The sequence below is a fragment of the Aythya fuligula genome, chromosome 1 (assembly GCF_009819795.1).
Source record: "Aythya fuligula isolate bAytFul2 chromosome 1, bAytFul2.pri, whole genome shotgun sequence".
NCBI lineage: Eukaryota > Metazoa > Chordata > Aves > Anseriformes > Anatidae > Aythya > Aythya fuligula.
Genome location: NC_045559.1, coordinates 158,887,603 through 158,959,691, shown reverse-complemented (window position 1 = coordinate 158,959,691; position 72,089 = coordinate 158,887,603). Strand labels below are relative to the sequence as shown.

General features: G+C 39.0%; 1 protein-coding gene across 1 annotated transcript; it reads left to right on the top strand.

Annotated features, from left to right (window-relative positions):
* Positions 1-34,019: 34,019 nt before the first annotated feature.
* On the top strand, positions 34,020-48,835 carry LOC116499448 (very low-density lipoprotein receptor-like). The gene is made up of 2 exons (XM_032204214.1): positions 34,020-35,302; positions 48,816-48,835. Exons 1-2 carry the CDS (start codon positions 34,030-34,032, stop codon positions 48,833-48,835), a joined length of 1,293 nt encoding a protein of 430 aa, XP_032060105.1. The 5' UTR covers positions 34,020-34,029.
* Positions 48,836-72,089: the final 23,254 nt, after the last annotated feature.

Sequence of the window (72,089 nt, the reverse complement as noted above, 5' to 3'; positions counted from 1 at the left end):
AATTTTTGTTGAAAGTGAGTGGTTAGGGAAGGCTGTAAGCTAAATGCCGTAGATCCTACCAGAAGAATTTTAAAGACAGATGCAATGCGTCACTGAATATGTTTCACAACATTTCTCTGTCACTTTCTTTGCTGCACTTCTGAGCAATTTATGCTGGATCAAAATCCTGTCTTGAGGCAGACTACTGGGTCCCAGTAGGTGATGGATCATTTTGTATTTATTGAAGTCTAAAATGATAACAAATGACCTGTAGGTTAAACAACAACAACAACAACAAACCTAAAATTAAGACTTTCTTCCATATGTTGGGAACTGATTGCAAGGGAATAGAAACACTCCCATATAGTTATCTTCAGCATCAGAAGGAAGCTCTACAGATGGGCTCTACAGATAAACCAGCTGATCATTTCAGCTCTTTGGCACTTATTTCTCCTGTAGTTTAAGATAAATTACTTCCAGATTAAATCCAATTAGTGATAAAAATAGTCACTATTGTCATAATTTCTACATGGAAAACACCTCCTGTGAAAATAGCAAATGGATGTATTTGTGTAAATCATCCTTCATCACTTAACTTGTCATTGTTAATGTTAAGTAAAAACTGGAAGAAGAAAACCAGTATTACATCCACCTTGTGGTATAACAATTGTCCTATCCCATGACTTGAAATGAAATTAATTTTCTTCCTTGCAAAAAAAAATTATTCCTCGTTTTGAGCATTTGGAATTCTGTTGAGTCATAAAGTGTTAGCAGCATATTTATCAATTTAGGGTTTAAAATGTCAGTGCAATAGAAAGTAATATTTTAAAATAATTTTAATATTTTAAAACAACAAAATAATTGACATATAACAGCAATTAAAAAATAAAATATTTTAAAATTATATTAAGAAAAAAAAAAATCGGTTCTGGTGAGGCTGCACCTCGAGTACTGTGTTCAATTTTGCGTCCCTCACTACAAGAAGGACATTGAGGTGCACAGGAGAGTCCAGAGAAGGGCAACGAAGCTGGTGAGGGGTCTAGAAAACAAGTCTTACAAGGAGTGGCTGAGGGAGGTGGGATTGTTCAGCCTGGAGAAAAGGAGGCTCAGGGTTGACCTTATTGCTCTATACAGGTTCATTAAAGGAGGCTGTAGCAAGCTGGGGATTGATCTATTCTCCCATGTGCCTGTTGACAGGACAAGGGGGAGTGGGCTATAAGTGCTCCAGGGGAGGTTTAGGTTGGATATTAGGAAAAACTTCTTTACCGAAAGGGTTGTTAGGCATTGGAATGGGCTGTCCAGGGAAGTGGTGGAGTCACCATCTCTGGAGGTCTTTAAAAGACGTTTAGATGTAAAGTTTAGTGATATGGTTTAGTGGAGGACTTGTTAGTGTTAGGTCAGAGGTTGGACTCAGTGATCTTGGAGGTCTCTTCCAACCTAGACGATTCTGTGATTTCCAGAACTATTGGGCTGTGAGTGTTTATAGCATAACTTAAACATTTTGACATTCTAGTATCTTCTCTGGTACTCAAACCTTATTTTGTTGGCAACAGAGACAGTTGCACTCCAAGGTGCAATTCACGCTATGATCTTCCGTAAGCATTGACTTCAAAACTAGTGAGTTTAGTGTTTCCTAAACATCTTGCTTCTGACTCCTCCATTAGATGCACAAGCATTTAATTTAAGTGGAATCATTCTTGTTTTGAAGAACTTCAAAAGATACTCATCAATTTTTTCATTTTTATTTTTATTTTTATTTTTATTTTTATTTTTATTTTTATATTTCTATTTCTATTTCTATTTTTATTTTATTTTTTTAGTTACTGGACAAATATATGAACCTCCAGAGCAGAAGCCTATGTGGCTGTGAAGTCTCCATACTTAGACATATTCAAAAGCTGCCTCAATACAATCCTGTGCAAACAGCTCTAGTTATTCCTGCTTGAGTAAAGGAGGTGGACAAGATGATCTCCGTAGGTACCTTCCAACCTCAACCAGTCTGTGATTCTGACCAACTTACTAACCATTTCACAACAGGAAAAATCATCCTATGAAAATGCTTAGCTCTGATTAAACGGGGAGAATAAATGTCCAGTTAAGAATAGAAACCTATTTTTTTTCTAAAATTAATTATAACATTAAGATAATTCACACTCAGTGTGCAGGGTCAATGTAAGCAACATTGAAAACGGTCACCATTAATTGCCTGCATTAAGATAATGCAGGCAATGAAAAATTATCTGTTAAACTAAGAGTATACTGTGAAACCATAGACACTGAGACTATCTTAGCAGTAACTCAAAAACTTCATGAGGTACATAATGTATTCTTGGTTTTTCAACACAGATCTGTTTAAGTGTGCCATACTCTAATCTTCCTCTTCCTCTCTAATAAGAATAATAATCAAATAATCACAGAATCACAGAATGTTAAGGGGTGGAAGGGACCTCAAAAGATCATCAGGTCCAATCCCCTTGCCAAAGCAGTTTCCTTAGAGCAGGCTACCCAGGTAGGCACCCAGACAGGCCTTGAATATCTCCAGAGAAGGAGACTCCACAACATCCCTGGACAGCCTGTTCCAGTGCTCCATCACCGTGAAGAAGTTTTTTCTCATTTTGGTGCAGAACTTCCTATGATCCATTTTGTGGCCATTGCCCCTTGTCCTGTCCCCACAAACCACTGAGAAGAGGTTGGCCAAATCCCCCTGTCTCCCACACCTCAAGTATTTACGCACATTGATGAGATCCCCTCTCAGTCTTCTTTTCTCCAGGCTGAACAGACCCAAGTCTCTCAGCCTTTCTTCATATGGAAGATGCTCCAGGCCCCATATCATCTTTGTGACACTCCGATGGACTATTTCCAGGAGATCTCTGTCTTTTTTTTTGTACCAGGGAGCCCAGAACTGGACAGAGTACTCCAGGTGAGGCCTGACCAGGGCAGAGTAGAGGGGTAGGATCACCTCCCTTGACCTGCTGACCACACTCCTTTTAATGCATGCCAGGATCCCATTGGCCCTCTTGGCCAGGACAGCACACTGCTGGCTCATGGTCAACCTGTTGTCCACCAGGACCCTCAGGTCCTTCTCCTCAGAGCTCCTCTCCAGAAGGTCATCCCCCAGCCTGTACTGATACATGTGGCTGTTCCTTTCCAGGTTCAGGACTATACACTTGCTCTTATTAAATCTCATTTGATTTCTTCCTTCCTATCTTTTCAGTCAGTCCAGCTCTCGCTGAATGGCAGCGCATCCTTCTGGCATGTCAGTCACTCCTCCCGGCTTTGTATCATCAGCATACTTGCTGACTGTGGACACTATTCTCTCATCAAGGTTGTTGATGAAGATGTTGAACAGGACCAGACCCAGCACCAACACCGCTAGTCACAGGTCTCCAGCCAGACTCTGCACCACTGATCATCACCCTCTGAGCTAGTCCAGTCAGCCAGTTCTCACCCCACCTTACTGTCCACTCCTCTATCCCACAGTTTCTCAGCTTTGCTAGCAGGATGTCATGGGAGACAGTATTATCAAAAGCCTTGCTAAACTCAAGGTAGATGACATCCACTGCTCTCCCCTCATCTACCCAGCTGATAATGCCATCATAGAAGGCAATGAAGTTGGTTGAGCACAACTTCCCGTTAGAAAATCCATGCTGACTATTTCTCATAACATTCTTTTCTTCCAATGATGTGTGAAAGCAGGAGACTTTCTAATGTATAATGTATAACATCACACTTCCAGGAAGAGATGAGCACACAGATGAAGAATTTAAGGATTACAAAGTTTAGATGTAGCCAAAGTTGATGTGGGATCATCATGGACACTGTCTAATAATCTGTTTAATTTAAACTTCCAAAATTCTAATACCAAATAAATATAAATACATGCATAGAAACTATTGTAGCAATAAAATCTGTTCAGCTAATTCATAAATCTTTCTTTTAACTGATCAGAAATTTTGTCTTTATATTTTATTTTATTTTATTTTATTTTATTTTATTTTATTTTATTTTATTTTATTTTATTTTATTTTAATGTTTGTAGAGGGATAAAATTGAAATAAGAAAAAAAAAAAAAATCCTTAGCATTCATGCAAAACTGATTCCAAGTGACCAGACCTGAGAATTTGTACAGTATGAATTAATTTGGCTTTCCTAAGCCAAGAAACTTTTGCAAAGAAAACCTCAAAAATGAAAAGTATCATCTCATTCTTGGTGCAGACAGATATATGTCAGAAGTCTGTGACATTTCTAGAAATCAGAATTTTTTTATAAGCCTGCTACCTTAACCTCTGAACACATAGAGACTCATGTTTTCCATTAAATTACATTATGAAATTGTTAAATTTATTTTTTCTTAAAAAAAAAAAAAAAGATTTTTTTTTTTGAAAGTCTAGAATCAGACATTTAGATATTTTTTCAGTCTTTGACATGTGTGACATCCTTTGTTAGTCCTACCTCTACAGAGCATTGGTCAAATATATTTATTGGTTTCAATGAAATAAAAATATAAGACAAAGAAGTCAGTGCAGTCACTTTGACATTCCAAGAAACAAGTAATTTCTCTTTTTCTTTCATTTAGATATTAGAATTGTTGGCAGTTCATCTCTGTCCCTTGCAGTTATCCTGGAAAGCAGGCCCAATAAATAAATAAAAATGCAACCGCTAAATTTCTTTCATTCCTGTGTACTCACAGGGAGAGAGAGAACAAATATGTGTATGCATATTTGCATATTAGCATACTTACATATTTGCATATTAGCATACTTATTAATATACAAATTTATAATATAGTTTTACTGGATTAAAAATAGACATATTGTGTTTTAAATCAAAAGATTCAACTTTATTAATTTAAAAGTTGCTTGTTGGCATTAATATAAACCCAAGGGAAATAACATGTTCCAATTAATCTACTTGGGGCAGTGTTTTTTTTTGTGTGTGGGTTTTAGTTTGTTTGTTTGTTTGTTTGTTTTTAAATATAATGTTTGTTGTTAGTTTCCAACCTTTTAAGAAATAACACTGCTCAGGTTAAGTAATAACTATTAAACTTTTTGTTCCTTCATTGTCTACTTAATAGCTGGCATCTGCCTCAAGACAATACCAGCAAGCTGGTAATTAAACAATCAAAATTCAATGCAAATACTAGTTTCAAAGTCTGAATAGAATTATAATTTCTATAAAAGGCAAGATGCTCCATATATGCTATTTTATTTTCAATATATTTTTTTTTAAAGTGCCCATGTGAGGTCAATTTAACAGTTTCTCAATAGGAACTATTGAACACTGTCATTACTTACTATTTTATGAAAGAAACTCATTATTTTATGAAACACTCATTATTTTACGAAAGAAACTCAAGTGACATTTAAGGTTTTGTTTCTTTGTTTGTTTGTCTTTGAGTCACCTGTGGCAATTTATTAACCTAACTGTGCCAACCTATTTTATCTGACATCTATGAATTTTCCTCTGAGATGCTTCATACCTGATAAAATTAGAAGTGCTGAATATTTTCAATACACAAAAGGATCTTAATAGTTTGCATCTTGTTGTTAAAGTCTTGTTAGAGTTTGCAGTAACTTTTATTTTTAGAGTCTTCAGTAATTTTCAGCTGCTTAGACACATAATAGACACATATTGGACATATATTAGACACCACCACACGGCTGACACGAGCAAGTCCAGGAGGTTCACAAAGCACCTAGATGATAACTTCTTGGTGCAGGTGCTAAGGGAGCCAACTAGGAAAGGTGCCCTCCTTGATCTGTTGCTGGAAAACAGAGAGGCAATTGGCAGCCGTCTTGGTCATAGTGACTATGAAGTGGTTGAGTTTAGAATTTATGGTGACAGAAGGAAAACTGCCACCACATCTTCAGCCCTGGATATGGGGAAAGCAGACTTCAGGCTGTGCAGGGAACTAGTCAGCAAGGTCCCCTGGGAAGCTGCTTTTGAAGGCATTGGCGTCCATCAGTGCTGGTCATTCTTTAAGCACTGCCTCCTAAAAGCACAAGATCAAGCAATTCCAAAATATCGGAAAGCAGGCGGGTGGGGCAGAAGGCTGGTCTGGCTGACCAGGAATCTTCTACTGGAGCTTAGATGGAAAAAGAAAGTGTATGGCTGCTGGAAGGAGGATCAGGATATGAGGAAGGAATATAGGGATCATGTTCATGTTTGCAGGGACAAAATTCGTGGGGCCAAAGCCCAACTAGAGTTGAAGCTGGCCATGTCTGTGGGGGACAATAAAAAAAATTAAAAAAAAAGTTTTTTTAGATATGTTAATAGAGAAAGGAGAACCAAAGAAAACATACACCTTGATGGGGAAGGTCTCCTCACAGACAATGACATAGGCAAAGCAGAGACGTTTAATGCCTTCTTCACCTCTGTCTTCAACACTGATGATGAACTTTGGGACCCTGGGTACCATGAGAGGAAGGACTGTGACGGTGGGAATGACAAACTCCCAACCAACCCTGAAGGTGTGCAGGATTTGCTGCTCCACCTGGATCCATACAAATCCATGGGTCCGGATGGGATCCATCCCAGGGTGCTTAAAGAGCTGGCTGATGTCATTGCGGGACCTCTCTCAATTATTTTTCAATGATCTTGAGAATCTGGAGAGGTTCCAGTAGACTGGAAGCTGGCAAATGTTGTGCCAATTTTCAAGAAGGGTAAGAAAGAAGACCCTAGCAATTACAGGCCTGTCAGTCTCACTTCAGTGCCTGGTAAAATTATGGAGAAGATCATCCTTGAAGTTACTGAGGCGCACCTGGGGGACAATGCAGTCACTGATCCCAGCCAACATGGGTTCATGAGGGGTAGGTCCCGCCTAACAAATTTGATTTCCTTTTATGACAAGATCACCCATCTAGACGACCAAGGGAAACCAACTGATCTTTTTGGACTTCAGCAAGGCTTTTGACATGGTTTCCCATAGGATACTACTGGACAAAATGTCCAGCATACTACTTAACAAAATCATCATACAATGGGTGAGCAATTGGCTGACTGGCAGGGCTCAAAGGGCTGTGGTTAATGGGGCTACATCTGGCTGGCAGATGGTCACTAGTGGGGTCCCTCAAGGCTCCATTTTAGGGCCAGTCCTCTTCAATGTCTTTATCAATGATTAGGATGTAGGACTATAAGGTGTTCTAAGCAAATTTGCTGGCAACATCAAACTTGGAGAAGTTATGGACTCTGATGATGGTGAAAAGGCCTTGCAGAGAGATCTGGACAGATTGGAGAGCTGGATTATTACCAACCACATGAAGTTTAACAAAGGCAAGTGCCGGGTCCTGCACCTGGGATGGGGCAACCCTGGCTATATGTACAATATAGCCAATAAGCAATGAGATGCTGGAGAGCGGCCCCGCAGAGAAGGATCTGGGGCTTGTGGTTGACAGCAAGTTGAGTATGAGCCAGCAGTGTGCCCTGGCAGCCAGGAAGGCCAGCTGTATCCTGGGATGCATCAAGCACAGCATTGCTAGTCAGTCGAGGGAGGTGATTGTCCCACTCTACTCTGCGCTGGTCCGGCCTCACCTCGAGTACTGTGTGCAGTTCTGGGCACCACAGTGCAAGAAGGACATTAAACTGTTGGAGAGTGTCCAGAGGAGGGCAACGAAGATGGTGAAGGGTCTAGAGGGGAAGACGTATGAGGAGCGGCTGAGGTCACTGGGCCTGTTCAGCCTGGAGAAGAGGAGGCTGAGGGGGGACCTCATCGCGGTCTACAACTTCCTCACAAGGGGGAGTGGAGAGACAGGTGACCTATTCTCTGTAAACACCAGTGATAGGACCCATGGGAATGGTGTTAAGCTGAGGCAGGGGAAATTTATGCTGGACATCAGGAAGAGGTTCTTCACCAAGAGGGTGGTTGCACAGTGGAACAGGCTCCCCAGGGACGTAGTCACTGCACCAAGCCTGTCTGAAATTAAGAAACAATTGGACTGTGCACTTAGTCACGTGGTCTAAACTTTTGGGCAGACCTGTGCAGTGCCAGGAGTTAGACTTCATGATCCTTATGGGTCCCTTCCAACTCAGGATATTCTATGATTCTATGATATTTTTTAGGTCATTTTTAGCCATCACAAAGTTTTTCACCTAAGACAGGGTCTAACTCAGCTTTCTTGAACATCTTTCTTAGATTAGGAGTACACTGCAAGTGTCTCATTTCTGTTTTCCTCTCTCTTTCCTTTAAACACACATTTATGGCTAGTATGACTAAGCTGCCAGGAGATAATTTTTTTTATGAATTATCTGCTAATATCACAAGCAATTTTTTCCACCAGTTCAAAATTGTTGAACTTATTAGCTGTATTTAATCAATCAGAGTTCCATATTACTTATAAATATGTATAAATATGTATTTTACACATGTAAAAATATGTAAAAAACACATATGTAAACAAACAAACAAAAAATCTTTATTAGCAAGCATGTGGTCCTTTTGAAAGGCATTAATTTTTATTTTTTGCCTTTAATTCCTAACCAAGGGAGACTTCAGATATCGGACATCCAGTTCTATGTAGGTGTTTGCTTTTTTTTATTTACTGATATATTTTCAATTTCACATTCCTTGTTTATTGTTCTATCATTTTAAAGGATTGGAGTTATGATAACTGACTTTACCATTTGCATCAGATATCCAATCAAGGGTAACGCTGGTCTAATTTTAGTTCAACAAAAGCCTAAAAGCTTAGCCTAAACTTCCTTCAAAGTTAATGAAATCCTTCTTGAGAACAAAGAATATATCATTAGACAGATGGCATGAGTTGTTCCCCGTAATCACTATATTTCAAAACTTATTAATTGCCTGGCAAATGCATTGTGGTGCATCCTCAAAAGTGGAAGATATGAAAAAAAAAATCTAATTGGAGTATGTTGCAGCTATCATCTGGCTGGATATACCATCCTTTTTTCTAAAATAAAATAAATGATTATTTATTTAAACTTTTTTTTTATATTCAACATCAAAAATATCTATACTTTATCCTGACCAGAGAATGATGTGATTTTATGTTGATTTTCTGTTTTTCAGATCATAACACTTAAAATTTGAATATATCTTTGATACAATTTAAGCAAAATTTTTACACTTAATGGAGGCTGGGATATTTTTAATTCTTTAACATCTCTTGTATATAAATATATATATTATTATATATTAATATATTATTAATATATAATGTTAATATATAATATATAGTATATAATATTAATGCATAATATTAATATTATATGTTAAAATAATATATTATTTTATTTTTCTATCATACTATCTAGCCAGAATAGCCTTTTTCCCTATCTAAGGGGAGTTCTACTGATTATTTGTTGTGTTTTGTTTGTTGGTTTCTTTTTTATGGTTGATTGATTTTCTTTTCCTTTTTTTTTGTTTTTTGGTTGCTTTTGTTTGTTTGTTTGTTTTGTATGTTTTCAGTAATGTTCAGGAGGCAGGGTGGAGAGAGAGAGACTTTTTTTACTATTATTATTTGAGTGGAAGATCTGTGAATGCGAGTCTGCTCATGTCTGTCTTGTAGAGCTTGTACATTATTTGTACATATTTTTTGTATTTCTCAAAATCAATTACTTGGGAAGTTAAGGCTAAAGACATTTTACAGGGAACAAACAAACAAACAAACAAAGGATACAGAAGACAATATTTAGAAAACCAGTGAATATATCACAGAAATACAGAAATGCACTGAAAAAATCCTCAGCACATTTTGTAAAGAATAGATTCAAGCATCATTGTCATTAAAAAAATAATAATAATAATTTAAAAAGTCTCAAAGATCAAATGTCAAGCCATAGCTGTGAAACAGATTGTGAATTGATAGTGAATTTGGGTTTATCTATTTTTGGTAGTCCTCTGGCAGTTATTCTTCATTGTCTTGAAAGGAAATGACCATATTTAGTAGCTGTTATTTTAATGGCATCTCAGTATTTGATCTGTATTATGAGAAGAAATCATGAGATACAACGAAGTGATTATGAAGACTAATCACTAATACTTTATTAATATATAATATTATATAATATTATTATTATATATTATTATATATTTATTATATATAATATATAATATTTATTATATTATATGTATTATATATAATATAATATTATATATATTTTATATATTATTATTATATAATATTATATATAATATTAATATATTATATTATATAATAGAATACTTTATTTTGCAAGGTTTATTATGTCCAGGACATTTTATGTTTACAATTTATTTATCATTTTTCAGAAACTGAAACCCTGCTCCTCTGTGAAACTATGCTGATTTTCTGGCACAATATTTTTTACTATTTTTGACTGGAATAATATTTTTTACATTGTTTTTCTTACATAGTATCTTTTTATATTGGAAAAATATTTATATATTTTTTTACAGCTGCAACATTGCAGTCTTATAACTATTTGAAACATGCATTTACTAAACTTAAACACTGTCAAACATTCTGCAAATACAACATAGTTTTGGTTGTGATTGCAGAAAAAAATATTGAGTCCAGTAATCTCCTTGCTTTTTATGCCTGTACCTCTGCTTGATTAAGTGTAGGAAATCCACTTCAAGTAATAAATTTAACCAATATTAGCTATGATATATCCATGATGTTTAACTTCTTAAAAAGACTATTTGCTTATCTTATAATGCTGAGTCTGCACCAAAAGACCGTGTTAGTATGCAGTGGAAGAAATAAAATAAGAACTATTTCAGCGTCTTTACAAAATTTTTGTAAACTTCCTGATGACATACATACAGATACGTGCAAAAACTAAATCTTCAAATTATTTAAATTATAATAACTATAATTTATATCAATTATGTTATCTCAGCTTTTGTCCACTACTCAAAAGGTCCCTTTATTAATGGTAAAATTATCCGAAACAATGGGGATTTGGACCATCCTTCTAAGTTCATGTTTTACCTTTTTAATTAATTTAATTAAAAGAATATTTAAAGACTATAAGGTTCCATAGTGATTTAATACTTGAAGTTTGCACTGTCAAATATGTGATGTAGTGTCATTATGGACAGGGAGAAAAGATCTGGAAAAAGATCTTTTCAGTGCCAGTCCTTCATCAAGACATGTGAGTGTACATTTTATTATTTCATGTTGGCTTTGATTTTAGGTTGAATTTTATGATATGGTGCTGTATTTGTTGTATTTAGTTTTGCTTTATTTTTATCAGCACATATAGCAACTATTTCTTCCTCCCTATGGAGAATGAAAGTTGCTTACATCTCTTATTTGTTCACAAAATTGTAGGCTTTTTTCTTTCCTTTGCCTCACCTCATCTTACCTTACTTCCTTTCCCTTTCCCTCTCTTCACCCCCACTTTTTTTTTTCTTTTTTAATTCCTTTTTTAAAAAGAAGTCATGTATCAGAAATGCCCAGTCTTGCTGCTGAACTTTAGATCCTGAAAGAGATTCTGCAAAATAATCTATCAATGCAACTTTCTATATAGAAATATGTGGTGGTTTTACCGTGCTAGGCAGCTAAACACCACAACTGCTCTCTCACTCCCCCTCCTTAGATGAGGAGGGGAAGAAGTAAAACAAAGAACAACTCATGGGTTGAGATAAGGATAATTTAATTAAAGGGACATAATAATAATAATAATAATAATAATAATAATAATAATAATAATAATAATGATGATGATGATGATGATGATGATGATGATAATGATTATTATTATTATTATTATTATTATTTAGGTTATGTGATTCTTCAATTCTACAGCAAATTGTCAGAAAAAGAAAGTAGAATCCAAACGTGGAAAATATATTATTATTATTATTATTATTATTATTATTATTATTATTATTATTATTATTATTATTATTATTATTATTATTATAAAGGAAAGATTATTATGAACTAAACAATTTAACTAAAAGGGAAAATTAAAAAAAAAAAAATAAAAAAAGGAAGGGGGAAAGGGGCAGGGGAAAGGAAAAAAAAAAAGGAGGAAAACAAACAAACAAAACAAATAAAGGCTATGTGGAAGTGCAGAGGAAAGAAATTACTCTCTAATTCCCACAAATGAGCAATGCTTGGCCACATCCTTGAAGCAGGGCCTCAACACATATAGCCAGTGTTCGGGAGGAGGACCAGTGTTTTCACAAGAGCCCACCCCTCCCCTCTTCTTCGTGTTTCCACCTTTTATTGCTGAGTGTGACATCATATGGAATGGAATATTCCTTTGGTTGGTTTAGGTCAGCTGCCCTGGTAATGTTTCTCTTCTCACTTTTTGCCCACCCCCTAAGAGGGTTAGAGAGAGTCCCAATGCTGTGCCAGCACTGCTCAGCAGTAGACACAACACTGGTGTGACAACACTGCTGTTCTAGCTACAAGTGCAGAGTACAGCACTGTATGGGCTGCTGCAGGGAAAGTTAACATCCCAGCCAGACCCAGTACAAAATTGTCTGAACACATTGTTTGAAGTGTCTATAAAGTAAATGTAGTGTGAAATAGGAAGTCGTTATAGAACTATATTTCCTAAAGAAATACTGGGGAAATAAATAATAACTAAAATAAAGTGGTATCAAATTTTCCACGTTTGGATTCTACTTTATTTTTCTGACAATTTGCTGTAGAATTGAAGAATCACATAACCTAAATAATAATAATAATAATAATAATAATAATAATAATAATAATAATAATAATAATAATAATAAATTAAACAATCCTCAACAAATGATAATAGATTATTTTGATTAAAATAGTACCAGTAAAGAAGTAGAGCTCAAACTAGGCTTAAAGTTAGTCCTGAAAGTTTAGTTTCTCACATTGGTACTGACCTTAATTTCTCTCACATTATCAGGATAGCTAGCATTCTCACTTTACACTTTTCAGGTATTTGGAAAGCTATTTTTTCCTCTGTCATACTGCAGCCATTGTTAGGGGTTTTACATCTTAAGTTCTATAGTACAAGCATAACAGAAGTAATTTGCTTCTGTGACTCCTGAAGATAGAAATAAAAAGACAAACCTGTAATTGAAAGCATTATTCTATCTATGCTGAGTGGTTTCACAGAAAATCACTGTTATTCAGTTTTAAACTTTTAAAGCATACAGAAAATACTTTCTGTTAATTTCAACTATTTCCACAAGAAAAAATGACTTGCTAATTTCATGTTCCTGTATTTATCTATTTATTTATTTATTGTTTGCTTGCTTGTTTTCACATTGATACATACTGGGATGTGCAAATCATGAACCAGAGAAAAAACAGGTAATCTTGACTGCAATTATCTTTTTCAGTGATGTCAGAGGCTGAAATATGTCTTATTAAATCCTTTTTGTTCATATAATTTTGTCACATTTAAAAGACATCTATAACAACAACAACAAAAAAAAAAGTGTTCAGCTCTGGCAAGTGTAATCCTTCAGTCTGGCTTTGCTACCAGAGTAATTCATTGTATATTTCAATGTTTTATTTATAAAATGTAGGTAAAATAAAGATAGCAAACTGCAGAACTCTGTTGACTGCCTTTAGATTTGTATCAAACTTCCTGTCTATTCCCCTTCTGGCTCTTGATTTCATAACGGTCCAGTTTCAAGTAGCTGAGGCAAATAGATTGTTTTTCATGGTCTGTTAGCTAAGATCCTTTTTATCATGTAGAAGATGTAGGTTAAACATCCTACACTGTGTGTATTGGAAAACTCTGGTATCCAGTTCTTTCACTTCCATTAATCTATTAAGTAAAAAGTAGTCACAAGTTTGGCTGTAGCCTTAACTATATCAAACTTTTTGGTCAGCTCCAACTTAAATATTGGCATCTATCTCTCCAGAACAGTCATGTGTGACTACAGTTAGATGTTCAGGGAGATTTCAGGCTGAGTCAGAAAATGTCCAATGAAATTAGAGGTCTGTAGCTTTAGGAAGTCTTGAAAATAAAAAGATTAGGTTGCTGCTTTGGGCTCTGACATCTAAAGCTCACCCTAAACTGCTTAGGGCTTAAGCAGACTGGAACACTGTATTGTTAAATGGTGGAATTACTTTATATCAAAAGCACTGTCAGCTGTTCAATCCGAACAATTTGATAACTAGCTTTGTTCCACCTTTAACAGCTCATTACAGCATGAGAAATGAAACTGCAGTATTATTCCCTGCCACAGATGGTATTCCCAGGTTGAAATCAGTATTTATTAAAGAAATATCATTCTTTTTTCCCCCATATTTTCCCTTTATTTTAAGGAAAAAGGCAGATGATTGATGAATTTTAAAATAATATGAACTAAGTCCCTAACCTTAAATGGCTGTATTGATAAAAGAAAGTTCATACCTGTAAGATAAATTTATTTAATGTCTCTTGGAACAAAACAGTGAAAATATATTATCAATTTTAGGTAATTCCAGTTTGAAAATAATTAAAACTGTGTGCCATATTACACAAAGTACAGGATTGGTGCTGAATACTCAGAGATTAACCTTGCAGTTTTCTGAAAATAGACCTTAAAGGATGCGCTGATTTCTTTATTACAAAAATTCAGAATATGAGTCATAATTGTTCTCTTAATCTGTAATTTTTGCCTTTTGAAGGAAGGTCAAATTTGTACTGGATCCTTTATTCTTCACACCCTCAAAAGAATATGGAATATATTTTCTGAAAAGAGTGTAAACCTTTTCTGAAAAGAGTGTAAACCTGTAAACCACTGGCAGGGTGGTATGAGAATCTGCAAAGTTCTTTACTTAGTTAAACCTCTCTCAGCAGCAACTAAAACATCAGTGTGTTATCAACAACATTTTCGTGTTAAATCTAAAACACGGCACCATATCAGCTACTAGGAAGAAAAATGACTCCACCCCAGAAGAAACCAGGACAATATCTACCCTTTATTCTATACCATCTATGTCATGCTCAAGTCTTGTGTTTTCCAATACATTCTCATCACCACTGTTGCTCCCATCCTTTGATATACACACATGCATGTCATTCCCTTAGCTTATGGAGCAGCCCTTTAAAAAGTCTATTTAAACATCCCATTGAAATGTCCATTAATTTTAGTCCAGGACAGTAAACATCATGCATGGTGTCAGAGTGTTGCATGCTGAAGCTAGTTCGTGTCGCATCACTGCTGCACTTGCCTGATTTCATCAATATTCATTCTTCATTAATGTGGGTGACTCTTACTCTAATGCTGTTGATATGACATATAGCAACCATAGTAGTGATGACATACAGCATTATATAGTAATTAACATTGTACAATTCCAATCACTTGTTATTGCCACCCAAAATCAAATCACCTTGAGGTACAATTCAGATGTCCCCATCCTTCCACATTACCCACCAAGTACACCCTTGAGCAAAAGCAATACCACAGATGGGTTTGCCTTTGTCCAAGGCAGGAATACAACAAACTGACTTTCCCAGCATGTTCTTTTTGTGTGCTCCAAGGACTTTATCACTCTCTACAGAACATAAAACTTTTGGTTAGTCAGGACAAGTGCTCAATTGGCAGATCCTTTAGTACTGATGAACGAGGTGTCTTTTGATAAATGGATATCCCAATGCTTGAATGTCCCAGCACCCATTGCTCTCACTGTAGTCTTTAGAAGTCCATTGCATCATTCAGTTTTCACAGACTGGTACATGACAGGGAATATGATATACCCATTCAATGCCATGCTCTTTTGCTCAGGTGTCTGTATGGTTGTTTTGAAAAGGATTCCTGTTGTCCTGTTGTTCTTTCTGGAGTGACACGTTGCCATAAAAGTTGCTTTTTGTGGCCAGGATAGTATTTCAAGTGAGAGTATGAGGCACAAGACATGTTTTCAGCCATCTGGTGGTTGCTTCTACCTTTTTAAGCACATGGTGGTTGCTGTGGCAGGTTTGTGGGTGTGCCCCATAATCAGTCTGCCAGGCCTCTCCACGTTGATATTTCAGCCATCATCCTCCATACCAGAGAGGCTTTGACTTCTTGGCTTGCTTAACTGCAGTACATATGTCATATTCATGGATAACCCATGAAATAATGTCCATGGGCAAGTCCACAGTCTATATGCTGCATCTCTTGTTTGATGGCCTGAAGTACCATGGGCCCACTGAACTATAATTCATCCCAGATCCACCTGAGACACTTCAGTTTTAGCAACCTGATCCACCTGCTGGTTGTTTTGACGTTCTTCAGTAGACCAACTGTTGGGTACATGAGCATTTACACAGCATACTTTTACAAACAGTTTCTCTACCTGGGTAGCAATATATTGCCACAATGCAACAGCCCAGATGGGTTCACCTCTGCACTGCCAGTTGCTCTGCTTCCAGTTCTGTAATCACCCCCACAGGGCATTTGCCACCCTCATGCCACCCTTAACTCAGTATAGAGATAGAACATTTTTCACATTCAACACTCTCTAAAGCCAACCGGATGGCCTTCATTTCTACAAACTGACTCAGTTTGCCTACTCCTTCAGCAGTTTTTGCAACTTGTCAGATAGGACTCCATGAAGAAGCCTTCTACCTCCAGTGTTTTCCCACAATACAACAGGACCCATCAGTGAAAAAGGAGTATTGCTTCACATTTTCTGGTAGTTTATTATGTAATGGGGACTTTTCAGCACACATCACGTCCTTCTCTGGTGATGATATTCCAAAATATTTGCTTTCTGGTTAGTACATGATCATTTCTAAGGTTCCTGGGCTACTGGGGTTTCTTATTCAAGGCTGTTGTGTGATCAGTGTGACCCACCTATTCCATGTAGATGTATGAAGTAAAAAGCAGACCCTCTGTTTGAACATCCAGCCCAGCACTGGCAGTCAGGGTCCAGAGAGGAGATGTGCTTCAGTGCCAACCACTTCTGAAGCATCTTGAACGCCTTCATATGCTGTCAATAACTCTTCAGTTGGAGTATATCAAGGCTTGGGTCCACTGCATCCCGGAGTCCAAAACCCTTAAAGTGAACCTTGAGACAACTCCTGTAGCATTTTCTACCTGAGGCTCCATGTAGGGCCATTCTCCCTGACTGCAGTGTAGAGAACATTTTTTACATCTTGTTCTGCCCAGACTGACCCAAGATCTGCTGCATGAACTATCTCATATTTAATTTTTTCAAAGGCTTTTCATTGCTCATGGACCCATTTGAAACCATTCTTCTGGGTCACTTGATAGAGAAGTTTTACAATCTGGAGGTTATTTGGAATATGCATTGTCCAAAAACCCACAACACATAAGAAAGTTTGGGTTTCCTTTTTGCTGGATGGTGGAGACATAACTATTATTTTGTTGATCACATCCCTAGGGATCTGAAGAAGTCCATCTTGCCATTTTAGTCCTATAAAACTGGATTTCCTGTGCAGATTTCTTGACCTGGCTTTATTTTATGACAAAATTGGCTTTCAGAGGAATTTGGAGTATTGTCTTCCCTTTCTCAAATACTACTTCTACTGTGTTGACTCGCGTTGGGCACCAAAAAGACTGTCGTGGTTTAACCTGGTAAGCGTCTAAGCACCACACTGCTATTTGCTCACTGCTAATGCTGTCTTGCCCCAGTGGGTGAGAACTTGCTGTGTGAGGTAGACAGAAAGGGAAAATAATTAAAATAAATAAATAAATAAATAAATGAAATTTAAAAATAAAAGTGATGCACAATGCAATTGCTCACCACCAGCTGACAGATGCCCAGCTGTACTCCAATAAACTTTAGAAAACTTGGCCAACTCCCCCCCAGTTTTTACTGTTCAGTATGTTGTCATATGGTATGGAATATTTCTTTGGTCAGTTTGGGTCAGCTGTCATTGTTGTGTCCCCTCCCAGCTTCTTGTGCACCCACATCCTCCTTGCTGACAGGGCAGCATGAGAAGAAAAAAAGACCTTGGCTTTGTGTAAGTCCTTCTCGGCTGTAAAACTGTATAGTTTATACATAGTTAGATTTGAAACTCTAGCAAGATATATCAGCCACATTCAAAAGTGAAGAACTTTTTGAAACACCAGAACACACAGCCAGTAAATAACAGACATGCATTTTATGATGACATCATGGAAAACAGAAAGATGATTATTGAATAAGGATATATAGGACACTATCTGTAGGACAGTATGATATATGTGCAAGGTAGTTGTTCTAAATAAGGAAAATGTAATAATTAGAACCATTTTATGAGATAGTAAATGAGAATTGTAACAGAAGCTGACATACTGAATATAAGTGAAATTATCCATGCTATGGAGAAAGGAAACATGATATCAGATGTTAATGACCACCATGTAAATACGGCTAACTACAAACTAAGGAAACAAAATGAGACTGAAATTTTGAGTCAAGGAACAGGGAAGATAGTCAGGTAACTGAAAACAAAATAAATAAAAAACAAAACAAAACAAAACAAAACAAAATAAAATAAAATAAAATAAAATAAAATAAAATAAAATAAAATAAAATAAAATAAATACAATTTCTGTTGATTTGACTGTATCATTAATTTATAATATTACTGTCCAAAGTTGTTCTATAATATGTTCTGACCACAATATACTTAAAGTCATTGCCTTTCCAAAACCAACAAAAGCCAAAAAGTCTACGTATGTTGTGTTTAATTTCAAGGAAAAAATGTATGGATAATATAAAAATTAGGAAGCTCATAAAGAAGACCATAAAAGAAATGTAGGAAAGAATAAGAATATTTTTAAATGTCATGAGCTTTAAAAAGATACTCTACTGGAGATTCAAAAGCAATTTATACTACTTCAGGTAGAAGTCTGAAAAATGTGTCCTGGATAAATGGTCAGGAAAGGAAGTTACCTAATCTGCCTTCCCAACAAACAAGCAAACAAACAAACAAATAACTAAAATCTGACAAAAAGTAAGCCAGGAGGAAAAAAAAAATGGGGAAATGCCAAAAAAAAATTATAAAAAATAACAGTAAATCATTCTTCAAGCAGATCTGGTGAATAAAGATTGATGGACAGCTTATAAGGTCAATAGATGATCAAAATCCAAGAAGAGCACTCAGAAAAGATAATGTCAGAACAGAAAACTCATTTGTGCTTTGAGCCACAGTGATGAAGACTCTAACCTCTTCTCTAATGTGTTATAATCTCTCTTTTAAAATATCCTTAGGACCAGAAATTGGAATATGGCTAATATGATGACACTACTTTAAAAGTTTACAGAGAAGAGACAGGAAACTACAGACAGGTAATTAGATACCTCTTATTGGGTAAGTTAATAAAAAGTACTCAAAAGGATAGGAGTAAATAAATAATTAAATTCTGAGAAATTCTGAATAATATATTCTGAATAAATAATTATGTTCTGAGAAATAATCAAGACAGATAGAGTTCATCAATAGAGTTTAGCTAGTTGTAAATTTAATGGATTTATTTGAAGCCATCAAGTGAACAGATAGCAAAGATCAGGTCGAAAGAATCATCTTGAGCTTCCAAAAGGGATTAAATATTGTCCTTTGTGAAAGATTCTTAAAGATTATTTAAAAAATGGGAAGTAGGATGAAGGATAAAATGAAGGGAAGTAACTAAATTCTGTAAGATCTATTTTTGTGTCTGGCTTTTCACCGTAACTTCAAATGATACAAGTGATAAATACTGAAGTGACAAGGATGCTGCTATTAAAGTAATAAAGATGAGGCCAACTGTGATAAAATGCCAAATATCTTCAGTAAGTATTTCAAAAAATGGCAGATAAAAATAAAGGAAGATAAGTGTAAAGTGATGCAGAAAATCACAACTTTTTACACACAGTAACAGGTTCTGAAAGGATGATTAACCACACTAAATGAGGTATTGAGGTTATAACTGTTAGATGTATACAAAAAAAAAATACCAGTGTAGTTAGATGTATACAAAGAAATATCACTGTAGTTATACTTAAAAGAGTCAGATGTTATGAATTGTTAGGGAACTATTTTAGAACAAAGAAAAATAATTTTTATGCCATTTTAGTGTGCAAAGCAGAACTACAGAAAAAAACTTTGTACAGAAGGGTGACCAGGGTGGTAAGTATCCAAAATGACTTCTGTATGAAAAGTTTACGTTTAAGTATGAAGGTACCATTCACCTGAAAAAGAGCTAAAGTGTGTGTGTGTTAGTGGTCAGGGGAGGGAGTGGAGTGGGCAGGGGGGCATGGACAACTGCAATAATGTAATAGAAAATGAGTGTCATGGATATCATGTCATAGAATCATAACAAAGAATGGCTTGGGTTGGAAGGGACCTTAAAGAACATCTAACTCTAACTCCCCGGCCATGGCGGGGATGCCACCCACTAAATCAGGTTGGCCAAGGCCACCTCCAGCCTGCGCTTTGCTGGTCTGTGCTATGCTATGCTGTGCCATGATGTGTCAGTTCTTCTAGCCTGACAATCCATAGTCTGATCCATGTATGTGAATTCTTATTCTGTCTACCTACCTCCTGACCATGGAGCCACCTCACAATCACTGGGAATATTCAGAAAAAAAAAAAAAAAAAAAAAAAGCTAGTCAGCAAAACTCTCTGATATTTCAAGTAAAGTGTCTCTGGCTTAGTTTGTCTAGTTCTAATGTTTCTGTTTCTGTTGCAAATTTGTATAGTAGTAGTACTAACAATACTGAATAAATATCTGTCTCTAAGTCTAGAACAACTTATAGCTTGTTCATAAAAGTATCTGCTTATGATATGGAGATCAAGAGATCTTTCACAGGCTGGAGAAACTGGCTGACATTAAGTTAATTAAGTGCAGCAAATGAAGATTCTGGACCTGGTGAGGAACTACCTCAGGCATCTATATATATGCGGTGGTTTTACTCAGGTGGGCAGCTGAGTTCCGCCATGGGTGCTCTCTCACTCCTCCTCCTCAAAGAGGAAGAGGGAGAAAATATGACACGATGATCTTAGGGTTTGAGATAAGGATGATTTAATTAAATTGAAAGGGGAGAGGAAAAAAAAAAAAAAAAAAAAAAAAAAGCGAAGGCTGCACAAAAACACAGAGAAAGAAAAGCAGTTACTCTCTCCTTCCCATCAATGAGCAATGTTTGGCCACTTCCTGGGAAGCAGGGTCTCAGTACGTGTAACGGTTGCTCAGGAGGACAGACACTTCCACCACAAGATTTTCCTTCTCTTTCCCACCTTTTATTGATGAGTGTGACATCATAATATCACTTTGATCAGTTTAGACCAGCTGCCCTGGTGATGTCTCCTCCCCATCACTTGCCAACACCGAGCCTGCTGGCTCTTGGAGGGTTGGAGGCAGTCATGATGCTGCACCAGTACTGTACAGCAATAAACAAAACACTGGTGTAATACCGGTGCTGGTCTAGCTACAAGTGAAGAGCACAGCACTGTATGGGTTGTTGCAGGGAAAATTAACTCCATCACAGCCAGACACAGCACAACATGCTGGGGGACACCCAGCTGGAAAGCAGCTTGGCAGAAAAGGACTTGAGAGTCCTGGGGGACAGCAAGGTGAACATGAACCAGCAATATGTCCTTGCTATAAAAAAGGTATCCCGGGTTGCATCAGGCAAATTATTGCCATAAGGTCAAGGAGGGCAGTCCTTCCACTCTACTCAGCATTGGTGAGGGTATACATGGAGTCCTGTGCCTAGTTCTGGGCTCCCCAGTACAGCAAAGACATGGAGAAAGACAGAAAGACTGAAGGCAGAATAGCAAAGGTACTGGAGAAAGCTCAGTAAAGAGCCACAAAGATGATTAAAAAAGCAACTCGTCTATGCGAAAAGGCTGAGAGAGCTGGGACTGTTCAGCTTAGAGAAGAGAAGTCCTGGGGGATCTTACCAATGCATATAGATACCTGAAGGGAGGGTGCAAAGAAGATGGAGCCAGGCTCTTTTCAGGGGGGTCCAGTGAGAGGGACAAACTGAACCACAGGAGGTTCCCTCTGAGTATAAGGAAATGTTTCTTTGATGTACTGGTGACTGAGCACTGGCACAGGTTCCTTAGAGAAGCTGTGGAGTCTCTTTCAATGGAGATCTTCAAAAGCTATCTGGACATGGTCCTAGGCAGCCTACTCTAGGTGGTCTTGCTTACAAAAGGGAGTTAGACCAGATGATTTGCAGAGGTCCCTTCCAATCTAAACTGTTCTGAGATTCTATAATTGTGTAAAGTCTTTGAATTTCTGTAAATTATTAAAAGCAAATGTAAAGAAAATAACAGCTCCAGTAGAATTGATTCAAAATATACTGCCATGCTATATTACTAGATTACTACTCAATTAATAAATTTGTTTAAATTAATAAATTAATAAATTTATTTAAATTAATAAATTTAAATAAATAAAATCTATTTTAATAACAAATTCCATCTGGAAGATTTAAAAAAAATAAAAGCCTGTAAGAGGTTGAAGCACTTTGGGGTTTTCTGGCTCTTCTGCAAAAGGCTGTGTACACTACCCAGTATTTTCTCTCTTCTCTTTCCTATGCCTCTTCTATCAGGTGATGTTACAGGTGAAGTATCTAACAAGCCATGAGCCACAAGTCACAAATTCCCCTAGAAGTGATCATTTCCAAGTGATAGAACTTCCTCCCAAGTAAAATGAATAAAAGCAGTATGGTGTCTGGGGTGAAGAGGCTTTGTAGAGGCTCATATGATGCTCTGTTTTGGATTTTTGATTGAAATAGTGGTGATAACACACCAATCATTTTAGTTGTTGCAGAGCAGTGTTTACACAAATTAAAGAACTTTTCTACTTCTTATGTTGCCTTGCCATTGAGGAGGCTGGGGGTGTGCAAGAAGCTTGGAGGGGACACAGCCAGGACAGCTGATCCAGATTGACCACAAAGACATACTATACGATATGGTGTCACGTTCAGCCATAAAACTGAGCTAAAGAAGGAGGAAGGGAGGAATATTTGGAGGGATGGTTTTTGTCTTCAAGAAACTGTTATGTGTGATGAATCCTGCTTTTCTGGAAGCAGCTGAACATCTGCCTGCTTATGGGAAGTAGTGAATTTATTCCTTGTTTTTCTTTCCTTGAGTGTACATCTTTTGCTTTACCTAGCAAACTGCCTTTATCTCAACCCATGAATTCTTGCACTTTTACCTTTCTGATTATCCCATCCAAACTGGGGAGAGTGTGCAAGTGGCTGTGCGGTACTTAGCTGCCTGCTGGCATTATAGGAGAATAGTTTCAGAAATTCTACCCCTGTGCTAAATTTCACAGCCACCAATAGCAATTAGTTGAAGACAAAAAGCCAAGCAGACAACATAGACAGTATGACCAAGTCAACTAATTTTCAATGTAAAGAGGAACAAAAACAATACTGAGGCAAGGCAGCATGAAAGAAAAAATATAAATAAATAAACAAAACAAACAAAAAAAATTTTGCACACAGTTTCATTACATGAACTGCAGTCATCCTTTCTTGTTAAGTACATTACAGTTTAGCAAATCATGGATATGATGTTAAATATAAGAATTCTGTCATGTTGAACTGGGGAGAATCCTGTCATTGTCTTCAGTGAAGACAATACATTATAACTGAACACATTAAAGCATGGTATATCTAGATGAAATTTATAGGAATCAGTCACAAATCACACATTTATCATGTGATTAAGGGCATGGATATTTTTTTTGTTTTGTTTTGTTTTGTTTTGTTTTGTTTTTTGTTTGGTTGGTTGTTTGGTTCATTGGTTGTTTTGTTTTCTGAATTGGGGTCAAAGTTTTTTGCATTCAGACTGTAGATTGTTCTGGATAATTTGTCCTCATGTCCTAGTGTAGAGAGTGGTAAAGTAAAACACGTGCAAATATTTCATTTTACATTGAGCAGGTATTTGAAGACTGAGGCGAATGCATTTCAACAGAAAAACTTAAATGACAATAGAAATGTAAAGTGCAAATATGATAATAGAAATCATAGATAATTTTATAACTTGATTCAGACATTCTTAATTTTCCCAACTCTGGGCTTGCAGGTCTGAATTTACATGTCAAAAAAATTTTTGAAAATATTTACTGGATTTAAATTTGGCATTATAAATTATATGTTTGTTGTCCTATATTAGTAAAGGAATGTTTTATTCCTTTAACCTTTGTAGTTTTGTTGTTGTTTTTCCCAGTACAGTGCTTGGGAACATAATGGACTGACATGCATTTATTTGTTAATGATGGCTACTTACCAACCTGGGAACTTACCAACCTGGGAACTACTTGCTGTAGCGAGGTGGGGGTTGGCCTGTTCTCCCACGTGCCTGGTGACAGGACGAGGGGGAATGGGCTTAAGTTGAGCCAGGGGAGTTTTAGGTTAGATGTTAGGAAGAACTTCTTTACTGAAAGGGTTGTGAGGCATTGGAACAGGCTGCCCAGGGAAGTGGTGGAGTCACCATCCCTGGAAGTCTTCAAAAGATGTTTAGATGTAGAGCTTAGGGGATATGGTTTAGTGGGGACTGCTAGCGTTAGGTCAGAGGTTGGACTCGATGATCTTGAGGTCTCTTCCAACCTAGAAATTCTGTGATTCTGTGTGATTCTGTGATTCTGTGAACTTGTGAACAGCCACCTTATAATTACAAATATGTTTTATGCCTTAAATGTGCACCTGCCAATGAATAAGCCAAACTGCAGCACATGGGTCACTTCCATTCTTCATATACATGTACATTATGAATTAAAAGTAAAATCAGTGTGCTTTAAGCCTAGACAACATATGGCATGCAATAGTACAAGCATACTGTACCATATGTCTGCAAAACACTTTCAGAAAGTACTTGGCAGTTCTCAACATTATACAATAAAATTAGATAGTGAAAATAATATATCATTTTGTTTTCATCAAACTAAAAAAATATTTTAATTATTCCATTGAGATTTAGTCCCTCTTGCATATGATGTGATAAGAACAAAATTATCCCCCCCCAAAAAAACTTAGAAGGATCTCTTTAAATTTCAAAAGCATTGTAGTCTTGTTTCTGTAGTTTCTGTTGAAAATCTCAACTTAGGCTCATGAAGAAAATTAACCCCTTTAAAAAAAATAAATAATAAATCATGATTATTTTGTTTGGCTATCATACTTCTGCACTAATAGAGCCTATATTTATATTGTTTTCTTGCCCATACCTGATGCACTTCACTATAGTATTTGAAAGCATTATGGCAAGCATAAGGTTTACAAACTCTTATTTTAAGTGACATTTTATATTCTTTAGAAATAGATGGGGATGAAACATTTTTCTGGGCTTATGTCAAGTCCTATACATTTAGCTTAAATCGCTTATTTTGCAATAAAATGAATGTGCTACAACCGTGTTAGCAAAAAAAATGTTAAAGAATGCAAGCCCAAAGCTAAGGGAAAGAGTTAAGATTCACAGAAGCAGTGAGAATCACTGGTGATCAGAGGATCAGATGGAACCAGATAAACCCAAATCATAAAATATTGAACAAAAGTGAAAGACAAAAGTAAAGGGCCTTTAGTCTAGATTGCATAACTAATATAGCAGACATCCTTCAGAGAAAACTAAATGTTACTGTATTGTCAAAGATCTTTTAAAACATATGGCATATGGCCATACAGACACTAGATGGAAAAATAAATAAATAAATAAATAAAATTATTCCTCAGATTTAAAGTGTGAGGCATTTCATTGAGTTAAAGAACGGAGCATTGCTGTAACTACTGTTACTGGATTAACCTGTAAAATCAGAGAATTTTACATATTAGTTGAATTAAATTTTCATAAATCTTTAATACACATAGACTTATGTCTGTTACATCAGTACTAATAATGTAAAACTTTATGTACTTATTTATTTAATGATTTAACTACAAAGTTTACTTAGAAAATTATTTTGTTAAAATAGTAGTTTCTTATCAATGGAACACTTTGTGTGAAGTGCTTTGTACACAAAATAAAGATCAAAAAGATCTGATCTACATAACCATGAATGTTAGTATGAACAAGTGTAGATAGACCACCAGATATATCTTTTTAAGAATTTACAAAGATACAAATATCCTTTTAACTTTCTTAATGACAAATTATCTAAAAAAACTTGGTTTGGAAAGGTCTTTGCAATACAAAGATGTAAAAATCATAGAGTCATAGAATGGCTCGGGCTGGAAGGGACCTTAAAGACCATCTAACTCCAATCCCCGTGACATCGGCAGAGATGCCAACAAACAGATCGGGTTGGCCAAGGCCCCATCCAGCCTGGCCTTGAACACCTCCAGGGACGGGGCATCCACAACTTCTCTTGGCAACCTGCTCCAGTGCCTCACTATCCATACAGTGAAAAATTTCCTCCTAATGCCTAGTTTAAATCTATCCTCTTTCAGTTTAAGGCCATTCCCCCTTTTCCTGTCATTATCTACGTGAGTGAAGAGTCCTTCTCCATCTTTTTTATAAGACCCCTTTAAGCATTAAAAGGCCACAATGAGGTCTCCATGGAGCCTTCTCTTCTCCAGGTTGAACAGCCCCAGCTCTCTCAGCCTTTCTTCACGAGAGAGGTGCTCCAGCCCTCTGATCACCTTTGTTATCCCTGCTCTGGATTCCCTCTGACAGGTCCACATCTTGTGGTGGGGCCCCCAAACCTGGACGCAATACTTCAGGTACTTAATCACTTAAGTCATCTTAGTATCTCTGTTGAAATAGAAATAAGCAAAATCAGGAGGATAGAAAATGGAATGAAAGAGGTAAAACCCATATAAAACAAGTAAATTCCATATATTTTTTACTTAGAAAAATGTACAGTTTTAAGTCATATGCATTATTTAGGCTTTGTTGTCTAGAAGAATGCAGATTTCTAGACATTGTTCATTTCATATTTTTTCAATGGTACAGAAGAGCTCATTAGTGTTAGTAAAGTATAGTTATTAAAAGATTTATGCTGCTTTTCAAGCAATTCAAGCATATAAAGGAATATATGCCACCTGGCACATTTTTTGAGCTGCTGAAGAGACAGACTGATTTGCATCTTCAGTTCTCAGAAGATGCAATGGGTTGTGAATGCTTAAACTGACAGCAGACTGTGAGTAATAGCTAACTTTCCTCTTACATTCAAATTGTCTGTCTAGGAAAGTGAAACAGTGCTCAAAAGATGTCATTTGCACAAACTGTCTTGTAAGGCATACACTACATTTTCCTTATCAGAAATAATAACTACCTGGGATAGACAGAAATGGTCAACGTGGCCCTCAATCTTGTCATTTCAAAATCTTCACTGAAGAAAAAGACTTTTCAAAGTTGCAAAAAGTATTTTGGTTGTCTCTGGTTAGTGCCAGCCTGTATGAAAGGGAAATTGCATTCTTCCAAAGTATTTTAGAAATGATAGGCAGTGAGTACTTCATGTAACCTGTTTATAGCATTCCTACAGTTAATTTCCACTTTATTTTGCAAAAGAAACACCCTGCTGTTGTTGAATTGTCACCTTTATTGTAGGGTTTTTCACAGTAAAGTTAAGAGCTACATACAGGAAGTAATGAAAGTGAAATTGTTACCATCTTCCAAGTAGATGCTAGTGAAAACGAGTACATACAAATTTATTTCTCTTCCTAAATTGTTACCCCAAATACTATTTTATTCTTTGGGAACCTGCAACTCTTGACCCCACTTCTAAGCTGAAACTCTGTGTTGTGATTTAATCCAGCCACCAGCAGCTAAGCATCACACAGATGTTTGCTCCCTCTCACCCCCCTCCTCAGTGAGATGAGGGAGAGAATAGGAAAAAAAAAAGTCATCCTCTCAGTCATCCTCTATCTGTCTGATGTCATCCCCAAAGACCTTGAATTCTGAACTAAAGAACCCAGAGCCTAAAACCAAATGTCTATCCTAGGAAGCAGTCTACTTGCTTGCATAATAATGTTATTATCTAATGAAATCCTGAATTAATTTGCACTTGGGGCACAACAACCCCAAGCAGAGCTACAGGCTGGGAGATGAGTGGTTGGAAAGCTGCCTGGCAGAGAAGGACCTGGGAGTATTGGTTGACAGTCGGCTGAATATGAGCCAGCAGTGTGCTCAGGTAGCCAAGAAGGCCAATGGCATCCTGGCTTACATAAGAAGCAGTGTGGCCAGCAGATCTAGGGAGGTGATTGTCCCCCTGTACTCGGCTCTGGTGAGGCCGCACTTGAGTGCTGTGTTCAGTTTGGGCCCCTGTGTTGGGTCTGTCTGAGCTGGAGTCATCTTTCCCTGCAGCAGCCCACACAGTGCTGTGCTCTGCACTCATAGCTGGAACAGCACTGATATCACTCCAGTGTTGTATCTATTGCTGTGTAGTGCTGGCACAGCATCAGGACTCCTTCCAAGCCCCCAAGAGCCAGCAGGCTGGGGGTGGGCAAGTGATGGGGAGGGGACATTGCCGGGGCAGCTGACCTAAACCAACCAAAGGGACATTCCATAATACCTGATGTCACCCTCAGCAATAAAAAGGGGGGTTCTCATTGGGGAGGGGGCTGTTCCTCCTGAACAACCACTACACGTTTTGAGGCCCTTCTTCCCAGGACTTGGCCAAACATCGCTTGTTGATGGGAAGTAGAGAATAATTTTTTTCCATTCTCTCTGTGCTTCCACACGGACTTATTGTTTCTTTTGTTTCTTTTTCTCCCCATTCCCTTTCCTTTTAATTAAACCTTTTTCATCTCAAACCTCGAGTTCTCTGTGTTGTATTTTCTCTCCCTTCCTCTTTGAGGAGAGGGGGAGTGAGAGAGCGGTTGTGGTGGAGCTCGGCTGCCCACCTGAGTAAAACCACCACAGCCCCTCACTACGAGAACATCGAGGTGCTCAAGAGAGTCCAGAGAACGTCAATGAAGCTGGTGAGGGGTCTAGAAAACAAGTCTTACAAGGAGTGGCTGAGGGAGGTGGGATTGTTCGGCCTGGAGAACAGGAGGCTCAGGGTTGACCTTATTGCTCTGTATAGGTGCATTAAAAGAGGCTGTAGCGAGGTGGGAGTTGGTCTATTTTCCCACGTGCCCGGTGACAGGACGAGGGGAAATGGACTAAAGTTGTGCCAGGGGAGGTTTACATGTAGGTTGGATGTTAGGAAGAACTTCTTTACTGAGAGGGCTGTTAGGCACTGGGATGAGCTGCCCAGGGAAGTGGTTGAGTTTCCATCCCTGGAGGTCTTTAAAAGACGTTTAGCTCAGTGATATGGTTTAGTGGAGGACTGGTTAGTGTTAGGTCAGAGATTGGACTAGGTAATCTTGGAGGTCTCTTCCAACCTGGATGATTCTGTGTGTGATTCTTTGTAATCTGTACATTAAGTCTAGGAACTGGACATGAGTTATAAATTAATTAGAATGTGTCTTAATATAAATCAAAATATATCAAAACTTAAGTAATCTCTTCGAGCAGTAATGAATTAAGACTAATTATTGGTATAACACATTCCAGTGTTACTTGTGGTTCCTCATACTAAAAAAAAAAATGGGTAAACTAAAGCAAATTTTAGTTTAACTTTGCCTAATTTTAGCTTCCAATTAAATTTATTATACTACTGCCTTCCAAAATGGAGTCCTTCATTTCTGTTTCCATATCTGTCTTTGTTACTCTCTAAAACAACTTAATTTTAAATGTTTCTTTTAAACTAATAGTCTTCTTTCTTGACTACAAATATTTGAGGCCTCATGTAACGACACAGGAAATCCTCACTTAACTGAGAAACCCTCTTGGGACTGTTCCATGTGACATGGAAATCAATATCATTTTGGATCAAGAGTCAGAGCAAGGAAATTTTTCCTGTAGCAACTCAAATAGGACTACTTGTCCATGTTGAGATAACTAAGATAACTCAACGATGTCATGAGAGCTGTTCAGATCTCTCTCAAGTAGTATGAACACCAATTTGCTCTGCTAAATAGGTGTCTAGATTCTTCACTGATTCTATCAACAACGTGCAGGACTCAGTTGCTTCAGCCTAAGCATCTAACACCATTTTGGTTCCTGTAGAGTATTTTGCCTTGTACACTTCTTTAAAAGGAGGTATATTTCTTGGACATACAGTCTCATGTTTTGTGTACAGCCTTATGCAGATACCTTGGTAAAACCTGGAGCATCTCAGGTGACACTGCACATCTATAATATTCATTATACCTAGATTTCTATTGTCTTGCAGGTTAGACTCTGAGGTTAACTGGGAACGTCTACATTAGACATCAGTGCATAAGTGTTTGAAACTGAAGTCCTGTCCTACTCATAGAATCATAGAATCATTAGGGTTGGAAAAGACCTCCGAGATAATCTGGTCCAACCACCACCCTACTACCAGTGTCACCCCCTAGACCATGTCCTTAAGCAACAAGTCCAACCTTTCCTTAAATCCCCCCAGGGATGGTTACTCCACCACTTCCCTGAGCAACCCATGCCAATGCTTGACTACTCTTTCTGAGAAGAAATCTCTCTTAATTTCCGACCTGAACCTACCCTGGCGCAACTTGAGGCCATTCCTTTTCCTTCTAGTTCTGTCGCTATTTATTTGAGAGAAGAGGCTGACCCCCAGCTTCTCTCAATGTCCTTTCAGGTAGCTGGAGAGAGCAAGGAGACTCGTCTTCTCCAGACTAAGCAACTCCAGTTCCTTCAGCTGCTCCTCACAGGACTCATGTTCCAGACCCTTCACCAACTTCATAGCCCTTCTCTGGACACATTCCAGGGTCCAAAGAATATAAGCTGTACTTAATCAAAGTTTCTCTTTAAAACTACTTTTAACAAATAACCTGCCTTGTAACTATCTAAAGTTTTATGAAATTGGTCTACCAGTTTTTGGATCTGGTTTTTTGTTTGTTTGTTTGTTTGTTTGTTTTTTTAATCTAATAAATTCAATATTGAATTCATCTCCCATGTATCAAAGACATACGGAATGTATCTTACTTAGCTAAGATTACTCACAGAAACATGAAAAAAAAAAAAAAAGTGTAGGTATTTCAAAAATGCTTCATTTGCTTGAACTTTAAAGGCAATGATCTGATAGGGAAAGGATTGGGTAGAAAACTGATTTTTTCTGTCTGAAATTTAAAGTCTAAAATCAGTCACAGATGTGTTTGAAAGATTGATACTAGGATTGTCTTAACTGACAACATCAAGATAATATTCATTCTATGATTATTAACAATTTTTATTTTGTTATCCTATCCTCTACTTTCTACTCAACTGCACATTTTAACATTAATAAATATAAAACTATCACTATAATCCCTAATTCTTGTGTTTCTATAAACTGCCTTGATTCCCAACATAATTTAAAGTAGACAGTGTTGCTATTAATCAAACAGTTGTGACAAAATATAGGGAGCATAATAATGTTGATTAAAATAAAGTACCCTCCCAGTCAAGCATATCAAAGGAAGGAAGGAAAAAAGGGATAATAAACCTTCTACCAGCTGTTGCCAGGCAAATCCCCAACAATCTGTTTACAGCACAGTTACTACTTTTACATCTCACTACCTCGAGAGAGCAGGAAAAGACCCAGTAGCTGGTTTGCAAATGGAGTATTAATCCATATTTCGGGATGTATCTTAAAATATGTTTTCTGAATACATTCTACGAATATATATGCATGGCAACTCTCCCCAGTGCAGTTGTCTCCCCACTGCATTAGAAGTAGCACCATGAATTTTTGATATTCTCCTTTCAGCTATCCCATCTGTATGATCTTCTCTCCTCAGTTACTTTGTTTGCTGTGGTCCCTAAACTTTTGCATAGTTTTGTTCTTCTGACTGTACTGATCATCCTCAGGCTCATAAGATTTTAATCTCTTCAATATTCAGCTATCATAGATGCTCAGTCTCTTTTCTAATAATATTTTAGTTTCATGGGCTAGAATTTGTACTACTCTAGAATTTTTAATCCTATGGTTTTTGATGTGTTAAATTCTATAGTTATTTTTATTTACTTTTTCTTCTGAAACACTCCTGCCACCTATCAATTCCCATTAAGTGTTTTGTGCCTGCTATGCTTTTTCATTCACTCTGCCACTCACTGCAATTAACATTTGACATACCTGATCTGTGTAAGATGAAATGGTTGTACAGAAAGTGTAAGTAAACAATGCTTCCTCTAGGACAGGATTTGAATATTTATTACTTTTTTTTTTTCTAAGACCTCATGAAGTAATGAGAAACATGTATGTATTAGAAAGATAGTTAAGAGGAATATAAAACAGATTGTGGAATAGAGTATTGTGGAATATTGCTATATAGCTTCTATAGTATCATATTTGGAAATACCTTAACTAGCACTATGTTAAAATTCAATTTTGTGCTAGGTAGAATAAGAACAAAGGTATTAAAAAATGTTGATCCATCATTGACCCTACTGAGAATCATGTTTAGCTCTGGATTTACTTATGTGTTTTCTTACAGCGTGCTTTTCTATAATATATGCAAGGATAGAAAGGAACAGGTTACTGTAGGCACAGCTCACTCATTATTCATCAGCTAGACATTTTCTGTTCCTAGGTAATCTCCAATCTTATTTCTTGCTGATAAACTGTCCTAAATCTAAATTCATATAAGACTCTCTAGAGTCTTCATTGTAAAAACAAACAAACAAACCAAAAAGCCAACAAAATAATACATGTATATTAAATTGTGTTCCGAGTAGAAGTAGATCTAGCAGACATTTTAATAAAAAATAATTACTGTAGGCTATACTGGTGGTACTATACTGTTAAAATACAATGTTTATAATTCCACTTTATATTTTTAAATTTCCAGTTTACAATGCAGTACTGTAAATACATCTGGTTCTGTTGAGGGATTTCTTGAAACAGCAAAAATCCCATGGCTTGCTGTAGCTGAGCAAACCAAGCTACCAGGGCAACTATGAGAAGTTCCCATGACAGTGTTCCCACATCGCCCAATTGAGGAATTCAGGAAAATATTGTTACCAGTAGCTGGCCTCAAGGACAAGGTCTATGTGACTGCTAATCACAAGGGGTTTGTTTTCTTGCAGGTGGGGTTGTTTTCTTGTAGCTGTTTTTCTGAGTGCTTTTGACCAATAATCTTGTGTGAAACAATGTCCACCCCTGTTAAGTTCTCTATAAAAGTTAGGCTATTCGGGCAATAAAATGGAGCATGATCTGACTCTGCTGGTGTCTGTCGTGCTTTCGGCCGTGCTTCCTGCAATATATGGCGCCCGAACAGGCTGAGACCCGAACAGGCTGAGGTCGGGACATCGGAGTGGCGCCGGGACATCGGACCGGCGCCGTGAGATCCGAGGCACACGGCAAGCCGACCACCGCACAGAGAGAAGCATTGAAACACCCTACTAACCGACCTGGGCAACGGCCTCGGGGTGAGAAACAGGACGCGGAGAGACGCGGAAAAAGGAATCGCGGTGAGACGCGGAATCGCGGAGAGACGCGGAAAAGGGAATCGCGGAGAGACGCGGAATCGCGGGGGGACGCGGAAAAAGGAATCGCGGAGAGACGCGGAAAAGGGAATCGCGGAGAGACGCGGAATCGTGGAGAGACGCGGAAAAAGGAATCGCGGAGAGACGCGGAAAAGGGAATCGCGGAGAGACGCGGAATCGCGGGGGGACGCGGGAAATTTGAAGTAATCGCATGAAATTGAAGTAATCGCGGTGCGATACGGGCCATCCGAGATCGAGTTGCTACGGGAGACCAGAGGCGTCAGTGGACAACGGCAGCCGACCCTCACCATGTGGCGAGTCGGCACAGAGCAGAGGGACGGACATCAGGACCTTGCAGCCTGTCTGACGTAACCACGGAGGCAGCGGCAGCAGCGGCTGTGCTGCTTCTCTCTGGCATTCTTTTTATAAGAAGTTTATCTTGCAATGCAAAAAAGACTATTCGTCCCCAGATCGGTGCTATAACTATGTTTCTGGATAAGATTCCGTGGGGTTGCCACATTCTACAGATTACTAGTGACAATTTAGCTCTATTGCGGGGCAGGAGTGCAGAGACGCAGATTACACTGCCAAATGACCACCGTCAGGCTCGTTCACAAACAGCTTCTAGGGTTGCAGCTGGCACGGCCTGCAGCCGTAAAGCAGACGTTACACTCTCTTTCCTAACTAGTAATCATGTGTCTCATCCATTTGTGGTGAATGGTCAGTGGCAAAAAAGAAAAGGGGGAGAGTAAGGGGCGACAAAGACAGAAACGGTACCAGGAGGATGCCACTGACACTAACAGCATGGGTAATAGGAGCAGTATAAGTGACACAGGTGCAGGGCGGCGGTGGGTGCTGCCGCGCTGCGGGGCACTCTGCCTGCTGCTCGCCCTCGCCGGCCTGTGCACTGCTGCCGACGGTGCTAGAGCAAAATGTGAAGACTGCTTAGATGGCAGTGATGAGAGTGCTTGTGTGAAGAAGACGTGTGCTGAATCTGACTTTGTGTGCAACAGTGGTCAGTGTGTGCCAAATAGATGGCAGTGTGATGGGGATCCGGACTGTGAAAATGGGTCTGATGAGAGTGCTGAGCTGTGTCATACGAGAACATGCCGAGTAAATGAAATCAGCTGTGGTCCTCAGTCAACCCAGTGTATCCCAGTGTCCTGGAAATGTGATGGTGAAAAGGACTGCGACAGTGGAGAAGATGAAGAGAATTGTGGCATTGTGACTTGTAGTGCAGCAGAATTCACATGCAGTAGTGGGCAATGTATTTCCAAAAGCTTTGTCTGCAATGTTCAAGATGACTGCAGTGATGGTAGCGATGAGCTGGAGTGTGCACCTCCTACCTGTGGTGTTCATGAGTTTCAGTGCAAGAGTTCTACCTGCATCCCTATCAGCTGGGTGTGTGTTGATGATGCTGACTGCTCCAACCACTCGGATGAATCTTTGGAGCAGTGTGGCCGCCAGCCTGCACCTCCAGTGAAGTGTTCTACGAGTGAGGTGCAGTGCGGCTCAGGTGAATGTATCCACAAGAAGTGGCGATGTGATGGAGATCCTGATTGCAAGGATGGAAGTGATGAAATTAACTGCCCTTCTCGGACCTGCAGGCCAGACCAGTTCAGATGTGAAGATGGGAACTGTGTCCATGGGAGTAGGCAGTGCAGTGGTGTGAGAGACTGTCTGTATGGCACTGATGAAGCAAACTGTAACAATGTTATTCAGTGCTCTGGACCTGGCAAATTCAAGTGCAGAAGTGGAGAATGCATAGATATCAATAAAGTGTGTAACCAGCAGAGAGACTGCAAGGACTGGGGTGATGAGCCCCTGGAGGAATGCATCATAAATGAATGTGACTGTCCAGCTGGGTTTGAGTTTATAGACAAGAGAAACTGTGGAGACATTGATGAATATCAAAACCTTGGTATCTGTAGTCAAATGTGTATGAACCTGAAAGGTGGCTACAAAAGTGAACATAGCCGTGGATATCAGATGATTCCTGCTACAGGAACCTGGAAAAGGCCATACTGGTACAAAGACACAAATAACACCTGTGATTGCAATGATGCTGCTAAGCAGGGTTTAGGGGTTTATAGCATGGAGACAAGGGGTAACAACTACAGTGTTTGGAACAATTGTACAGCTTTGGCCTTACCTCCTGATGTGCTTCTGATTTGTGGGAATGGGGCCTGGCAAGGTATCCCTGCAAATGCTATCAGATGTCCATGTTACATAGATAAACTCATTGTATTTGCTCCTAGCTTGTTACAGTTGCGTGAGATCACCAGACATAAATGGACATTGCTTGCATCGGATTGCAATGATAATGTTGAATTGTGTGGGGTTGCAGCTAGAGCGGCATTAGCAATTTCAGTGCCTGGAGTGGCATCTGCAGCCGCACATAACAACTTAGAAAAATTGGTATGCTGGGCCGAGAGGCAAGCCTATGCCACAACAGAGATACTTGAGGAGATGTTACCAGATCAAAATAGTCTGCAACATCTGCTTTTACAGGATCAAGCTGCTATTGACATCTTGCTTTTGGCTCAAAGGAATGGGTGTGAGGACTTTAAGGGAATGTACTGTTTAAACCTTTCTGATCATAATGAGTCAATTCACAAATCCATTACTTTCCTGAAAGAGCACATGAGAAAGATTCAATATGGTATCAATCCTTTCAATCAATGGTTCACTGACTTGTTTGAAACAAAGTGTAGATGGTTGCTGGGTTTAATCACAAGGGGATTAAGGATTTGGTTTATGGTGGTGGTAATCATCGTTGTGTGTTGTAAGTATAGCTAAAGAGTTACTTGTAAAACTGTTGTGTCGGGCTTGGTTTGCTCAAAAGAAGAAGGGGGAATTGTTGAGGGATTTCTTGAAACAGCAAAAATCCCATGGCTTGCTGTAGCTGAGCAAACCAAGCTACCAGGGCAACTATGAGAAGTTCCCATGACAGTGTTCCCACATCGCCCAATTGAGGAATTCAGGAAAATATTGTTACCAGTAGCTGGCCTCAAGGACAAGGTCTATGTGACTGCTAATCACAAGGGGTTTGTTTTCTTGCAGGTGGGGTTGTTTTCTTGTAGCTGTTTTTCTGAGTGCTTTTGACCAATAATCTTGTGTGAAACAATGTCCACCCCTGTTAAGTTCTCTATAAAAGTTAGGCTATTCGGGCAATAAAATGGAGCATGATCTGACTCTGCTGGTGTCTGTCGTGCTTTCAGCCGTGCTTCCTGCAACACTGGTTCCAGTTTGTCTGGGAGATGAAAGGTGATTGCAGGTTTTTAGAGTTCATTAAAAGGGTGACTTCGTTTTCTTAATTGATTCAGGTATATCATACTGCCATCTATACATGGTTATATGATCCAATTGCTATTTGTTATTAGCATTTCTCTGTATATTAACATTTTTTAAAATGTAATCACTGTTTAAATTCATGTTTAATGTTGAATTTCAATGAAAAGCAGTCCTTCCCCCTCTCATCCCTACAATTCTCCTTTGATTAGATTTCATGAAGCAAACTATATGGTGATTCCTGAAGTTTCCTAGGTTTATATCAATATCTGAACTGAGAAAATTTATTTTCTGTGGTTATTGAGAACAATGGGTGAACAAAAAAAAAATAATAACCTCAGATATAATTTTTTTTCAAATGGAACTGACATCTATATTTGGGAAGCTAGAACATTCCGCAATGAAAATGGAAGTTTAAGATAACTCATGTTTTCAGTGAACAGGAGGATGACAACTTAAAATCCATTTTTGGGCACAGAAAAATAGGGCGACATTAAAACTCCAATATAAAGTTTTAGGCAGTGGATAATGCTGTTGTTTATTGTATTTTTGGTTTACTTTTTAGTCCTAAAGCGCTTAAACAACTCTAGCCTGCAAAATTGCTTGATAAATAATGATGCTGATGCTAAAGTAGTAATAAATAATATAATTAATTGAAATAAAATTGAACCCTAGGTAGGCACTTTCAAGGTGGGTGACTTTTTTTTTAATTTGTTTTTTTTTAATAAGAACCCAAACGAATACATGGGCAATAAACACAGCAGAACATTTTTCAAAGGAAAAATCAATTTTCTTTTGAGAAAAAAGCCTGCAATTATGCTACAATTTGCTATAGGAATGATGTATCTAACAATTCAGTCTTAGGCACACCTGAGAATGTGTAATAACATTAATTTGTCCATTTGCTAACAACAAAAACACACTGAGAAGCAATGTATGAAATGTATCCTCTATGTCAGAAGCTGACAAAGCAATCTGAACTAACATGAGTACTAAGAAATTTTTATACATACCAGTATTTTCTCCTTTGCAATTATTAATGTGACATGAGGCAGGATGGATATTCTGTATCCACTCTCCAGATACATATTTTTTACAGACCTCCAGGGGAACAGTCTGAAGCCGACATACCAAGCCTACAAAAGAACACACACATCACGCAACATTAATGTCATGAAGTCTACAAAAATTTTCTGTTAGGGGAATTTAGGGATCCTTGACTTAGTTTTTTAGGCTTATATGGTCATTCCTATACTACTTCCATCTTGTTTCTTTGTTCTATATCATCTCTATAAACTGAATCACCCTCTGAAGGTCTTAATCTCTCTGATGAAATATCCATTGATTCATTATTCATTGAAAAGGTATGTCAATTTCTTTACATTATTTACTGTCTGATTAATATGTGGCTTAGCCATCTTACTCATCTGCCTGATATTAGATGACTTTTTGGTCTGGGCCTCCAAAACTGAAACCTATCCCATTTCATTTTCTGCATTTTATTCCCATAAAAATATTAATTTTAATTATAGTCATATTAATGTCATTTTTGGGGGAAATTAATTTTCATCACATGCCCTCTACTGAGCAAAATACAGAATTCTTCCTTTCAACATACCAATGCCTGTGAAGTTATGCATGCAATGCTTACCATTGTTTTGTAAGTTTTTAAAGAACTTGTCTTCATGAATTTAGCTCAGGAATCTCACCATGGAATTAAGCATCTAAAAGGTAGATATTTCAGTTCTGAGTATCACGCATCTAAGAGCCATACTCAGATCAGCAACAATGAGGTCTAAGAGAATTTATCAAGCTATTCAATTTTTAGGCTTATCATATACCACAGTGCATGCAGTACTACAACAAAAGCAACATTGTTAAGTGCTATATTACTACATATACTAACTATATATTAATATGTGCTGTATTGAAACTATATAACTACATATACTTTATACACTATATATACTAACTATATACACATACAAAACTGTACAAGTTTTTTGTTTGTTAGTTTGTTTGTTTGTTTGGTTTTTTGACCAGATCCGGGACAGAGGACTGCCCACTAGAAGTTGGAGCAGCAATTTTCTCATTGAACCCTGTTTTCCCTGATTGTTTTGGCTTCTCACACCACTGCTTCATTTAGCTTGTTGAGATTCTGCCTTTGTATCTTGTTGGGAAAACAGAAAAAGCAAACTGTCTGAGAGTTCAAAGGGACAGTCTGAAAACAGGAGTGAAACCTGGTAAGGGCATTTTTTTTATCTTCTTTTTGAAGTATTGCAAAACAGAAGCATTCCTATGTGAGGAGTGACAGTGAGAGTCTGTGAGTCCCAAGAGGGAATTTTATAGTATAGGGCACCATGTACCTCTGGAAAGCAGCTGTTTACTCAGGAGGGACAGATTTTGATACCCCAGAGAAATCAGAATAACTGGAAAGTTTTAGGTAGACAGGAAGAAAATATATACTCATGGAAAAATTATGAATTTGATTCTTTTTCTGGAAAAAAAAATAGTGCTGTCATGTGACTTGATAGTTTTATGATACTTTTTTTTAGGTAATAATGGTGTGAAATTAAGTGGAATCATGCTTATCTTTTCAAAGCCTTGGCTGGATACAGCAGGAAAATGTCAAAGTTCAGTGGAGAGTCTGAGAGTCTTTGCACAAATCTCTAGACATATCTCTGCCTGAAATAAGCAGGAATGTTATTTGTATTACACCATTTTCCCAGCAAGTAAACAGATAACCATGTGGCTTCTAGAACAGTTGTGTGTAAATGTGATGATGATGAATGGTTGAAGATGTTGAAACGTAATTGATGCTGCAATGGGAGGTGCTTATAGAGTTGGAAACGTTACGACCTTTTGTGCAAGAACTTCTGATAAACACCTAGAAACAATAGAAACGTTATTATCAGTATTTCCAATAAATAAATAAATAAAAGGTTACTTAATTCACTCAGGCATTTGTTAAAATTGTGAAAAAGTAAAATTCATCACAATCATTGGTCTAGGTCAACAGAAAACTCAAAACCCCAAATTTATCCCACTTCTAATTAGCTAAAACAATTAAATAATTTAGAGATGAAAAAATGAAAACGAAAATGACAAAATCAAACCGAACCAAAACATAGACATGGTGTTCTATGTCTGCCTAAGTACTCTGTAATGGAACTAATCTGAGGTTCACTTCAAAAGATCTGACATTTTTCTGAAGTTAAGTGCAATGAACCATTATAAGTTTTTTTCTTATAATGCAGTTTTAAATGAAGCAATGAAGCATTTTGTTCTTACTTTGAAGAAAACTCTGGGAGTACATAAAGAAACTGGCAGATTCTTCCTTAACACATTATTTGCTTGATTTTACTTAAATTACACAATCACAGCAAGTTAGAAATAAAACAACACAAAAGTTCTTAACTATTTTTAAGTGATGATCCCATTTGCTTATTCCTAAGTTTAATTTCCAGAAAGCAATAGAAATAGTGTGTTAAAACAGCATTTTACTAATAGCTGAAAGTGTCATTTAGATGGCTTTATGCTTGATATATATGTAGTGCATTTTCAAAATGGTATGTGGGTGTCTGATAAGACTAATGGTGAAGTAGTACTGAATATGAATAAGAGTATAGGAATCTGGCCTTATAATGAAAAACAAGTGAAGGAAAAGTAGTTCTCCTACACATTATCCTCAAAATATCCTTTATGGCTTTCAACAAGAATGTTTCATATATGTGTATATATATGTACATGCATACAAGTAAACGTATTCATCTGCCTGTATTCGATATGCACTGCAAAAAATGGCATCAGATAAATTGGCCTACATGGTATAAACCTGTTAGTTTTCCATGTCACAGAAGTAGAGTAACAAAGTATGGTAACAACAAAGGTATCATCCAAGTTGCCTTTTAAAAAATAAATAAATACATAAATAATAATAATAATAATAATAATAATAACATCTGAAGATGAAAAGTGTTTAATTAGTCAAAAGAACAAGTATAATAACTGTTGTAGTGTAGTTAATAATAGAAGTTATATTAATACCAATTATATAACATATTTAATGTCTAGACTGCAAAGAATGTTGCAATAAGGCTACAATATCATTTACACCATTTAATAGAAATCGAGGTACAGAGAAGTAAAGTGCCTTAGGAACAAGAGAGAGCCAGGAATAACACACAGGTGTCGTGACTTTCAATTTAATATACAACTGTTATGTGCCTTGATAGCTAGTTATTCTGTTTCTGCTGTAACTTTAAAAAGTAATTAAAACTAGTCTTAAGAATTAATCTTGTAAATTTAATATAATATTTTGTACACTTTAAAAAAAAAAAAAAAAACAGAGTTAAAAAAGATTTTCTAAGATAGTTATAATTAATCACAATCAGACAGCTGTTGGCTTATTTTCCTTTTCACTCTGACACCAAGATAAACAGCTCACCTTATACAATAAGAACATGAAACTGAACATCTAATTTCAAACAGAAATTTCACAGAGTATTTTATTCTGCATGAAAGTTTTTACTTCTTTGCCATGATTTAGAGCTAACTTCACAAATTTTCCCTCTACAGGTCTCACTGTATATAATATAGATACTAAAATTTGTGGAAAAAAATGTCTCAACTCAACTGATCTTTGTTTTTAAGAAAACAGTATGTTAGACCTTCCAACAGTGAAACTGCGTGGTGGTTCAGGATAAATTTATAACACTCTCTGATGAATCACAGAATCACAGAATTTTCTAGGTTGGAAGAGACCTCAAGGTCATCGAGTCCAACCTCTGACCTAACGCTAACAGTCCCCACTAAACCATTTCCCTAAGCTCTACATCTAAACGTCTTTTGAAGACTTCCAGGGATGGTGACTCCACCACTTCCCTGGGCAGCCTGTTCCAATGCCTCACAACCCTTTCAGTGAAGAAGTTCTTCCTAACATCTAACCTAAAACTCCCCTGGCTCAACTTAAGCCTATTCCCCCTCGTCCTGTCACCAGGCACGTGGGAGAACAGGCCAACCCCCACCTCGCTACAGCCTCCCTTGAGGTACCCATAGAGAGCGATAAGGTCGCCCCTGAGCCTCCTCTTCTGCAGGCTGAACAAGCCCAGCTCCCTCAGCCGCTCCTCGTAGGACTTGTTCTCCAGGCCCCTCACCAGCTTCGTTGCCCTTCTCTGTACCCGCTCAAGCACCTCCATGTCCTTCTTGTAGCGAGGGGCACAAAACTGAACACAGTACTCGAGGTGCGGCCTCACCAGAGCTGAGTACAGGGGGACGATCACCTCCCTAGCCCTGCTGGTCACACTGTTCCTGATACAAGCCAGGATGCCATTGGCCTTCTTGGCCACCTGAGCATACTGCTGGCTCATATTCAGCCAACTATCCACTATCACTCCCAGGTCCTTCTCTGCCTGGCAGCTTTCCAACCACTCATCTCCCAGCCTGTAGCTCTGCTTGGGGTTATTGCACCCCAGGTGCAGGACCCGGCACTTGGCCTTGTTGAACTTCATGCAGTTGACCTCAGCCCATCGGTCCAGCCTATCCAGATCCTCCTGCAGAGCTTTCCTACCCTCAAGCAGATCGACACACGCACCTAACTTGGTGTCATCTGCGAACTTACTGAGGGTGCACTTGATGCCCTCGTCCAGATCATCGATGAAGATATTAAAGAGGACCGGCCCCAGCACCGAGCTCTGGGGGACGCCACTAGTGACTGGCCTCCAACTGGACTTGACTCCATTCACCACAACTCTTTGGGCCCGGCTATCCAGCCAGTTTCTAACCCAACGAAGCGTGCGCCAGTCCAAGCCAAGAGCAGCCAGTTTCTTGAGGAGAATGCTATGGGAGACGGTGTCAAAAGCCTTGCTGAAGTCAAGGTAGACCACATCCACAGCCTTTCCCTCGTCCACCCAGCGCGTCACTTTGTCATAGAAGGAGATCAGGTTCGTCAGGCATGACCTGCCTTTCATAAAGCCATGCTGACTGGGCCTGATTGCCTGCTTCCCCTGCAAGTGCTGCATGATGACTCTCAGGAGGATCTGCTCCATGAGCTTTCCTGGCACTGAGGTCAAACTGACAGGCCTGTAGTTTCCCAGGTCTGCCCTCCGGCCCTTCTTGTAGATGGGCGTCACATTTGCTAGCCGCCAGTCGATTGGGACCTCCCCTGATAGGCAGGACTGCTGATAAATGATGGATAGTGGCTTGGCCAGCTCCTCTGCCAGTTCCCTCAGTACCCTTGGGTGGATCCCATCCGGCCCCATCGACTTGTGCACATCTAAGTGCCGTAGCAGGTCACCAACCAGTTCTTCATGGATAATGAGGGCCACATCCTGCTCCCCATCCCCTTCCACCAGCTCAGGGTACTGAGTATCCAGAGAACATCCGGTATTGCCGCTAAAGACTGAGGCAAAGAAGGCATTGAGCACCTCCGCCTTTCCCTCATCTCTTGTAACTAAGTTTCCCCCCGCATCCAGTAAAGGATGGAGATTCTCCTTAGTCCTCCTTTTTGTGTTGATGTATTTATAGAAACGTTTTTTGTTATCTTTAACAGCAGTAGCCAGATTGAGCTCCAGATGAGCTTTGGCCTTCCTAATTTTGTCCCTGCACAGCCTCGCTACTTCTTTAAAGTCCTCCTTAGTGGCCTGCCCACTTTTCCAAAGCTTATAAACCCTCTTTTTCCTCCTAAGATCAAGCCACAATTCTCTGTTGAGCCAGGCTGGTCTTCTTCCACGACAGCTCGTCTTTGGGCACGTGGGGACAGACCGTTCCTGCGCCATTAAGACTTCCCTCTTGAAGAGCGCCCAGCCTTCCTGGACTCCTCTGCCCTTCAGAACCGCCTCCCAAGGGACTCCACCAACCAGTGTCCTGAGCAGCTCAAAGTCAGCCCTCCGAAAGTCCAATACAGCGGTTTTACTGGTCCCCTTCCTGGCCTCGCCAAGAATAGTGAACTCCACCATTTCGTGGTCACTCTGCTCCCGACAATCACGTCCTCCACCAGTCCTTCTCTGTTTGTGAAGAGAAGGTCTAGCGGGGCACCACCCCTGGTAGGTTCACTAACCAGCTGCGTCAGGAAGCTATCTTCCACGACCTCCAGAAACCTCCTAGACTGCTTTCTCAGGGCTGTGTTGTGCTTCCAGGATATGTCAGGGAAGTTGAAGTCCCCCACGAGTACAAGAGCTGACGATTTTGCAACTTCTGTCAGCTGCCTGTAGAATTCCTCATCCGTCTCCTCATCCTGGTTCGGCGGTCTATAGCAGACCCCGACCAGGACACTAGCCTTGTTGTCCCTGCCGATCCTAACCCAAAGGGACTCGACCTTGTCATTCCCAACCTCGAGTTCTACAACCTCGAAAGACTCTCTAATATAGAGAGCCACACCACCACCCCTTCTATGCTGCCTGTCCCTTCTATAGAGCTTATAGCCAGGCATTGCAGCACTCCAGTCATGAGACTGGTCCCACCACGTCTCCGTGATGGCAACCAAGTCGTAGCCTGCCTGCCGCACGATGGCTTCCAGCTCCTCCTGTTTGTTACCCATGCTGCGTGCATTGGTGTAGATGCACTTCAGCTGGGCCATTGCCTTATCCTCTGGCCTTGCCATTGTTCCCCCTAGCACAGCCCCAACAATCCTAGCCTCAGCCCCATCCCCCTTCCTACCTAGTTTAAAGCCCTCTCAATGAGCCCTGCCAGCTCCTGGCCCAGGATCCTTTTTCCCCTAAAAGATAGGGACCCGTCTGCGGCCATCAGGCCAGGTGCTGAGTAAAGTGCCCCATGATCAAAAAAAACAAGATTTCTGCGTTGGCACCAGTCCCGGAGCCATGTGTTTAACAGGTGGGCTTTCCGTGTCCTCTCTGAACCCCTCCCTGCCACCGTAGGGATGGACAAAGATATGAAGATAGTATAGAAAAGAGCAGAACAATTTAGGTAAAATGCTCAAACTATATTTTATCCTACAAAGCAAGTAATTCCGTTTTCACCACTTTGCTACAGCAATCTTTAGAGCCTTTTCATTTAACAGGTGCTATTATTCACATTAAAATATCCATTTTTCCTTTTAGGTTTTAATTTTTGGTGACTTATAGTAACAAACACATGCTGCTTCTCACAATGTTTACATATTCAAAGGCTGAGCATGGTGCTTATTTTAAAAGAAACGTTATTCACTGGCAAATCATTCTAATAGAAGTATTCTAATTATTTTTGCTTTGCATGCAAAAACATTCTTTTTCTTAATTAGTGATCTATACTAAATCTCACCAAAATTTTTCTTTAATTTTTTTACAAATATATGTTTGAATTTTAAATATGACCCAAATTATCCAATCCACTGTTTCTTCATTTGGTTAAAAGTATTACAGCAGGTGGAATTTGACTACTGAAAAGTACTGTAGTGACTTTGTATGTCACAGGTCACATATTACATTTCTGAGATTAAGACAAATTGGTATATGTGTTTTGTGTTCAACAACTAATTATACTTAAGTATAAACTAAAGTAATTATTATAAAATAAAACAAAACAAGACAAAACATATACAGTACAGATTTATTATATGCCCTTGTATTGTTTTCCTAAACATACTGTTATTTGACATTTGCAATCACCCATGACATGGCTTTATATGCCTAAATTTATTTTTCTGCTTCACAGATCCCACTTGTGCTCAGCAAGTTGCCTCCAGACTCCAACAAAATGTGTCAATACACAAAATCACTACATTTTTGTTATTCCTTTTCTAATGGCCTCTTTCTCTGAAGTCTGGTTACAGTGCCTTACAGGCACTGACATTATTTGCTTTAGCTATCAAACATTTAGAAAATGCAATGAGAAACAGTCATCGTAAGAAAGCACCATCATCTGCTACCATATGAGCTTCTATCAATATTGTAAAAAGACCACATTACCTATAAATATATTAATGTTCCACACTAATAAACCTTCACATTGAAAATATCTAGGTCATCCTTTTCACATCACAGAACTGTGAGGGATTGGAAGGGACCTCCAGAGATTATGGTCCAAAGCAGGTTCCCTAGAGCAAATTGCACAGGTAGGCCTCCAGACAGGCCTTGAATATTGCCAGAGATGGACTCACAACCTCCCTGGGCAGGCTGTTCCAGTGCTCCAACACCCTCACTAGGAAGTTATTTTGCATATTGGTGCAGAATTTCCTGTGATCCATTTTGTGGCCATTGCCTCTTGTCCTGTTTCCACAAACCACTGAAAAGAAGTTGGCCAAATCCCTCTGTCTCCCACACCTCAGGTATTTATGCACATTGATGAGATCCCCTCTCAGTCTTTTCTCCAGGCTGAACAGACCCAGGTGTCTCAGCCTTTCTTCATACGGAAGATGCTCCAGGCCCCCTGTCATCTTTGTGGCCCTCCGCTGGACTCTTTCCAGGAGATCCCTGTCTTTCTTGTACCGGGAAACCCGGAACTGGACAGAGTACTCCAGGTGAGGCCTGACCAGGGCAGAGTAGAGGGGTAGGATCACCTCCCTTGACCTGCTGGCCACACTCCTTTTAATGCATGCCAGGATCCCATTGGCCCTCTTGGCTACTGGGGCACACTGCTGGCTCATGGTCAACCTGTTGTCCACCAGGACCCTCAAGTCCTTCTCTTCAGAGCTCCGCTCTAGCAGGTCATCCCCCAGCCTGTATTGATACATGTGGCTGTTCCTTTTCAGGTTCAGGACTATACACTTTCTCTTATTAATCTTAATTTGGTTACTTCCTGCCTATCTTTTCAGTCTGTCCAGGTCTCGCTGAATGGCAGCGCATCCTTCTGGCATGTCAATCACTCCTCCCAGCTTTGTATCATCAGCGTACTTGCTGACTGTGGACACTATTCTCTCATCAAGGTTGTTGATGAAGATGTTGAACAGGACCAGACCCAGCACCAACGCCTGGAGAACACCACTAGTCACAGGTCTCCAGCCAGACTCTGCACCGCTGATCATCACCCTCTGAGCTAGTCCAGTCAGCCAGTTCTCACCCCACCTTACTGTCCACTCCTCTATTCCACAGTTTCTCAGCTTTGCTAGTAGGATGTCATGGGAGACAGTATCAAAAGCCTTGCTAAACTCAAGGTAGATGACATCCACTGCTCTCCCCTCATCTACCCAGCTGGTGATGCCATCATAGAAGGCAATGAGGTTGGTCGAGCACAACTTCCCCTTAGTGAACCTGTGCTGATTACTCCTCATAACCTTCTCTTTCCAATTGCTTGGAGATGGCATCCAGAACAAGCTGTTCCAACACCTTTCCAGGGACAGAGGTGAGACTGACTGGCATGTAGTTTCCTGGATCCTCCTTCTTGCCCTTTTTGAAGATTGGAGTGACATTGGCTATCCTCCAATCTTCAGGCACCTCTCCTGTTCTCCAAGACCTGTCAAAGATGACAGAGAGCAGTTCAGTGATCACCTCTGCCAGCTCCCTCAGCACACGTGGATGCATCCCATCAGGATCCATGGATTTGTGTGCATTGAGCCCATTCAGACACTCCCAAAGCACACCCTCCTCAACCAGGGGAGAGATCTCCACTTCCCAGACTCTTCCTCCTCCCTCCAGGGTCCAGTAATCCCAAGGGGGAATCTTTGAAGCAAAGACCAAAGCAAAGAAGGCATTCAGTATCTCTGTCTTCTCAGCATCCCCCCTTACAAGGACACTCCTTTCATTGAGCCAAGGACCCACATTATCCCTAGTCTTCCTTTTACTGTTTACATACTTAAAAAACTCCTTCTTATTGTCCTTTATCTCTTTTGCAAGCTTCATCTCCAGATGGGCTTTAGTCTTCCTCGTTGCATCTCTGCATGCTTTAACAACACTCCTGTACTCCTCCCAAGGGGACAGGCCCTTTTTCCACATTTCATAGACCTTCTTCCTTTTGACCTTGTCGATGAACTTCTTGCTCAACCATGCAGGTCTCCTGCCACCCTTCCCGGATTTCCTACTCTTAGAGATGCACTGATCATGAGCTTGGAAGAAGTGCTGTTTAAATGTTATCCCACTCTCACAAGCACCCTTACCTTCTAGCAAAACAGCTCAACCCCCAAGCAGGTCCCAGAAGAGGTCAAAGTTGGCTCACTGAAAATCCAGGGTAGCAATCCTGCTTTTAGCCTTACTTCTTCCACCAAGTTCCATCTTGAACTCCACCATCTCATGTTCACTGCATCCCAAGCTGCCCCCAACCTTCACGTCCCTAATAAGCCCATCCCTGCTGGTAAGGACAAGGTCCAGGTGCAGCCCCCGCCTCGTCGGCTCCTCCACCATCTGCGTCAGAAAATTGTCTTCAAAGCATTGTAGGAACCGTTTGGACTGTGTGTGCCTGACCAAGTTGCTTACCCAACAGATGTCTGGATAACTGAATTCCCCCATGAGAACCAGCGCCTGGGATCACAAGGCTACTTCCAGCTGCTTGTAGAAGGCCTTGTCATCCTCCTCCACCTGATTTGGTGACCTGCAGTATACCTCCACTCCAGTGTCCCCTATACCAGCCCACCCCGTAATTCTTACCCATAAGCTCTCCGCTCGTTCTTCACCCTCCCCCAGGTGGAGCTGGGTACATTCTAATTACCTTCTCACATAAAAGAAAACTCCTCCACTGTGGTTCCCCAGCCTGTCTTTCCTAAAAAGGACATAGCCCTCAATGACAGCATTCCAGTCATGTGAGATGTCCCACCACATCTCCGTGATCGCAATGAGATCGTGGCCCTGTGACTGTACGCAGATCTCCAACTCATTCTGTTTATTTCCCATGCTTCACACATTGGTATACAGGCACTTTAGGGAAGCAGAAGGCACAGTTACCCCTGGAGAGAAACAAGACGGTTCTGGATGGGGTATCAGGAGCATTACCTTCTCTGAGGAACCTTGGACGATCCTATGGGACAACTCAGACATTTTTCCCTACTATCTTCAACAGTGACAGTGGTGACAACATCCCCCAGCTCTTCTCTGTCACATTTAATTCCCCTCCCTTCCCCTGTTGAACCTAGTTTAAAGCCATGGTAATCAGTCCAGAGAGCTTGCTCCCCAAAACACTTGTGCCCCACTTGCTGAGTCAGTGTCCATCAACAGCCCACATAACCAGCTTCTCAAAGGCTTCCCAAGATCAAACTACCCAAAGCCTTGGTCTAGACACCACCCTCTCAGCCATTTACCTGTCACGTTCTCCTACTTTCTGGGTCTCGGTCACCCATTGGGAGGATAGATGAGAACACTAGCTGTACCCTGATCCCTTCAACATCCTTCCCAGGGATGCAAAGTCCTTTTTAATGTTACTCATTTTCCTTGTTGCAGCTTCCCGGAACCCAGCCTGAATGACAATAACAGCATAATAGTCCTCTGGCTTAATGAGCTGCAGCAGAGCCTTTCTAATGTCTCTGACATGTGCTCCACGAAGACAACACACCTCTCTGGAGAGGTTATCTGGACAGCAAACAGAAGGCTCAGTGCCCCTCAGCAAGGAGTACCCATTCACTATGACACTCCACCCTTTTTTTGTGTCACTGGTTTGGATGCAGTGCCCCATCCGGCCCCGCTTCCTATGCTTGGTACTTCCTTCGTCCTTGACATCCTTCTCGGGACCTGGGTTTCAACTACTGTCCAGACCCTCATCCTTTTCCTGCCTGAGAGCCTCAAATATATTGCCCAGGGACACTGTGGACATTGGGGGCACCATGGGTGTTGGGGGCAGGTGCCTCCTTCTGCTTCGAGCAGAGATGAGGGTCCAGCCCCTTTCCTCTTGTGGGTGATCAAGCCCTCTGTCCAATAGGTGAGCAGCTGGATCAGCTACTACCCCTTGCAGGGACTTAGGAGGGGGCTGCCGGGCATCAGTAGGGGCAGGTTGACACCTCCTATCCATCTCCCTCAGAGTCTCCCAGGAGCTCCTCAAGCTGCCAATTTCTTGCTGCAACCTGGCCATCTTCCCAAGCAGTTCCTTGAGCGTGGCACACCTGTACCCACGACAGCCCTCTCTTCCCTCAGGACCCAGGGGGGCCTCCAGATTCTGGAGCTCCTCACAGTGTCCAGTCTGAACTGCCACATCACCCCTCAGAGGATCCACCTGGGTGCCCATGTGAGCCCAGAGAGTTCATGTCCCCTCAGTTTGGGTTGCCACCTCAGCCTGGCCACTGCAACAGGTACCCACCATGGTGAATTCTAAGTCGTAAGAAGCAGAGTTCCCAGAACAGGGGAGAGGAAGAAAAAGGGAGGCAGGAAAGGGAGAAGAGGATCCCCCCTGTGATCCTCCATGCCCTGCAAACTGCCTGCTCTAACGGCCAAGCCTGTTCTGGTGTCTGGCTCACAGTGCTCCCTTGGGACTGCTTTTATAATGCCAGGGGGTGGGCTGCTGTCACCCCTCACTCTGCCCTCAGGATTTTAGCACCCACAGAGGCACAAGCACAGCACCTGCCTGCTCAGGGAGGGGCTGGGGCTGCAGCTCTGACCAAACGGCTCTGCACCACATTATTGGGGTGGTTTTAGTGGTTGGCTCCATCAGTCTCTCAGGAGCCATCACTGCAGTTGATCTATGCAAGGCCCTCGCTAAAATTCTGACCTGCCTTGAAACTGATTAACATACCGTTTTTTCTAATTTTTACATTCTCCTAACGGTCACCGACAACCAGACCTGAAGGAAGAAATCCAGAGGTGCCAAACACCTGCACTATCGAAGTATAAACTAAACACCACTAATATCAAAGTATAGAGCACTGTGATTTATTTCTACCATACCATTCTTTTAAGTCTATTTTTGTGCATCTTATTTAACAATTTTAATGATTAAGCCAAAGGATAGCAAAAAGATGGTGGCCAATAATTAAGATTAACAGAATGCAAAAGGTAAAGTATATGAGAGAAAGAGCGCAAGCTGGAATCATCAAGAAGCTCATAAAGCCATATCTGTGGTACAAAAGTACTTCCCTACACATTATCTTTGCTCTACGACACAACAGTGTGGAATATCAGCTTTTCAGTTCTTTCAATTCATCTCCCTAGAAATTCATATAATGTCAAATTTATCAGGAAAACTACTTCCTGGAGTCTACTATAAATCAATAGGCATAGATTTTCTTATTACTATTTTTCTGCTTTCCTCAGCTTTCCATATCTCACTGTTTGTTCCCTACCAGCCCTCACAATTTCTTACCCTTCTAAGTTGTTGTACTTATGATTTCTATATAGCTGTCCCTGAATAAGATTATTAGTCTCATTCCTTTTCTTTCATCAATAAACAGAGTTCCCATTAAAAGTTTTATGTCCAGATATCTCCACTATCTGCCTGTATACAAAAGATGCCTACTGTTTACTGTCAAGTAAAAAGTGATGAGGTTTCTCATTGTCTTACATGTCTGTCTTACATGGCTGTCCATTTATTTTGGAAAAAACTCCCAACTTTTGGAAGCTAAAACCTGGGGACAGTAACAACTTAGAAAGAAAATGAACAACAGCATTTGGGGGCTGACCTGCTGGAGAGCAGCTCTGCAGAGAGATACCTGGGAGTCCTTGTGGACAGCTGGCTGACCGTGAGTCAGCAATGTGCCCTTGTGGCCAAGAAGGCCAATGGCATCCTGGGATATTGCCAGCAGGCCCAGGGAGGTGATCCTCCCCCTCTAATCAGCCTTGGTGAGGCCACACCTGGAGTACTGTGTCCAGTTCTGGGCTCCCCAGTACAAGGGGATCATGGAGCTACTCGAGCAAGTCCAGAGGAGGACTACAAAGATAATTAGAACACTGGAGCAGCTGTTGTACCAGGACAGGCTGAGAAAACTGGGCCTGTTTAGCCTGGAAAAGAGAAGACTGAGAGGAGACCTCATCGATATGTATAAATATCTGAGGAGAGGGTGTCAAGAGGATGGAACCAGTCTCTTTTCAGTTGTGCCCAGTGACAGAATGAGAGGCAGTGGGCACAAACTGAAGCACAGCAAGCTCCAGCTGAATATGAGAGGGCATTTCTTTACTGGGAGGATGACAGAGCACTGGAACAGGTTGCCCAGAGAGGTTGTGTAGCCTCCTTCTCTGGAGATATTCAAAACCTGCGTGGATGCCATCCTGCACAATGTTCTCTAAGTGATCCTGCTTGGCTGGGGGTTGGACTAGATGATCATCAGAGGTCCCTTCTAACCTCAACCGTTCTGTGATTCTGTGATCAACAATAGGAAAGGCTTTAATGCCAATTACCGTGTAGAGATATACGAATCCAAGTACAGGTAAAGTGTTCTTATATGAAACTTGATCATTCTAAAGCACCAGTGGGAAGGTCTCCAAACATTAGCCTTCATCACTGGTTTACTCCTATTGCTCTTCAGCTTTGGAAGATTAGCATAGGTAATACTATATGAGAATTTGACCAACAGAATGGTGGCATTAAGTGTTTGACAAATGCAAATGGAGAATTCTCCAAACACTATTATTCTGAAATTTGCTTTAGGAGGGCACAATAAGAAAATTCATACACATCCAGTAAGTCCATTTCTCAAAAAAAAAAAAAAAAAAAAAAAAAAAAGAGGTTTAAACATGTCATCCATGTAATTGATGAATATCAAATGTGAGTAGATTTATAGATGCATAAATTATTCTCATATAAGCCTGTAAGCCTGATAAGTCTCTCTTATCTTGATTCTGTAATTTAATTAAATTTAGGTAAAACTAATTTTACAATTTTCTTATTTCAGCCTGTGAAAACTTGAAGATTTTATGCTGACTGAAGTTCTGAAGCAGGGCATTTGCCTTCAAATTTGAAATTTTGAATGCAGAAGACATTAAAATGTTATATCAGACTGTTGTAAATGTGGGAGATGTGTCCATCAGAAAGAACCTGTATTAGTTAATTAACATTTTATGTCAAATAATGTTCCAGAACATTATAGCAAAATACATTAAACTCACAGAAACTGTGTTCTTGCTCTTAAATATGTACTTTAGTACTACTTACTATTATATATAGTTATTACTTCTAAATAACCATGTTTGACATCAGGTTGTAGTTTTGTATGCCACTGTGCCCTAAGATCAATTTAATTATTTAGTTACTAAGCGTAATATTCTTGTAATAGTTTTCATTTTGCCAATGATGTTACCCTTTCAGAGTAAGTGAGCCCCTCAAGTGATCCCTCCTCATGATCTCATGATAATCTTGTTGAAAGAGAAAGCTGTAAACTAGCTCTTCTCCAGTGCTGTGATAAAAAACACATAAATACATAATTGTTATCAGCCTCTTTTATTTATTTATTTATTTATTTATTTATTTATTTATTTATTTTCCCTCAGGCAGACTGGTATATCCCATTAAGTTTATTGGACATCATTGCAATCAATCCATTTGGACTGAAGTATTGAACAAAAATGACAAAACTTTATCACAGCATGATATAGTTGTGCAGAGATGCCTATCCAGGACTTGGGAACATTGCTTCTTTCTACCCAGCTCAAGAAATTCTCTTCTCAAGAAATATGAAGTAGTATGGTAGGCAAAAGTATTTTTTAGGTTAGGTTGGAAGAAAGTGAATAGAATTAATTTGTTTAATTATTTATTTATTGTTATAATGTCAAACTGGCTTTCACTTTACCAGGACTTTATTTTAAATTTTATAAATAATGTAGGCAAAAGTCATTGACTGAATTAATATATAAATTCATAGCTTTCTTGAAAAACAGCATTTTAATGTTTAGATACTTTGGGTGTGAGTGGCAAGCTCAACTTTTCTGCATGAACATCAGAGGTATTAGATTTCTTGCAGAATTTTCATCTTCAACAGGTCCTAATGAGGTGAATGGTCTTTTTGTGATGTTCATTCCCTGAAGTACACTGCTGTTTCCTGAAAATATTAAAACCAAATCAAAACAAAACAAAACAAACAAACAAACAAGCAACAACAAAAAAAATCACCAACACCAATAAAAATTTTACCTCAGTTTAACGAAATTTAGTGTTTGTATCCTGCTCACAAATAATGACTGCCAGAAGACAGCCAAAAACAGAATGTGCAAAGCAGGTGGCTGAAGTTGCATCAAATATCATCGATCAACTCCATGGTAATCCTTATGTCAACTAATAATTACATCAGTCTGTCACAGCTATGATTGATTATGGCTCAGCTATTGCCAAGTGTAGAACGTACGAGGAACGGCTGAGGTCACTGGGCCTGTTCAGCCTGGAGAAGAGGAGGCTGAGGGGAGATCTCATCACAGTCTACAACTTCCTTGTAAGGGGGTGTCGAGAGGCAGGAGACCTTTTCTCCATTAACACTAGTGACAGGACCCGCGGGAACGGGGTTAAGCTGAGGCAGGGGAAATTTAGGCTGGACGTCAGGAGGGGGTTCTTCACAGAGAGGGTGGTTGCACACTGGAACAGGCTCCCCAGGGAAGTGGTCACTGCACCGAGCCTGTCTGAATTTAAGAAGAGATTGGACTGTGCACTTAGGCACATGGTCTGAACTTTTGGGTAGACCTGTGCGGTGTCAAGAGTTGGACTTGATGATCCTTAAGGGTCCCTTCCAACTCAGGATATTCTATGATTCTATGATTCTATGATTCTAAGTGTAAACATTTATGAAAATAAGAAACAAAATAAAAACATAGCTAAAATGGGACAAAACACAAAAACAAACAAACAAAAAAACCACAATCCTAAGGCATGGTACTTAAAGCCAGGATGACTGCAGATAACAAATATCATTATTTTTGCACAGAAAATGAAGAACTGAAATAACTACCAAAAAACAAAACCATCACAGCAAATAATAAAACATGCTATATAACACAGTGGATTGGGAATGTCTGCATCTATTATAGTTTTGGCTGAAGCAGAGTTAATTTTCTTCTTAGACCTTTACACAATGCTGTGGTTTGGATTTTTTATGAAAATGTTTTGGGTTTAAATTGCAAGGTTTTGGTAGCAGGGGGGCTGCAGACGTAGCCTCTGTGAAAAGAGACCAGAAACTGCCCCATGTCAGGTAAGGGCTAGTTTCAGCTGCCGTTAAAAGGAACCCACCACAAGTCAGAGCTGAGCCAGTGAGCATCACTGATTGTGCTTATGTGACAGCAGATTTAAGAAAGGGGGGGGGGGGGGTGGAGGGGGGGAGGGGAAATGCTGTACAAAAGCAGCTGGGACAGCAAGGAATGAGAAATAGCCCTGCAGACACCAAGGTCAGTGAAGAAGGAGGGGGAGGAGGCGCTCCAGGCATGCAGCAGCAGTTCTCCCCATGGCCTGTGGGGAGGCCTCTGGTGGAACAGGCTGTCCCCCTGCAGCCCATGGGTCCCACATGGAGCAGATCTCTACATTGCAGCCTGTGGAGGAGCCCCCTGTGGAGCTGGTGGATGTGGCCTGGAGGGGGTGCGGCCCATGGAGAGCCCCTGCAGGAGCAGGCCCTGGGCCGGAGCTGCAGCCCGTGGAGAGGAGCCCACGCAGGAGCAGGGGTTCTGGGGGGAGCTGCTTCCCATGGGGCACCCATGTTGGAGCATTTTGCACCTGACGGATGGACCCTGTGGTACTGACCCATATCTACAGCAGTTATTATTGAAGAACTGCTGCCTGTGGGACGCCCATGCAGGATCAGTTTGGGAAGGACAGCATCCCATGGGAGGGACCCCATGTGTGAGCAGGAGCAGAGAGTGACCATGAAGGAGTAGCAGAGACGAAGCACAGGGACTGAGAGCAGCCTCCATTCCCCATTCCCCCATGCCACTCAGGGATAGGATGCAGAAGAGTGTACATCGTGGGGAAAGGTTTTTAGTTTGTTTTTGGATTCTCACTGCTCTAGTCTTCTAGTGATAGGCAATAAATTATATTAAACTCCCTATGCTGAGCCTGTTTTGCCTGTGACAATAACTGTTGAATGATCTTCCTGTCTGTATCTCAAACCTTGAGCACTTGGCATTGTATTTTCTCCCAATTTTCCTTTAAGGAAGGACAGTGAGAGAGCAGTTGTGGTGGAGTTCAGCTCTGTATTAGGGTAAAACCACCACAGAAAACAGTGGTGATAACACATCAGTGTTTTCAGTTGTTGCAGAGTAGCGTCTACACAGACCCGAAGACTTCTGCTCCTCATGCAGCCCTGCCAGAGCAAAATCTGTGGGAACTCCAGAAGCTGGGAGGGGACACAGCCAGGGCAGCTAACCCAAACAGACCAAAGAGATATTCCATACCATATAGCATCATGTTCAGCAACAAAAGCTGGGATAAGGGAGGAAAGGGAGGACATGTCTAGTGATGACATTTGTCTTCCCAAGAAACTGGTACCGTGATGAGCCCTGCTTTCCTGGAAAAGGCTAAACATCTGCCTGCTGATGGGAAGTAGCAAATGAATTCCTAGTTTTGCTTTGCTTGTGTGTGTGTCTTTTGCTTTACCTAGCAAACTAGCTTTATCTTAACCCATGAGTTCTCACACTTTTACCTTTCTGATTATCTTCCCTATCCTACCTGGGGAGAGTGAGCAATCAGCTGTGTGGGGCTTGACTATCTGCTGGTGTTAAACCACAATATTATCCTAGTTGTACCAGCAAAAGAGTAGCTATTGCTACACCTTTAAATTCCTTTTCTTCCTTCTTCCTCTGTAAACTGTTACGCTCAATATAACAGCCTAAGATTCTTCATCTTTTTCTCCAAATCTTAGTCCAGGTTAGATGTTTTTTCATCCATTCAGATAACTATCTACCTCTTCCAGAAAAGGGAGTGTCAGGTAATGAGTTATGCAATTAGACAATTCAAAAATAAATAGAGCTATCTCATATTATTTGTTTCAGTTACATTAAATAATTCTTATTCATTTTTTCAGCTTTTAAAAGCTCTGCCAACCTCTCAGCTTTAAGTTACTGCTAGAGCTTCTGCTGATCTGAGTCAGAACAAGCCACAGAGTTTTATCTCATAATGCATCCTAAGCTGAAAATATATACAGGAAAGATGGAGGGAGGACCTTTTCAACAAATAATAATAATTGCAGTTCAAATCAGAAAGATTAAAACATTTGTGCAGGTAAGCAGTGACCTAAAGATAGGTTTGGAATCTATATTTATAAATAACCATATATTGGAACTATTTACCAGTAAAAATGTTATGGAGGTATGTTTCAGGATCCATCACTGAAAGAATGATGATACATGTCCTGACCTGATATACAAAGAGGTTCCAGTTTTCCCTGAAGCCAACAGAAAGCTTTTCTCTGAGTTCTCTGATTTGTAAATTATTATAGCAGTCTCAAAAGGTAGTGTAAAAATCTAAAAATAAACTTGAAATTGAGGAAGAGAAAACTAATGAAATGAAGTAAATGAAATATTTATAGTTGAATGGTAAGAAAGATGAGAATTTATTTTTTGCTATTAAATATTATGCTAAGAGATGGAATTTTGTTCACTTAAATAGCACTCTGCTATTTTAGCTTTCAGGTCAAACCCTAAAATTTGAGTCTACTTGTTAGTTCCACTGACTTGATTGGCACAAATAGGACTCTGCTTATAACTCTGCTGAGTTTAATATGGAAGTTTAATGTGAAATTTATCAATTCAAATATGTCTTTCTTGAAGAAAGCACACTGTTCTGACAAGTCTTTTTTTTCTTCTGTTTTGTTACTGGCAGGTCTATTAGATATTGTTTTCAAGGTTCCCAGAAAGTTTGATTTTTGGCCCAGTTTTCAGGTGTTTGTTATTTATTAAGACTTTACCCAATTATTTTAAGAATTACCTCAAGCTGAAATTTTGATGATTTTTTTTTTAACTTCTAGCTAAAGTATTTCAGCTACCGCATGAAGCCAAGGGAAAATACAGTATTTTTGAATGTTAATAGAATTCTGGCAATCTGTTCTTTGGAATGCTGTTATAACACCAAAGCCATAGGATAGGGACTTGAAATTTGGCAGGGAACTGACTTTTGCATAATGGATTTCCTTTTTGCTGTTCCTGTGAAAATCTGTCCTTGTTTGACCTAGTTATAAGCTTTAGAAAGACTGTGATGTGCATGTTCTTAGAGACTTGTTGAAGGTTAAGTGTTCAAATTTCTATAAGTTTCCCTAAGCACTCTAAAGCCTCCCACAACTATTAGAAATGTCTAAGCTGCCACCTGCCATCTGGCCAACCATTACAGGTACAAATCCATTACTTTCCCTCTAGTGGCCATTCTGGGTGAATGAAGAGAAAGAAATCAGGAGAAATCAAAGCCTTGTCTTTTCTGTGCAATTTCCTGTTGTCAAAGAGGTGCAGAGAAGCACAATTCCAATTTAGAACATACCAATTCCTAAATGAAAATTTGCAGTCCTACAAGTCTACTGTCAGCTGCAAATTGACTTTGGAAAGTTCTAACTAAGGTTTAGTGTTTGTCAGACATTTGTGCTTTATTCAGTTTCAGAGAAGATATATATATATATAGAGAGAGAGAGAGAGATCAGGAATTAAATCAACCTGCTACAGTTGGGAACATTCAAGACACTCCTCAACTGGATAAATCTAAGTTGTTCTGTTCTTATAATTTAAATACATCAGGATCTCTCTACCTAAACTGACAGATATGGTGTTAATCCAATAGACATTCTCAGAGAAAGCTTTATAAAGAGAAGAGAATGTTATTGATTGTAGTGGTTTTACATGGCAAGGTTTTGGTAGCAAGGGGCCCTAGGGGTGGCTTCTGTGAGAAGAATCTAGAAGCTGCCCCATGTTAGGTAAGGGCCCTGCTGCTAACCAGGGGAGAGACAACAAGCGATGTTGTTTGTGCCTCTGTGAGAGCATATTTAAGACAGGGGAAAAAAAAAAAAAAAAACTGGGAGAGTGAGAGGAGTGAGAAACAGCCTTGCAGGTGCCAAAGTCAGTGAAGAAGGAGGGGGAGAGGTACTCCAGGCGCCGGAGCAAAAGTCCCCTGTTGCCTGTTGTGGCCTGTGGAGAGGACCATGGTGAAGCAGGCTGTCCCCTTGCAGCTCATGGAGTACCACGGTGGAGCAGGGTTCCACGCTGCAGCCCATGGGGGAGCAGGTGGATCTGCACTGATGGAGGCTGTGGCCTGTGGAGGACCCCCACCACAGCAGATTCTGGGCTGGACCTGTAGCCTGTGGAGAGGAGCCCATACAGGAGCAGGTGACCTGGCAGGAGCTGCTGCCCATGGGGGACCCATGCTGGAGCAGTTTGCTTCTGAGGGGTGGACCCTGTGGTATGGAGCCATATCTGGAGCAGTTCTTGAAGAGCTACTGCCTGTGGGAAGCCCATGCAGGATCAGTTCAACAAGGACTGCATCCCGTGGGACGGACGCCACAGCACAGGGAACGAGAGTGACTGTGAAGGAGCAGCGGAGACAAAGCACTATAGACTGACCACAACCCCCATTCCCCCATTCCCCTGTGCCACTCAGGGGGAGGAGGTGGAAGAGGGTGGATGGGGAGAAGGTGTTTTTTGTTTCTTTTCTTTGTTTCTGACTTCTCTAGCTCGTTAGTAACAGGCAATAAATCTTACTATCTCCCCATGCTGAGTCTGTTTTGCCTGTCACTTAAATTACTGTGTGATCTCCCCATCTTTATCTCAGTCCTTGAGCCCTTTTCATTGTATTTTCTCTCCCTTTCCTTTTGAGGAGGGGGCGTGAGAGAGCGTTTGTGGCGGAGCTTGGCCATCCACCTGAGTAAATCCACCACATTGATATATTGGTGGGTTTTTTTGTTTGTTTGTTTATGAAGACAAGATATGACAGAAAGCATTTCATTTAAAACCTTTGCAAAAATATTGAATTCCTAATATTTATTCTTTGAAGGTAAGTTGGGTCCTCTTTGGCCCTTCCACTTTCCTTCTCATTCTGTCCAGTCAACGAGGAGGCTGTGGGCACACAAGAAGCTGTGAGGGGACACAACCAGGACAGCTGACCCAAACTGACTAACAAAATCACTAAACTTGACCCCCTGTTTTCAAGGGAAAAGCTCCAATCAATAGGGAAATTCATTCACTGTATTTTTTTTATTTTTTATTTTTTTTGAAAATGACTGTGATTGTACCACTTTATTCTTGATGCAAGAGTACCTGAATGTGAGCTCAAAGTATGTCTATTAAAGCCATTGACAACATCCCTTGAAAGGAGGATAGGCAGGTGTATCAGTACACATCTTACACAGGAAATTGCTCCCCAGTCTGCATTGTCTGTATCTATGATTATTTCACAGTATAGATACCATAGGCACCGTGAAGAAGAAGACAGAAACAGTGTGTGAATTTAAGTACAGTGAGTGTCAATGAATCTTAATATAACAAGGTAAACAAAGTGAATTAAATTGTACAGAATTCTGCTCAAGAGATGAGACATTTGTACAGCTGATAGCCTTCTTCACAGCTGCTTCTAAATTGTGGCCACACCAATCTCTGTAGCTTCATATATTTTTTACAGTTAATAATTTTACAGAATAATAAGTAATATGTTCTGTTTAATTAGTATTGATCCCCTCCCCATCATCTGAGGTGATTCTGAAAGATATCACATATTTGATTAGAATTAGAATAGTTCAGTTGGAAGGGACCTTCAAAGATCATAAAGCCCAACTGCTTTACCACTTCAGAACTAACTAAAAGTTAAAGCATATTATTAAGGACATTATCCAAATGCCTCTTGAACACTGACAAGTATGGAGTATCAACCACCTCACTAGGAAGCCTGTTCCAGTGTTTGATCACCCTAAGGTTAAATATTTTTTTCCTATTTAGTCTTCCTGGTTTCAGTCCTATATTTAGGCTGAATGTGCCATGGCACAACTTTGTGCCACTCCCATTCATCCTATTATTGATTACCAAGGAGAAGAGATTGACACCTCCCTCTTCATTCCTCCTTCTACAGGAAGCTGTAGAGTGCAATGAGGTCACCTACTTGCCTTCTTTTCTCCAAACTAGACAAAAAAAGTGTCCTTAGCCTCTCCTCATCAGACTTGCCTTTCAAACTTTTTTCCACCTTTGTGGCCCTCCTCTGGAAGTATTCAAGGAGGCCACAAAGGTGGAGCCCAGAACTGTACATGATATTCAAGGTGAGCCTGCACTGATGCTAAATACACTAGGAGAATCACCTCTTTTGACTGCCTGGCTATGCTGTGCTTAATGCAAGTCAAAATGCAGTTTGCCCTTCTAGATCCCAGGGCACACTGCTAACTCATGTTTAGACTACTGTCAACCAACACCCCCAGATCCCTTTCTGCTGAGCTGCTCTTTTAACAACTTGTCTCCCAGTCTGTGTTTGTACCCAGTACTACTGCATCCTAGGTGCAGAACAACTAATTCTAATTTAATTAACTGTTTTTTGATATTAACTCTGGTTCTCTGACACATTTTTGTTTGACATTAATGAATTAATACATACTTTAAAGATATTCTGAGTTTGATATAAGAATGGCATGGTTCAGAAAACTAGATTTATTCCTTCTTACATCATTCCATAGGAAGAAAAACAAAACAAAACAAAACAAAAAAAAGTAATAACAACAACAGAAGAGAAGATAAACACAACCTCAGAAATCATGCAAGATCATATTTTGATCATCAGCTTAGTCACTCAAGGCTAAAATAGGATTTAGCTCCAGATTGCAATTACCTAAATTTAGTCGTCTACAATCTGTAGCTGAATCCCATCATTAAATATAGATTTGTGCAATCTGGAATCTCATCCCATGTGACAGAAAAATAAAATTCAGACTGCTAACCAACAAAATGAGTAAGATACTAGAAGAAAAGATTTATGAGCTAAGGTTAAAGTCCCCAGATTGCATAATTCAACAAGTTAATGATTAAGAAGATGACACAGAAACAAATATCAATGTATTTAGAGGGCTGAATTAAATTACAGAGTAAAACTACTTCAGCACATGCACTTACATAAAAGCAGAAATTATGGAACCGACAGTGAAGCTATCCATAGCAAACATAAAAAAATAAACAAATCACTTTATGGTAATGTAGAGAAGAAAATTAAAGACAGACTCAAGAATGAGGATGAGGGGAAATTATTGGGAAAAAAATAATAACAATATGGGGAAAAAAATCAACCTATGGATATACTCACTGCATACAGATTTTCATTTGATCCTGCCATATGTTCTACCACAATAAAATGATTAGTATGCTTATTTTAAGTTCATATACAGAGTAATTTCCATGTGTAAAAATATATATTCTCTTAATATTTTTCAAAATATCAAAAGGAAGGGAAATGTTTAATTATCTTCTAAAAGGATTTAATGGGGCTAGGTATCCATGTGGATTTAAGTATGAAGTAGATGTCTCTCTCTCAGGCTAATGTATCTCTGCACACTCTTAAATCTAGAACTCTTTTGTTCTACATTTGTTCCTGCAATGTAGGAACTGAAGATGCAAGATGAAAAAGCAGAATGCTCTTCAGTATTCACCATCTTTTACTAGAAATAACCACATCATACCACCTAATTAATAACATAACAACATGATTATGTATATCAGCAAGGAAAGGATAAATAGGAAACTCAATCATCTTGTCTGGCAATATACTGTGCATATTCCATTTTAACAAGCAGATTCTATATGACAAATTGAAATTGAAACATATAACAACTGAGGAATAATTATCTTAGAAAAATTTTTTTATCTTATCAACCACCTTTATATCTAACATTGACAAAGTGTTCTAAGAAGTTTCCTATGCTAATGATCTTTCAGATTCACTGTCTCATTAAAGGTTAGGATAATAACTATGAAAATGAACAGTATGATTTTGATAACATAGCTCAATAATTTTATTATTTTATTTTATTTTATTTTATTTTATTTTATTATTTTATTTTATTTTATTTTATTTTATTTTATTTTATTTTATTTTATTTTATTTTATTTTATTTTATTTTATTATTTTATTTTATTTTATTTTATTTTATTTTATTTTATTTTATTTTATTTTCTGTTACTAATGAAAGGTCACAGACTTTTCATTAACCTACTAAAGAAAAAAAAAAAACATCATGACTTGTCTGGATTTTTCTTGGCCTGAGATGATTCTAACATAATTATTACCATAATAGCAATTGCCTGACACAGAGGTTAATATAACTTTGTTCATATAACTAGTTTAATCATTGTTTATGACAATACTAAGTGTAGAGTAAATTTTTCTGTTGTTCCAGATTAAAGCATGGTGTTGGAATGCTGGAAACACAGGATAGTAACAGAAATCACAGGCTGCAAAGACAGTTCACAACAGCTCATTTTAATATATAACAAGATCATGAATGTAAAATAACACCTAAAACTTAAAAGTTGACCTAAAATGTATATAGAGAAGTTATGTAGGAACATGATCAATTATAGAAGTAACTGTTCCTACTGAATTTATATGTATTTCAGAGAATTAGAGAACGATACAACAGGAATGAAAAAAAGTGATAAATCAAACCCATCTTAGGCTTCAAAAGATAACTTTATTAGTCTAACATTCAGTAACACATGTTGACAATGTTTAGTTTTTATTATTTTGTTTCTCAGCAATAGAAAAAAAAAAAAAGGAAAAAAAAAAAAAAAGACGTACTTTACCTTTACCTGATATTGCAAGTCTATGAAAAGTATAATAATATTACAGTATTAAAGTATTTCACGAGACAACAACAACAAAAACAACAACAAAAAACTAGTCAACAAAAGAACAATCATTAATCAAAAACTTGCCTTTTAGAACCAAAATTTGAGGATGGTAAATCTTTTCCCTACCAAAAAATATATGTATGTATACAAATAAAGAGTTGCAATAAGTTATAACACCTGCAGCTTTGTAGAGGCATCTTTTAAGTTTAAGAATTGTAAGTGTATTAATTCTTTTCAAATAAAACAATAATATGAATTTTTGATATTTTTGTCCTTAGAAAACATAAAATATTTTACAGTGTGGGGTCTGATCTTCAAATCATTATCCATCTGAGAAATCCTTGCTAATCAAATAATATTCACTTGCAAAGTTATTGGCTGCATGAGTAACATTTATATAGCTTTTCTATAACCTACTTTACAGAATGGAACAGGAATCTACAAGCCCAAGGCGGCATCGTGTCAATTGATGTCTGCTGATTTAAGTGGAAGCCAACCAGGGTCTCACAGACACAAAAAGAACATTAACCCTAATCTATATTACTGGCTTACAGCAAACTTTAACCCCACTCAGTCTAGAACTTTGCCTCTTGAAAGTACACAAATTTTATCATTATTGAACACTGGGAATTTTGTTGTCACATCTCACCTGGAAGATACTTTTACTGTTCAAAGACAGAACACAGCTGGTTATGCACAAACCTTATTTCTGTCTGATGAACAGAAATTTAGTATTTATTGTCCCTTCTTAGATTTTGCAATATGAATGCATAATACTCTGAATGAATGCAGGACTCTGAAAAAAAAAAAAAAAAAAAAAAAAAAAAAAAAAGAAAAGAAAAGAAAAGAAAAGAAAAGAAAAGAAAAGAAAAGAAAAGAAAAGAAAAGAAAAGAAAAGAAAAGAAAAGAAAAGAAAAGAAAAGAAAAGAAAAGAAAAGAAAAGAAAAGAAAAGAAAAAGGCAGATATGCCCATATTTAGACTTTTTGTTATTTTCAATAGCTCTTGATCCTTTGTACATTTTTAAGCCTAAGAATATGTAATTCACACAGTGTAATTAAAACATTTTTTCTAGTTTGACTGAAGCAGAAGACAGACAGAACATTCTGCAGTGTTTTAATTATATTATTTTTAATAGGTAATCACAGAAAGGAATCTTCATTCAGTTTTAATCCTTTTAAACTGTAATACTGATCATATACTTTAATCTTACAAATGTTGGTGTCCCACAATAACTGTTACTAAAGTCTAACCAATTCAAACCTCATTAACATGTATTGAACATACATGTTCAGTTTGAGATAATCTAGGCAACCTGTATATATATGCTATATATATATTATATATATATATAATATAATATATAAAATATTATTTGTGTGTATATATATGTATATATATATGTGTATATATATATATATATATATAGGCTTTTGACACTGTTTCCCACAACATTCTCCTCAAGAAACTGGCTGCTTGTGGCTTGGACTGGCATATGCTTCATTGGGATAAAAACTGGCTTGATAGCCGGGCCCAAAGAGTTTTCTTGAATGGAGTCAAATCCAGTTGGAGGCCGGTCACTAGTGGCGTCCCCCAGGGCTCAGTACTGGGGCCAGTCCTCTTTAATATATTTATCGATGATCTGGATGAGGGGATTGAGTGCACCCTCAGTAAGTTTGCAGATGACACCAAGGTGCGTGTGTCGATCTGCTTGAGGGTAGGAAGGCTCTGCAGGAGGATCTGGATAGGCTGGACCGATGGGCTGAGGTCAACTGCATGAAGTTCAACAAAGCCAAGTGCCGGGTCCTGCACCTGGGGCGCAATAACCCCAAGCAGAGCTACAGGCTGGGAGATGAGTGGTTGGAGAGCTGCCAGGCAGAGAAGGACCTGGGAGTATTGGTGGATAGTCAGCTGAATATGAGCCAGCAGTGTGCTCAGGTGGCCAAGAAGGCCAACGGCATCCTGGCTTGTATCAGGAACAGCGTGACCAGCAGGGCTAGGGAGGTGATCGTCCCCCTGTACTCAGCTCTGGTGAGGCCGCACCTCGAGTACTGTGTTCAGTTTTGGGCCCCTCGCTACAAGAAGGACATGGAGGTGCTTGAGCAGGTCCAGAGAAGGGCAACGAAACTTGTGAGGGGCCTGGAGAGCAAGTCCTATGACAAGCGGCTGAGGGAGCTGGGTTTGTTCAGCCTGGAGAAGAGGAGGCTCAGGGGTGACCTTATCACTCTCTACGGGCTGTAACAAGGTGGGGATTGGTCTATTCTCCCACGTGCCTGGTGACAGGACGAGGGGGAATGGGCTAAAGTTGTGCCAGAGGGGTTTTAGGTTGGATCTTAGGAAGAACTTCTTTACTGAGAGGGTTGTGAGGCATTGGAATGGGCTGTCCAGGGAAGTGGTGGAGTCACCATCCCTGGAGGTCTTTAAAAGACGTTTAGATGTTGAACTTAGCAATATGGTTTAGTGGAGGACTTGTTAGTGTTAGGTCAGAGGTTGGACTCGATGATCTTGAGATCTCTTCCAACCTAGACAATTCTGTGATTCTGTGATATATATACATTATATATATATATGTATATACATATTATCAGTATTCTGGTTTTCTTCACAACAAAGATTTTATGAGTTATAGTCTGTCAAGGATAGAATTCTAACTCTGCAAAAAATAGTAGTTTTGCATCAAGTAATGTAGAAGATCACCAAAGTGCTTTGTGTGATACCATCTGGCCATGAGGCTATACATTATTTAATGTAGAAAAAGAAAATAAATATTTTTCTTTGAAAATCTCTTCTCGAGTAATGTTCATAATATTACTCTGATCAGATTTTGCTGAAGATTGTAGAAACCACATATCACTTTACTTGGCATATCTAAAAACAAACAATAATAATCTCCAAAATGCTGGAAATACTAAATAAAATATATTTTCTACTTTACGCATGTTTTTTTGAAGAACTTACAAGTGTTTGTGTGTACATAGTGTATAAAACATATGTTTATGCCCAATCAAATATTTCAAACATATAGTGTCTCTATTCTTTTAATTTAAATAATGAAAACATGAAAAAATAAATTCTGCATTTCATATTAAGTCCTCCCAGGGAAATAGGAAATCCCATCCCAAAGCATACTGAATACGGGCTTTTTTCTTTGCTTTTTCACTTAAAGCAACAAATTATTCTTGGTGACCTTTAAGGAAAGTATGATTTAAAACTTGTTTCAGTATATTTCTGTATCAAGGTTAACATATAAAAGAATCCACCTATGGATTCAGTATAAAACAAGATTCAATTAATGTAAAATTTAGTTTCCTATTTCCGTCAAATTTTAGAATGCTATAATATCTATGCCACTTCCCCATTCCTATGTGGAATTTTTAAAGCTTTTTTTTTTCCTTCCCTCTCCCTCTTCCTCTTGTTGTTTTCAACTCTGGATGTTAGTAGACAGACCATAAAATAATAATAATAATAATAATAATAATAATAATAATAATAATAATAATAATAATAATAATAAATCCTGATTTAAACGGTCCAGTCAGAATGAGTGATTCAAGGAAAACTTGAATTTACTGCTCGGATTACTGGGATAGCAATTGATCAGTCATTCTCAGAGAAATTTATTTGTGCAGATCAATCAAAAAGGAGTATGCATTCAATGCAATTGACAATTTCAGAATTCTGAAATGTGTCTGGATATCATACAATCATAGAAACAAAAAGTTGGAAAGGACCTACACGATCATCTAGTCCAGCTGTCCTCCTATCACCAATACTATGTACTAAGCTACTAAATCAGATCTCGTAGCACCTTGTCCAGGTGCTTCTTGAACACCACAAGGGACAGTGACGGCCACCAGCAGGCCGTTCCTGTGCCTCACCACTCTTTGAGAGAAACAAATTTTCCTGATACCTAATCTAAGTCTCCCCAGGCGCAACTTGTGGCCATTCCCTGTAATCCTATCATTAGTTATCTGAGAGAAGAGGCCAACCCCCTCTTCATCACAACCTCCCTTCAGGAAGTTGTAGACTGCAATGACATCTCCCCTGAGCTTCCTCTTCTCCAAACTAAACAACCCCAGCTCCTTCAGTTGCTCCTCACAGGATTTGTGCTCCACACCCCTCACCAGTTTTGTTGCTCTTCTCTGGACATGCTTCAGGGCCTCAACATCTTTCTTGTAGTGAGGGGGCCCAAAACTGAACACAGTACTCGAGGTGCAGCTTCACCAGAGCTGAGTACAGGGGAATGATCACCTCCCTGCTCCTGCTGGCTACACTATTTCTAATACAGGCCAGGATGCTGTTGGCCTTCTTGGACACCTGAGCACACTGCCGGCTCATGTTCAGCTGAGCATCGATCAGCACTTCCAGGTCCCTTTCCTCTTCACAGACTTCTAGCCACTCTGACTGTATGCTACATGCAAAGCCTATGGCATTGCATGGGGTTATTGTGGCCAAAGTGCAGGACCTGGCACTTGGCCTTGTTGAACATCATCCCATTCACCTCAGCCCAGCAGTCCAGCCTATCCAGATCCCTCTGAAGGGCCACCCTACCCTCAAGCAGATCAACGCTACCTGCTGACTTGGTGTCATCTGCAAGCTTACTGAGGGTACACTCAATCCCCTCATCTAGGTCATCAATAAACATATTAAACAAGGTAGGCCCCAGTACCAACACCTGGGGGACACCACTTGTAACAGGAAGCCAGCTGGAGATTTCTCTAGATCTTACCCATTGATACTATTAACTGAACAATAGAAAACATGCTAAGGATATCAATATTACCATCTTGGGAAATTAAAAAGGAAGACATTTATATCTCTAAAGAAATCAAAACAAGATTTGTGTCTGTGTGTGTGTATATGCATGCATAATAGCAACCTACTACACTTTTCCCAGACTATATTCTGAAAAAAAAGGTTTGGGGTGTTTAATTGAAACTTTATTAAATATCTGTCAGCAAGAGTTAGCATGCATGTACCATTTCACCCCAAATGCTTGAAACCTAGCAAAATTCTAAACACTGGAAAATATGGCCATAAAAATGAATATTTCAAGAAAATGAAAAGCAGACATTTCTATCTACCTCACCTACAATCATCTAGAGCAATAATTAATTTGACAGGAAATTGTATGCTGGCAGGAAGACTTACCTTAGTCATCACTTGAATTTGTGCCAAAATAATCCTATAAAACTGATAGAGGAATAAAGCTCTTTTGAAGCCCTTGGATCTCTTTTCTGTGTCCTTTAAAATATTCAGTAATTCTGATTTTGTGAACCATACATTTCACCTTGGATATTTTTTTTCTAATTACTCATTATGAAAAGTTTTTTTATATTCATGGTCCTTTAGTTGTAAATCACAATGCTAAACTATTTCTGAAGTTAAGATAAAGAGCCAATAATAAAGGCAATCAAGACAATTTTCTAGTTTGTGCATTGTAAAATACAGACCCAGGAGTCTGATTTGCCTATGTTCCTATTTCCTTTGTTTGTTTGCTAAACAACTGCCTGCTGACAAAGGAATGATCTTTTGTTCCCCTATAGTGGGGATACCTGTTGGGACACCTGTTACCTACTGAGTGAGACCAGCAAGCATGGAGAGCTACCAGGGACTTTGTCTGTTTGCAGGGCATATTGCTTGGCAATGAGTGGAAAGGGGATCCAGAAACTCTGTTCCAGACATGATGAGACAGTATATTGACGGTGGTGCTCTCACCAGGATTAGTGCCCAGCCTTAGCTGGAGGAAGCACCTAGGCATGTTGGAAGTCATGGGCCCAGCAAAGTTTCAGAAGGACAATGCAGCTTCCCAGGGTTTGTGTCTGGTTGTTGTCCCTGGAGCAGGGCATGATGGGGGTGGATGGTAGCCCCACCACTGAGCGGAGACTGCATAGCATCAGGGAGGATAAGTGGGAGGTTTGTGTGACCTTCACAGAGACTCTGCAAAAGCAAGAGGCTGAGTTACACAAAGGATGCAGGATGTTGCCTCGAGCCCTTAACTAGGCACATCAGCAGATAGTGATAAGAGCTTGCAGTTATGTGAAGGAAGGTAAGATGAGGGTACATGGGGCAGAGCGATGGGAGCGGGTGAGGTCTTCTGAAAAATAAAATAGACCAGAAGGTGGCCTATCTCAAATGCAGTACACAAATGCACACAGGTTGGAAAATAGACAGGAGGACCTGCATTTCTGTGTATGGATGCAGAATTATGGTATCACTGTCCTTGGAGGTTTTCAAGACCTAGCTTGATAAAGTCCTAACAACCTGGTTTGGATTCATTGTTGACCTTTTCTTGACTAGAAGCGGCACTAGAGATCTCCTGATATCCTTTCAAACCTTGATGATTCTGTAATTCTCTTATTCTTAATCTGCAGTAGTCTAACTACCAAAATGGAAAGCCCTGTGATTGCTAAACTGAATACTCAATAAAATACTTCTGTTTCTTTAGCTCAGTGCAATGAGACAATATATCACTGCAAAAGCATACAAGCTATCTGCAGAAAGCCAAATGGTTTTGTTACTGCATCTTTGACTGAACAAAGCTGATTCTTGGACATAACTTCTTGGTTTTGAGATGAAACATTTAGTCCAAGCAATAAAGATCTTAAATGAAGTCAAAACTACAACTTATGTAGGTGGATAGATAATGCATCAGAACTTTGTATAAGACAGGATTATTTATAACTATGAGACAGGTTTTATATAGGTAGCTGCCTTTCTTAAACAATATATCAGATTATTTATAATTCCAGTAGAATTTATTTCCATATGAGCTTTGCAGCTATAACTCAAGTGGTTGCCCTGGCCCCAGTGATATTATCATTAGCAAATGCAATGTAATATGTTGCTTTACAGTTTATCTTACTACAGTTTTCAACATTAGTTGAAAATCTGATGTTCAGTGTTATTTCTTTTTGAAATAGTGTCTGGATCACATTTAATCCTCTTTCAGTTCAATTTAAAGCCTCACGTCAAGGACAAGTACTCCTCATTTCTGCAGATATATCTGAATTAAATTAGTGGACATCAGTGATGATCCTCCATTTTAAGCAATACAAAGTCCTGCCAATGATTTGGAGGAAGTTCAGTGAGTTCAATGAAAGTGGAAAATTACCCAAGAAAATTTCAGTGATCATCAGATCATCAGACAAGCTTGCTATTACCAAACTGAAACATATGTTCCAAGTCAAGGTGAAATTCACCTTTACAAAGGCATTCCTCTTTATTGTAATCATAATTAATAGACATAGTTTCTGGTTAGATTATATCTTTAAACACATCTAATGTTATGCATGTGAGTTATCACAAATTCTCCAGTAAGAATATTCATATGACAGCAAAACAGATGTTTAAGTGCATTCATAGTACAGCAAAGGGCTGATATTAATGTCATGTATCTGCTTCTGAAATATGATTTGAAAATTTCCTCCTAAAAATAAGGACAAAATGAATATTGAGAGGCCAGTGACAGTAGCAATATTGGTAAATTGTTAAAGAAAACAAATAAAAACAAAATAGAAACAACCAAATAAACAAACAAACAAAACATTTCCTAAACATGTAATGCAATCAGTTTGGAAACTGAAAACTACATTTCTTGCAAGTATAGAAATTTGACTCTGCTTTACATTTTGTAAAAATAATTTCATATTGAGGAAAGGTAATCAACATATAAGCTTTACTTTCTTATTGAGGAAGCTTTATTTCAAATTTTTAAGCATAAAAGTGATACAGTTTGAGATCCTCTTAAGCTACCCTCCCTCATTTATGACTCATTACAGTCAGTGGAGTATGGAGAACTGTTCTGCTGGCCAGATTTGGGTGCTAAATTCAAGGAAAGCAGAAATGCATACCCAGTTCTACTGACTGTATTGACTAGGGACATGAGTCACTTGCTCTCAAAAGGCACTGGCTAACATTTGAGATGCCATGAAAGACGTGAAGAAGATCTTAGGAAGCTTTCTTAGTGAAATATTTGTTTGTGTGGCAGCTACAGAAAAACACCTGTGGGATTTAAAATGAAAGAGATGTCTATGTTTAGGCTATCATAATTTGTTCTATACTTCCATTGTCTGTAACAGGAGTTTAGACATGTAATTCACAGGTTGTTTTATACAGCTGTAAATGTTGGTGACCATGATCTGCATCTGAAAAGCAATCAGGCACAGGCATTATATGTATCATGAATAAACCTAGTTGTTTCCTCAAAACATAACTGAGGGTTATGGTTATCTTCCTATATATCTTCCATCAAAACTCACCCATGACTTTAGGTTGTGTAGGTGCCACTGACTAATAAACACCTAAAAAAAGGAAGAAGACTTAGTAGAGTTAAGCTCAGAGAATAGCACAGGCTGTGATTGACCATAATCGTTACGAAGACAGCTGTCTTTATCTCAACACAAAAGGTACTGGAGTGTGGTCTTTGTTTTAGATAATCAACTGTCAGTTGAGTGAGTCAAGTGAGAAATAGTGAAATAGACTTTTTTACATTGAACTTGTTACAAACATAACTTTTTTTCCTTATCAAAGGGTTCTCCTTTCACAGCTCTGTGAAAGACTGTGTATATACAGGGGCTTTTCAGAAAGGTCCATTTAATTTGCTAATATTAAAGTTGTCCCTAGAAGATACTCAGACTTTAATACACTGACTGAAACATATTGCTGTTTACAGTTTTTTCATATTTTTCTGTAAAGGTTAGATTTACCCAAAGAGAAAATATTTTATTATCTTGGAAATATTCAGGTAATCTGACTTTCAAAAATATTTAAGTCACCGATTATTTAATAAGATATGTAGAATTCTACATATGTAGAATTCAAAAGTTTGTTTTTATACATTTTTATACTTTTTTTTTTTTTTACATTTTTATACATTTTTCCTTCTATTCTAAATTTAAAAAAAAAAAAAAATCCAGCAGAATTCTGAAAAATATCTTAAGTATGCTAGACTACAAACATTGCAGTCCAAACTAATCCTTCCAAATTCATATAATATTAGATGGAAAGATGTTTTTCAAATAGCATTCTGA

Coding starts and splice junctions, on each gene's coding strand:
- LOC116499448 (XM_032204214.1), top strand. CDS start 34,030: ATGGGTAATAGGAGCAGTATAAGTGACACAGGTGCAGGGCGGCGGTGG. Junction 35,303..48,815: donor CAATGATGCTGCTAAGCAGG/GTTTAGGGGTTT, acceptor TCCTTGTTGCAG/CTTCCCGGAACCCAGCCTGA.